The 70,687-nt window shown below is 49.1% G+C and overlaps 2 protein-coding genes and 2 long non-coding RNA genes across 4 annotated transcripts; 1 reads left to right on the top strand and 3 right to left on the bottom strand.

Moving 5' to 3' along the window:
- Positions 1-20,249: 20,249 nt before the first annotated feature.
- TMEM238L (transmembrane protein 238 like) lies at positions 20,250-27,971 on the bottom strand. The gene is made up of 2 exons (XM_038536889.1): positions 27,380-27,971; positions 20,250-21,297 (listed from the first exon to the last, which is right to left on the bottom strand). Exon 1 carries the CDS (start codon positions 27,738-27,740, stop codon positions 27,501-27,503), a length of 240 nt encoding a protein of 79 aa, XP_038392817.1. The 5' UTR covers positions 27,741-27,971; the 3' UTR covers positions 20,250-21,297; positions 27,380-27,500.
- An 11,433-nt stretch (positions 27,972-39,404) lies between these two features.
- Positions 39,405-41,040, bottom strand: LOC119872012. Its single transcript, XR_005358869.1, has 3 exons — positions 40,575-41,040; positions 40,149-40,324; positions 39,405-39,809 (listed from the first exon to the last, which is right to left on the bottom strand). It is a non-coding gene; the product is annotated as an uncharacterized LOC119872012 (long non-coding RNA).
- Positions 41,041-41,195: 155 nt separating this feature from the next.
- Positions 41,196-50,002, top strand: LOC119876294. Its single transcript, XR_005359509.1, has 3 exons — positions 41,196-41,508; positions 48,388-48,536; positions 49,734-50,002. It is a non-coding gene; the product is annotated as an uncharacterized LOC119876294 (long non-coding RNA).
- Positions 44,437-54,636, bottom strand: PIRT (phosphoinositide interacting regulator of transient receptor potential channels). Its single transcript, XM_038536890.1, has 2 exons — positions 54,174-54,636; positions 44,437-45,681 (listed from the first exon to the last, which is right to left on the bottom strand). The coding sequence occupies exon 2, from the start codon at positions 45,543-45,545 to the stop codon at positions 45,129-45,131; it is 417 nt and encodes a 138-aa protein (XP_038392818.1). The 5' UTR covers positions 45,546-45,681; positions 54,174-54,636; the 3' UTR covers positions 44,437-45,128.
- Positions 54,637-70,687: the final 16,051 nt, after the last annotated feature.

The following is a 70,687-nucleotide window of genomic DNA, read 5'->3' on the forward strand; positions in this document are numbered from 1 at the left end:
GCATAACATACCCAAGTCGAACCTAATAAAGTTCCAGAAACCAAGATGCTTCAGTGTGCTATGTGGCAGCTGTGGGGGCAACTGGTGGGTGTGGACCGGCTGACCCGGAGACCTCTCTGGATGTTGTGGTCCTCAGAGCTCGGAGAGAATGGGGAGTGGGCCAGGGCCTGGGAGATTTTCCTGAGTTCTGATATCTGACATATGTGATGAACAGCATCTGGTAGACACCAAGGGGTCCTATAATCCTGGAGTGGTAGGAACCTGGTAATCCCACACTGAGGTTTGGGTATGAATCATTGAGAAAAGAGGGCCAGTCTTAATCCAAAAAAGTGTAATGTGTACTTTATGTATCATCAAGTTGTCATATGTGTGTGTGTTTGTTTGATGGGGGGTGTCTCTGTGTCTGTCTATACGTATGTCTGTGTGTACCCAGGAGATGGGCACCAGAAGGGCAGCTCTGGATTCTGCCTCTGGGACACTCCAGACAGTGTCTGGTGAGTGTGGTGTTTTAGTGGCAATAAAGCTCTCTGAGACTCGAGTATAATTGCTTTATCTCCTTCTGTTAGATGTCTCTGGCACAGCAGTTTTTCAACCCCGGGCTGCACATTGGCCTCGTGCATAGAGCTTTTTTAAAATGCCGATGCCCAGGTATTACCCCCACGCCGGTTAAACCAGCTTCTGGATGTGGGACCTGGGCACTGATATGTTTCTGAAGGTCCTCAGGTGACTCAGGCTGGAAGCTGAGCAGAGTCCGCAGCCAGGAGATTTCGGGCCTGGCTTTTCTGTTAAGTCATCTTTGACCTTGAGCAAGTTGCTTGATCTTTCTGGTTCTTCATTTCCTTTCTGAATAAGACAGGAATCACTGTACCTTCCTGCTCACCCACTGCCCATGGTTTGAGGTCATTTATGGGTGAGAAGTTTTGTACATTCTGAAAGGAGAGCCACACAAATGCAAGGAAGTATTTGTGTCAGGCCTTTGTAGAAACCAGAAAATGAGGCCGGAGGTGGGAGTGTATAATTAGAGCGAGATCGTAGTGAAAGAGAAAAGCAAATCTACAAACTACATACACTTTGCGAAAGTAGCCGAATCGGTTAAGGCCTGTGCTTGTTATTCCAGAAGCTGCCACTGGGTGGGCCCTGCCCCACGGCCTGGACCTCGAGGTATCCTTGGAGGACCTGTTTTGCCCATTTTGATTAAAATAAGATTATTTACTGACATAGAGTGTATATATCAAGAGTTTATTGTTTTTTAAAAGATTTGTTTATTTTATTCATGAGAGACACACAGAGAGAAGCAGAGACACAGGCAGAGGGAGAAGCAGGCTCCAGGCAGGGAGCCCGATGCAGGACTCGATCCCAGGACCCCAGGGTCACACCCTGAGCCAAAGGCAGACGCCCAAACCACTGGGCCACCCAGGCGTCCTGAGATAGCAATTTAAATGCCCTTCTTACAGGGTCTTTGCTGGATCGGCTCATTCTGCCCAGAGCCTGGGTCTTAGCTTCCTCCTCTCCTGACACTTCTGGGAGGAGCAGCACAAACCCTCCATCTGGAGGCCTGGAGTGGGCTCTGCTCACCCCTCCCTGCAACATCAGAAAGCTTGGCCTGCTGGCAGCGAACCAGGAAGAGGCCTGCTTGGCTGCTGCTGCGGACCTAATTAGCTCTGGAGGGGCTCTTCTGTAATCTGGCCGGCTCTGCTCCTCTCCCAAGCCCTGCATTTAAGGAGCAGAATCTGATTTTCTTCCCCTAGGGGCCCATTCTATGCAAGTCACTTTAGCTCTTTTTCCTTTCTGCAGTCTGATCCGGAGACATCACAGTGGGGTAATTGTAAAAGCTGACTGACGTGTTTTTTTATTTTTATTTTTATTTTTCTCCCTTCAGTTAAGGACTAGAGACTTTGGTGCAGAAGCTAGGTCATTCATACCCACTGTCTTTAAAACTGAGCCAGGTGTACGAATGACTTTGCATAAAGCCGCCCAACACTTTCCTACAGCCACCCCAGCAATGTTCATCAGGTTGGTTGGCTGTTTCCCACCCCCCACCCCAACACCCTAACTGCTTGGAATACATAGCTGTGGATGTTATGACTCAATTTGTATAAACACACAAAATATTTAGAACAGCACACGTGAAACAATTCACAATAAACGCCTCTGGGGAGGGGACTAATGTTTGAGCTGGTCCGTGTCCTTAGAGAAGATCTTCTATAGCAAGGAATCCTTGGGGATTCTTTTTTTTTTTTTTTCTTAAAGATTTTACTTATTTGAGAAAGAGAGAAAGTGTGCATGAGTAGGGAGAGGGGCAGAGGGAGCAGCACGCTCTTCGCTGAGCAGGGAGCCCCAGGCGGGACTTGATCCCAGGACCCGGGATCATGACCTGAGCCACCCTGGTGCCCTCCTCCCCTCCAGGGATTCTTTAGCTGACTAAGTACAGCCTAATTCACTCAGCCAGACCCCAAAGACTAGATGCAGAGCAAGGGGATGTCCCTACCCCACCCTCTCATTCACTGTCCAGATCCCTAGCGGTCCTTTCCTTAGGCTCACAGGAGCTCAGGGGCACAGGGAGTGGGTTTTCCAGGTGAGGTGCCCAGATAGGGGACTAAGGAAAGAGGTCACTGGGAAAATTGCCAAGTGCTGTCAAAGCAGTGTTCACTGGCTCCCAACGGGAGGGTCAGCTTGAGGGGTTTCAGAGGGTAGGCAGGGGAGGTGCCTGGTCTGAATAGAGGCTGGGAGCCTGTACAGCTTCTGGTCTCTAGAACAGGTACCTCTGTGGTCTTCTGTCCCTCTCCCCACCTCCTTAGCTTTGCCACATGCAAGCCCTCCCCTTTGGTGGGCACATTCCCCAGAATCGTCACCCAGCTCCCTGCCAATCCTCTCTCACAACACTTTCCTCTCTTCCCTTCTTTCTAAAACCTCCTTTTAAGTCACTGGGAAATCCTTCCCTTCCCTGGAGCCAAGACCTTCCTTGTCTCTCCTTCTGGTTCTTGCATTGTAGACCTCGATGGCCCATTAGACCTGATCCTCAGTCAACCAAAGACCACATTTCCCCTCCTTTGAGGGCAGGCAGGTGTGGACCTTCCAACCTCTTCAGTTGGCAAAGATAAGTAGCAAAAGCAAAAAAGCAGTCAATGTTTCATCCTTCCATGCTCTGGCCAGTGATAGCCCCTTGTGTTTAAATTAAAGCACATCTGAAGTTGGTTTGTTGAGTAACCTCTGCACCTAGTGTGGAGCCCAACATGGGGCCTGAACTCACAACCCTGAGATCAAGACCTGAGCTGAGAGATTAAGAGTCAGACACTTAACCAACTGAGCCACTCAGGGTTCCCTGAATAAAACAGAGGCTCTAAGTGAAGGTACCCTACCTTTGCCTTTTATTCCAGCCCCGGTGACAGCTTTCTGTCCTACTTCTAGGACTTTGCAAATACCCTTCCCTCTGCCTGGAGCACACGTCCCTTCACTTCTCTGACCCCTGTCTTCTCACAGGGTTCCTCCTGGGCATCTCTTCATCCTACGAAAGCATAATTCTTTGACCAAGTTATTTGTTAGCATGCAACAAACTTTCATTCTGCTCCAATGAGGTGTGATAAGGTATTGCAGTGATGGCCTCCAGTGTATCCGTACCACCCTATATCTACACCTTCCCACCCAGCTTGGCCATGTGACATGTGTGACCAAAAGGATGACAACAGATGAGATACAAGCAGAAATGTGAAGCAGAGTACTTGCCCCTTGGTGCTTGCCCTCACTTGTTGCTCTTGGAATCCAGGAATGCCGTATAAAAGCTTGGGCTAGCCTGCTGAGTGATGAGAGACACAGGCTCCTGTCATCCCTCTTGCACTGGTTAGCAGCAGGCCCATCACTTGATGTGTAAACGAGGCCATTTCAGATCACTCAGGGGCCAGGTATTTGCCAGCTTACTGCAGATGTATAAGCAAGTGCAGTAGGGATTACTCATGCTATACCAAACCAGAAGGACTTCCCAGCCAACACACAGAATCAGGAGCTAAATAAATGGCTCTTGCTTTAAGCCACTCACCTACGGGTTTCCTTACACAGCTGAAACTAGCTGATGCATGAGGGAATCGACAGAAAGAAAAACAGCTGGTTCACTAAAGATATATGAAATTCGGATTTATGAAGTCAGCGGGAAGACGACTTTTTATGCTAGCATAAAAGTGTAAATCTGATTAATATCCAACAGAGCAATAAAATGTAACCTTTGGAGTTATCTTCTGTCAAAAACCCAGAGATAATTGTGGTTAGGAAACAAAAGAGAAAGTTTTCCTTCCAAGGAAAAGTTAGACTTTCTGGGAGTTAGACTTTCTGAAGGGCTGGATTGCCAAATACAAAACACACTGACCATTTAAAGAGAAAAAAAACTGTAAAATCACCAAGGTTATCAAGTTTCTGTGATCCTTTCCATGGTGAAAAACATCAACTTTCTCAGGCCATTGTCATAATTCCAAAGGCCGTGACATATCTTCAGATATTAGCATGGCAAAAATCAAGGATAAATGGATTTTTGTGGGGAATTCAAGTTTATGGGAAATAGCCAAGGTTTTATGAGGTAGGGCACCAGAGCCAGGCAAGGTGATCCTGTTATTTTTGCTTTAGTATTATTATTTTTCCTAGCTGTGGTATAAAGTTAGTTGTCCTAGAATTGAAGTGTATCGGTGTCTGTTTTTATTTCCATACTTATTTACTAGACAGGAAGAAAAATCATCTCTCCTTTCAGTTTTATACCTGTTAACTTATGATTTTATGCCCAAGCTCTAATGACAAATTTGTCCAACAAAGATACATTTCCCAAGATGACCCTTTGGTAGGCTTTATAGAAAACACTCCAGCATGGCATTAAATCGTCACACAATCTTTTTGTCTTATTTCCAAGTCCTACTAGATAATTTTCCATGCAGATCTTTCCCTGACTCATGAGTCCAGATGAGGTGACCCTCCTTTGTGCTGTCACAGCTCCTGTACCCACTTATCACAGCCTGGCATCCTTGGGGGTGGGAACATGCACATTCACCTTGAGGTTCTCCAAGTGGAATTCAGTGCCTTGTATAATCATTTGTAGAGTGTGAGGATCATCTAATTGTTTCCTCATAGAGCCAAGGGCAGTGGCTTTTGTACTTTGCTAAACAGCTTCCCAGATGATTCCCATAAAGTGGTATATTAGAGCTGCCGGATCCTGGCTTGTGGGAGCCGACCGTGCACCTCTTTTCAACCCTGGTTCAGGGACATCACGTTGATGTTAGAATTTGGACTTGGTGGGAGCATTTACACCGTGGAAGTCAGCAAATGCTACAAATGAAGGTTTTGCTTTGGTTTATGAGAGCCGGTTTGCCCACACCAGAGTCTGCTCATTTCAGGTCCTAGGACTAATGTTTGAGAGTTGCTGACCTAAAGTGGGAACAGCAAAGTACAGCCTGTGGGCCAAGTCCAACCTGCTGCCTGTCTTTATATTGACCATGGGTTAGGAATAGTTAGTACATTTTTAAAAGATTATAGAAGGAGGAGAAGAAAGAGGGAACAAAGGGGTTGGAGAAGTGACAGAGATCTTCTGTGGCCTGCAAAACCTAAAATGTTTAATAACTGTCATTATATGGGAAATCTCTGCAGATCTCTGACCTAGGGAAGCTTCTTAACCTAGATTGCATGTTAAAATCACCCTGGAGAGCTTCTAATACATTCTAATGCTTGGACCCCATAGTGCCTGAGGTGGGGTCTGGGGCCTCTGTGTATTTTAACAGCTCCCTGGAGGATTCACACTTTTCTGTCTGCGGGTCCCAGGTATCCTGGCTCCCACCTTCCCTCACTATTTCCCTAAATTGCCTCTATTCCCATGCCCCACCTGGTCCCAGCCACCCTGAGTGTTCCCTGTCCTACAGAGACGGTCTCTTTAGGGTTGCCTTGGATCTGAAAGGCATGTTTCACTTGGGAGCTAGTAAGAAGATGGGCAAGGCCTAAAGATGAGAAAACTGTAGACTGGGGTGCAAGGAGTGCTGATAGTCGAGCTGAGCCCTCACCCCACCCCAAAACACTGAGCTCATCAGAGACACTGGTCCCTTCCTACTGCTGATTTTTTTTTCCTACTGCTGATTTTAAGTTTAGTTCCATTATGATCAGAAAACATACGTTGTATGATTTCAATTCCTTTGAATTTGTTAAGATTTGTTTTATAACCCAGCATATGGTCTGTCTTCGAGTGTTCCACGTGCACTTGAAAAGAAAGTCTATTCGGTTGTTGTTGGGTGGAGCATTCTATAAATGTTAATTAGATTCAGTTGGTTTATGGTTGTTCAGTTCTGAGCTGACAGCAAGTTTCAACTTTACGATTGAAACCTTGCTGATTTTCTCTCGACTAGTTCTTTTAATTACTGAGAGAGGAGGTGAAATCTCCTAACAAGTTCTAAATGCATCCATTTCTATTTCTCATTTCCATTCTGTAAGTTTTTGCTTTACATTTTTTGAAGCTCTGTTATTAGGTACATATACATTTATGATTATTCTGCCTTCTGGTGAATTGACCCTTTTATAATTATATAATGTCTCTCTTCATCCTTGCTAATTTTCTTGGCTCTGAAGTCTGCTTGTTCTAATTTAACATAAATTTATAATTTATATAGCCACTCCAACATTTTTGGGGGGCATGTTTGCAAGTTGTATCTTTTCCTATCCATTTACTTTTAATATACCAGTATCATATTTGAAGTGAGTTTCTTGCAGACAACATATAATTGGATAATAAAAACAAATCCATTGGTATAATATCTTTTTGTTTATGTATTAGATTTATATCTACCATTGTATTATTTGTTTTCCCTATCTCTTTAAAATATATTCTCTGGTTTCCACTCTTCTGCACTTTTCAAATTCCATTTCATTTTTTCTTTTGTGTTTTTGACTATACTTTACTTATTTAAAGATTAAAAAAAAACATATTCATGAGAGACACACAGAGAGAGGCAGAAACATAGGCAGAGAGAGAAGCAGGCTCTCTGCGGGGGGAGTCTGATTCAAGACTCGATCCCAGGACCGCAGGATCATGACCTGAGTCGAAAGCAGACACTCAACCACTGTGCCACCCAGGCGCCCCTGGCTATATACCATTTTTTTAAAATAGGTTTTTTTTTTAGTGGTTGCTCTAAGGATTACAGTATAGATACTGTGCTTACCTGCTCTCAGGGTACTTGGAATCAGTATCACGCTGCTTCTCACAGAATGTGAAAACTTTCTCATAATGTAGGTGCCTCTGCCCTTCTCCTATGTTGTAGTTATCGTATATCTTACACATTAAATGTGCTATCAAAAACTTAAGTTATTTTGGAATTCATTTTTTACTCAGCTCTGTCCATTTGTTATCACACCACTCTGAGACCTGACCAAATATAAGGTTATAAAGATGACATATGGAATGTGGTAAGCATGTTTTTTACATACAGGAAAAACATTTCTAGGACGGATTTTTATAGATATACACATGGTGGGTGTTGGCAGTAGACTGCTCCCATTTTGAAGCTGGTTATGAACATTTGTGAGCAGAAATAGGGGAAACTTGGAGAAACAAGGAGGAAGATGTTGCTTCAGCTGAAATGTACATCACAAGAGTAAGGAAGTAAGATAACCGGGTGAGACTGGAGAGATGAAGAAACAGGATGGGAGGAGGAGGAGACAGTCAGTGTTCAAGAGCCACAGACCTCTTAATTTTTCTGTTGGAGCAGAAAGACTTGGGTGATTGGGTTTGAATCCCAGCTCAGCCCTTTAGAAGCCATTTGACCCTGTGTGTATTACCCCTCCTCTTCAGCCGTGGTTTCTCTGTAAGAAAGCTGAGGTTATGTGCATAAGAGAACTTGCCAGTAGCGCATATGAGGCATTTCATAAATGACGGTGATTATTACTGCCACCCAGGCCTTTCTGTATGTAGTCTGTGCCCTCACAGACATGTCAAAGCAGCTCATTTTATTCTAAAAATATTGAACTGAGGTTCACCCACAGAAACTTTCCCTTACTGATGGTTCTCAGCCCTAGCTGTACATTAGAATTACCTGGACTTCTTAAAATATGTCCAGGCCCTCCCTCAGAGGTTCTGATTCAATTGATCCAAGAGTGATAGATGATAGATAGATAGATAGATAGATAGATAGATAGATAGATAGATAAGATAGATTAGATAGCTAAGATAGGTAGATAGGTTGAATGCATGGATAGATTAGATAGGTAGATAGATGATAGATGATATATACACTAGGTGAGATAGGTAGATAGGTGAATGAATGGATAGATAGATAAGATAGGTAGATAGGTTGAATGCATGGATAGATTAGACAAGAGGATAGATAGATGGATAGATTGATGATAGATATATATGGGAAGAGATAGGTAGGCAGATAGATGAATGAATGGATAGATAGAATGGATTACTGAGAATTGTTCAAGTAAGGACATTTTTGGCTGAGGGAGGTGCAGGTGTGCAAATGGAGGCAAGTGTCTAGTAACTGGCACATCCCTGTCCCTATGTCTCCTTGAGTGTGGTCTGTACTCTCCTAACTGTGCCAAAGAAGCTTCTCCACACATCTTTTTCTTGAGATAATCTTCCAGTATGGGTAAAATAGAGGCAATTGTACAATGAACCTCCATCACTCAGCTCCCACAATTACCAGCATTTCATCGATCTTGTTTCATGTATCCTGCCCCCTCCAGCCCCTTTCCTGGTGCTGGATCATTTTTAAGAAAATCCCAACTATCATGTTATTTCACAACAGCGATTTTAAAAATCTCCCCAAGTGATTCTAATGTTGGTTGGGATTTGAAATTCACTAAACGAAGCCTCTTAAAAGTTGTGGGCAAATGCTTGAGCCATTTAGGAGACCAAATCCTTCACAGGGTTTCCTAATCGAATAAAGCCGTGGAATCCATCTGACATAGATGCACTGTATGTGCAGTTTCATTGTGTGTATGGTAATCCAGCATGAATGGTAAGTAGCTCATGTAAATAGGTAATTAGCATGATGCACCTAATAAACAACACTAAGGTAATTTACTTTTCATGATATGCCTACAGTCCCAGAAACATACCACTAATACTCTTTAACAAAATTCAAAGACCTATGGATGCTACTCTGTAAAAGCCAGCATGCACCATTCCTAGGACTCAGAGGTCTGGCACTTTCTGTTCGAGCCCCTCCCATCCCCACCCTAGACTCCATGCTGCCAGACTTGTTTCAGGTAAGATGCATCTAGCGGTCCCTAATCTACTAGGTACTGTTTTGAAATCATTTGCAATGCAACAGTAGGCTGTAAACAAATGATCTTAGATTGATATTTGCTCTCAGTGGAAAAACAGAGCTACAGAACAGTGAAAAAACAAATGGTCCTATGATGGGAAAAAGAGAAAGAAGAGTAATTTAAGTTGTTTATCATTCATTCCCTTGGTGAGTTTTTACTGAACATCTACTATGTGACAAACATTGGTCTAGGTATTTGAACACACATAGAACCAAATAGATAAAGATCTCCACCATCAAGCTTACCAAAGCAGTTATGCTGCACCTCCCCCCCACAGCAGCTCCCACAATCTGTTTCCCCACAAGTCAGTTTTGTTTTCCCTACAGTCAGCTCTTGCCATCATGCCCACTCTGCTAGCCCCTTGTTTTGGGGAGAGCGAAACTGTAGAAAGTGGCTACAGCAAAGGGAGTTGGGCAGGATGAGAAAAGTATTTCCCAGATACTTCTAGAACCACCCAAACTGGACTTGGGTGGATTTTGGTGGATACATTTGACTTTCTTGCAGAGAGGATGAGGAAGAGGGTGCCAACGGTGGAGACAAACCCCAGTGCTCAGTTGCACAATGGAAGACCCAATGAGAAGGACTCAGGACGAACATTGATGGGTATCATACATGCCCAGGTGGACAGGAAGTCATCACTATAAACTGGCAGCATCTGCTCTGGAGTCTGGAATTGAGAGTAAAATAGGGAGTTCATCCCTTAATCCCTATGCTAAATGTTGAAATCCCATCTCTCCTGGTCTACCTCCTCCCTCCCACCTGACTCCAGAGATCTGTTTTCTATTGCTATAGCTTAATCTCTATAGTTTTTTAGAGAGGGGGATGATAACAATATGTACTCTTTCACACCTGACTTCTTTCACTCAGCATTGTTATTTGGAGATGCATCCTCATTGTTGCCTGTATCTATAATTCATTCTGTTCTATTGCTGAGTTGTATTCCATTGTTTGGATACGCAGCCATTTGTGTATCTATTCACCCATTGAAGTGTTGATGGATATCTGAGTTGTTTCCAATTCTTGGCCACTACAAATAGAGCTGCTACAATCATCTGTGTGCAAGTGTTTGTATGGATATTTTCTTTGTTTTCTCTTGGGTAAACAGCCAGGACTGGAATGGCTCAATCATCCGGTCGGTGTTTGTTTAAGTTAAAAAGGTACTAAACTCTTGTCTGAAGTGATTGTGCCATTTTACATTCCCATTAGCAATGCATGAGAATAACAGCTAGTCCACACCCTTGCCAACACTTGATGAGGTCTATCTTTTTCATGTTAGTTATCCTAAGACATGTGTATGGATATTTTGTTGTAGGTTTAATTTACCTATTAAAGGATAGCAATGTTGGGCATCTTGTCACATGCTTATTTGCCTTCCTCTTTGGTGAAGTGCCTTTTGCCCATTTTGTATTGTTTGCTTGCTTCTTGTTAAGTTTTGAGGGTATTTTATATTTTATTTTAAAAAATATTTTATTTATTTATTTATTTATTTATTTATTTATTTATTTGAGAGAGAGCATGAACTGGGGGAGGAGCAGAAGGCGAGGGACAAGCAGACTCTGCACTGAGCATAGAGCCAATGCAGGGCTCGATCTCATGACCCTGAGATCATGATCCGACCTGAAATCAAGAGTGGGAAGCTTACCGAGCCACCCAGGTGCCCCTGAGAGTATTTTATATAATTCAGTTAAAAGTCCTCTATGTGGTGTGATTTGGGAAGTTTTCTAAATTCTCTTAATGGTGTCTTTGCAGAACAAATGTTTTAATTTTTAAGAGTCTAATTCCTTAATTTTTTAAAGATTTTATTTATTTATTCATGAGAGACACACACAGAGAGAGGCAGAGACACAGGCAGGAGAGAAGCAGGCTTCCAGCGGGGAGCCTGTTGCAGGACTCGATCCCAGGATCCCGGGATCACACCTTTAGCTGAAGGCAGATGCTCAACCACTGAGCCACCCAGACGTCTCACCTTAATTCTTTCTTTATGGATTGTACTTTTGATATGTCTGACAACTTTTAACTTTTTGCTCATTGCAAGTTCACAAAGATTTTCTCCTTTTTTTTTTCACTTTTTAGAAGTCTTCTTGTTTTTGGTATCCTGTTTAGGTCTATGATCCCTTTTGAGTCATTTTTTTGTATAAGGTGTTAGATATGGGTAATTTTTTGGGTGTGGATATTCCAATGTGATTTATTGAGATGAATATTCTTTCTTGACTGAACTGCCTTTGTGCCTTCATTTAAAAAAAGTTCTTCATATATTTTTGGGCTCTATTCTGTTGATCAAATTATCTTATTTGATACCAACACCACATGATCTTGATTATTCTAGCTTTATAACAAGTCGTGAAATCATGTAATGCTGATAAATCTTTTCCATTTCCATATGAATATTAAAGTGAACTTGTCAAGTAAAAGAATAGTCTGTTGGGATTTTCATTAGAATCATTTAACTCTATCAATTTGGGGAAAACTGACATCTTAAGACTAATAAATCTTAGACCCATGGTCAAGGTATATTTTTCCATTTCCTTAGGTTTTCTCTAATTTATCTCAGCAGTGTTTTATAGTTTTCAATGTAAAGAAATGTTTTTTCTCTGAAAGTTTTTAATTACATATTCAATTTCTTTAATAGATATAAGTCCATTGATTTTTTTTCCTGAGTATGTATTTATAGTTTGTCTCTTTCAGGGAATTAGTCCATTTCATTTTGTTTGTCCAATTTACTGGCATAAAGTTGTTCATATTACTCATTTAATATTTAAAAAATATCTATAAAATCTGGGCATGTCACTCTTCTCACTTATAATATTGATAATTGTGTCTCATTTTTTTCTGATCCATCTAGTTAGAGGTTTATCAATTTTATTTATCAAAAAAACAGCTTTTGATTTTATTTCTTTTTTTGAAAAAAAACCTTATTATTTCATTGATTTCTACTCTGATTTTTTTTTCCTGCCCTTCTGCTTGATTTGAGTTTATTTTGCTGGGTTTTTAAAAGACAGAATATAAGGTTTTAAAACTATACATACATTCCTTATAAGTACTTCTTTAGTTGAATCTCACAAAGTTGGGTATGTTGCTTATCATTTTTATTCAGTTCAAAATACTTTCTAATTTCTTCTTTGAATGATGCACTACTTAAAAACATAATGATCACCTTCAAAATATTTGGGAGATTTTCCTAGATAGCTTTCCATGATTAGCTTCTAATTGAATTCTGCTGCGGTGAGAGAATATGCTTTGTATGATTTGAATGACTTAAAATTTATTGACACTTGTTTTATGGCCTGGAATATGGTTTGTCTTGGTTAATGTTCTGTATTCACTTGAGAAGAATGCATATTCTGTTGCTATTGGGTGAAATGTTCGATAAATACCACTTAGGTCAAGTTGGTTGATAGTATTGTTCGCTAAGAGGGTAAATTGTGTAAAGTGCTAGCACCCGGTAAACGATTAATGTTATTTTTTTAAAGATTTTATTTATTTATTCATGAAAGACAGAGAGAGAGAGAGAGAGAGAGACATGCAGAGGGAAAAGCAGGCTCCCTACAGGGATCCTGATGCAGAACTTGATCCCAGGACCCTGGGATCACACCCTGAGCCAAAGGCAGATGTTCAACCACTGAGCCACCCAGGAGTCCCTAATGCTAAGCATGGTGGCAATACAAGTATTATAGACTTAAAGTACGACTACACTGATCAATAAGTCTGTAATTAATCATCATTCTTTCCGGTTTAAATTACTTGTGGCACAGGGCATGGAGGGGGCTGTGATTTATAGGTGTCCGCCCATTGTGGTTGCTGGATAACCAACCACTCACAATTGGTGGATATCAAGTATAAATGATAGGGGATGATGATAAATGGATTTCTCCTCGGGAGCCAGGTTCCATGACCCCTGCAGTCCCTGGTGAAGGCCTAATGGCACAGTTACATGACCCTTGATTGATGCCTTCCATTAGGGCAGGTAGTTCATAGGCTGGGTTTGCTATCAGTGTTAGAATCAGCCTCCCAGAACTGCACACAGGGTGAGAGAAAGGGTAGGATCAAATGAGTAAGGCTCCATCCAAGCCTTCCCAGCATGGGATCAAGAGCTACCCATGTACCTTTCCAAAGCCTTTGACGTGTATCACCCAACCTTCATCTCAAACGGCCCCCTGGAGTAGATGGTTCTGGCCTTAATATTCCCAACCTATAAAAAGGGCTCAGGAAGTTTCCCTGAGGAGTGCTTGAGAGAGTCCTTCTTCACTGCCAGCCCTCTGCCTTCACCCAGAGAGGAGGGATGGGGTGGCTGGACGAGTAGGGGGGCAGGAATCAGAAGACATAGGTTCCAGACCAGGCTGTGTGGTCTTGGGTGAGTTGTTTCATGTGCTGGGGACTGAGCTTTCTCACTGCAAACATGGGGCTTGGGCAAGAGAGGTGCTTCCTGATTGTGGGTATGGGTGCCAGGCATGGCTGGACCTGCCTGGCCACCTGCCCAGTGCACCTGGCCCATATCCACATGCAGTGGGCTGAGGAGCCTCCTGGGAGGGGATGGCTACCAACCGTGAGAATTGCTTCTCACCTGTGCTACATGACCCCCTCAGGGTCTACGCCATTTTGCTGGGGGAAGTAAACTCATAGGTAAAAGGAAATCAATTTTGTTTGAAGATTCTGGGACATTTTATAAGTAGTGAACAAGCACAAATGTGTTGTGGAGCAAAAGGCAACCTTTGTACAAATTTTAAAGAGCAAAAGAAGTTTTTAAGAAATTCTTTGTTTTGGGGGTGCCTGGGTGGCTCAGGTCATGATCTCTGAGATCCTGAGATCCAGTGCCTCACTGAGCTCTCTGCTCGGTGAGGAGTCTGCTTCTCCCTCTCCCTTTGTGCTCTCTCTCTAATAAATAAATAAAATCTTAAAAAAAATAAATTTATTGTTTGAGGCAGGCCTCCACCAGCTCCACCCCCGGTTTTGCTCCTTCTCTCCTCTGCCTCATGATGCCTTGGTTGACAAGTGTCCCAGGCAGCAATGGCACCATGCCTTCCCAGTGTAGCGGGAGCAAAGCCTTCGAGATTCAGGGGGACAGGGGGTCCGTTGTTCAATCTGTCTCCAGCTCTCCTCTACCAGGGGTTTGTGTCTGAGCAGGGCTGCATAGACAGAACTAGGAGAAATCACTTCTCTAGCACCTTGCATTGCACTGTGCTCCAAGCAGCTTGGCTTTGACCTTGCTGTGACAGAGGGGCACAGCCACCCACCCACACCCACCCTGCCACCGACCGCCCACCACCGTTGGCCTGGTGTCGAGTTTCATGGTAGAGTCAAGACCAGCTCTAGCATTTGCAGAAGGTGCAGGTGGGGTGGAGGGGCGGGGTGGGGGACAGGAGACCAGTCATGCTGGGAAAGTAGGGGATGCAGGAAGGGGCAGGGGAGCAGGTGCCCTGCTCAGAGGCCTCACCTGGTTTAGTACAGCCTTGTTTGTGAGTCCAGGAGATGCTCTTCTAGGACCCCCAGAAATAGGGGGGAAGGTGCCGTTTGTGGAAGGGACAAAATGGGCTGAGCATGGTGGGTGGGGCGGCAAGAGCCTCTAAGCCATTGTATTCTTCTCATACTACCTCTGTCCACACAGGCCCTTGAGGTCTGCAAATTTTGGTTTCATTTGTTCCTCCCCAAATCCCCAGGGGGGTTTGTGGCAGTTGTAATGGATTGTTCTAAAGGTTTCAAAACTCTAATGGAAATCATAATACATCTGTTTTCTGCTTTTTGCATACCCTGTTATGGATGTAGTTTGATTAATAAATCATGGGGAAATAAATTAATTATTCCTTGATGATCAGTCTCCTTGGCAGACAGTGTATTTCAAGACAAGGGAGATACAGGGGGAAGAGAACAACAAAGAAGGGTCTCGATGTTGGAATAGGTTGAGGAGGAACAGATCAGAGGCTCCTTGGGGTTCTTTCCAGGCCCACAGGCCTTCCAGGAGAAGGCAGCACGACCTGCCAGAGGCTGGTGGTACCAACGATACAGTGGGAGTGATTGAAGATTGAACACAAGGGTGGGGGGATGGCCCCTGCAGATTCAGGGGATTGGTAGGTCAAGAGCGAGAGGTGGTATGTGTGTGTGAGAGTCACATGAGGGAGACCTTGGTCTCCTCACCCAGGTCTGCTGTGCCCAAGGCAGACCTTCAGAAACACTGGAAAAAATTCAGGATCAAGAGGCAACAGGCCTGGGGTGCCTGGGTGGCCCAATGGGTTGAGCATCTCCCCTGCAGACTCTTTTCCTGCCTCTTCCCTCTTTTTATCTTATACCAGCCACCCCCTACCCCCACCTCCCCGGAGCTCCCACACCCAACCTTCTTCCTAAGCAACAAGGAACTTGAGTTTCTTGAAAACCAAAATGCAGACAAGGCCAGAAGAACAACCAGTCCATGCCCCTGGCCAGCACAGGACACTAGTCACAGGCGACTGGGGACTGCATGGGCTGGCCAGGACTCAAAGTTCCCCACATCTGATGGAGCCGCCTGGGGTGGCACTGCCTGGCCAGGGTGCTGTGTGATGGTGGGCAAGGTCTGTTCTCTCGTGACCGGGGAGACGGAGGAGATGGGGACTCCTGGAGGGCAGCCTACGGGCTCGCAGGTCAGCTTTGGAGATCCATCCCTGTGGCGGTGCTGAGGCTTGAGCATCAGAGCCACCCCTGGGGTGGGGGGCTTGGTCCACATGGTTACAGAGCCCACCCCACAGCCTCTCTCTTTGTAGATCTGGAATAAGAACTCCCTGGGTCGAGGTGGGTAAACCTGGATTGAGTTGCTCACCCAACCAGGGCCGGACACTTTGCCCTTCTAAGAAGTTCCCAGGAGAGGCTGAAACGGCCTGTCCCAGGGCCACATGTTGAGAATGGCTGTGTCATTGTTCCCAGGTGGCTGCAGAGAGGTGGGGTCGGTGTCCTATACCCTGAGAGGCTCTGAGCAGAGCCAGAACTCAGATGTGTACCTGGGACCTTGGGCCACAAGACTGAGATTGATGAGGGCCAGGAGGGCCACTCAGAAAGGTGGAATCAGGACCAGGGGACATGGGACTGTGGCTGTGTGTGCTGGGGACGTGCCACTGGGGACATCCTCCAGAGGACCTCTGCCCTCCTCACACCCGGGGACGGGCCTGTGGTCTGGGCTGGAAGGGAAGCCAGTGAAAATGAAATGACCATCTAGAGGCTGGGGCTCACTTGGGAGCAGTCCACTTGGAGGAAGAGGAGAAGCAAGGAAACAAAGACACGGAGACATTTGTCAACTGGGTGCTTGTATTTGGGAAGCAGAGTCGGGGCCAATGCACATCCAGGTTGTTAGCTTAGAAACATAATCTGTATCTACTTTATTTCTTCCCAGGCCAACTCGGGGGGTTTGGGGGTGCACAGCCCAGTGGAGTGAGGGCATAGCAGAGGTGTCGGGAGGCCGTGGGACTCAGTACCTCATGTCCCTCTCCCTTCCCTGAAAGACACCAACTTCAGATGTGACAGGATCTCCTGAGAAGAGCAGTCTGTGGGATCCTGGAGGGGCCAGGGCCAGGGGTGGATATTTGTTGGATAAAGAAAGGAAGGAGAATCTGTGGGTGCCTTGAGTTCAGAGACAGCCCTCGCTGGGCCTTCCATGCTTGGTCCTTAGACACAGACAGAGCACTTTGTCCACACGGAAACCTCGGCATTCCCAGGCGTTGCTCAGCGTCCAGCATTCTGATGCCACCATCCAAGGGTCCCCGACAAGGACCCATAACCTGTTACCTGCGTTCTCCTGGCTGTCGCTCTTCCCCTGTGTTCGTACCCTGCCGAGAAACTTCTTGAAGCCTTAGATGAGCCAATTCAGCTCAAACAAGCTCAGCTAACTCTTAGCACCTACTGTCTCATGTGTCTGCCAGGAACTAACACAACCGAAGTCTACATCGGATGCTTCTAAGTGATGAGATGCAGACCCCAATATCCCACACAGCCTCCGCCCACCCCCCCCCCTCCCCAACACTGCCCCAGCTGTCTCACAACCCTTCTTCCTCAAGAACAAATAGAGGTGGTGGGAAAATGAACGAGGGCGAGCATATCTATGGCTGAGCTTGTCTCTCTGCCTCTCTCTTCCCTTAGGGTTGGTTTTTACCCAGAAGGCTCTTTGGTCCCTCATGCAAATATGTTTCCAGGTTGGCCTCAATAAGGCTGGACTCAGGATTCACCCCCCTTCTCCCATCACACTGCAATGTCACCGAGAAAGGAGTGGAAGCCTGGCAGCTTCAAGGCTTCTGGCTGAGGGTGGCTGCAGAGCCTGGGTAGAGCCACCCTCTGCCCAGAATGCCCTCACCCCCTGCACCTGTGGGTCCCTGCTGGCCATCTCTGCAGTAAACTATAAGGCTAGGGGTGTGTAAAGTGTGGAGTTGCCGATTAGTGGCAGATTTGACTAAATAGCTTTATAAATGGCAGGTGCTGAAGTCTTAGAGTCGCCAGGCATCCAAAGTTTATAGCTCTGTGTTTTAATTTCTGCAAAGGAGCAGTGTTGCTTTCTCAGGCATCTGCCCATTCCGGAGGTTGTGCGGATCTCTGGGGGCCAAAACCGAGTCCCCTTCTATCCTTGTAACCATGAGGTCATTGTCATGACCCTCAATAGGTGAGGATTACCTAGAAGGTCACTTAGCCCGTCAATGGCAGAACCAACTGAGTTAGGTCATTGAAAGAGCCCAGCTGTCTTCCCAGGGAACAGACACAGGGAGAGGCCACAGAGATGGTTCCTTGGGAGAACTTTCGGGAGGATGAGCCCAGCTCCAGGGGCCCTGCCCATAGAAACTTGGCCGCTGTGTCCTTCTCCCTCTCTGCCCTGCCTTGCCTGGCGGGATGGGCCCTCATGCGCTCATGGCTCTGGCATCTGAAGAGACAAGGAGCAGCGTGGAGGCCCGGGCGCTCAGGACCACATTCCCGGGCACGCAGTACAGTCACGTTGAGGCCCGAGGCGCACTGGCTCCTGACTCACCGGCAGCACGAGTGTGCCTCACCTCCTCTGGGCGCTGTCCTGCCTGCTTGCTTGCTTGCTCTGCCCCAGGCTCAGCAGGGCTCTGGAGAAGCCAGTCAGCAGTGTAGGGAGGGGAAGGAGGGCTCGCCTGGCAGCCTGTGACACCTGGACACCAGGGCTCCAGTTCTGCGTCTCTAAAATAACAGGGCTGCTCAAGATCCGGGCTCTTCAGTGTGTCATGTGGCCTGCCTGCAGTGGCGCCACCTGGGAGCTTGTTAGATATGCAAAGCCTCAGGCCTCTCCTCAGACCCACCTGAATCAGAATCTGCATTTAACAAGCTCCCAGGGAGATCTGTGCTCAGTGGTAGTGCTGACCCCTGAGAATGACTTCTGTCCTCCAATTCTGTCCCTTATGGGGTCCCTGAGCATTGTCCTGGCATGCACTCCGTTGTGGACCAAACCCTGACCCAGAGGGGGAATGTGGCCCCAATTTCCACACGCACTGTCTAGACGTGGCTTCTCCATTCTAGCTCTCAGCCAGGGCTCCCCGATGGTTGATGCCTTCTTACGTGGACCCCCTTCTTCTGGGGGGCTAATGGCAGGGCAAGCAAAGTGACCAGCTGAGTTTGCATGCAATGCACCCCCTACTGCTACTATCACAGATTCTCTCCCCATTGGTTCTCCAGAGCAGCTGGAAGCAGAAGCTATGCCCTCTAACTTGGGAGAGGGGTCAGGGATGAACACGTGCACAAAGGAGAAGACCATCGTATGCGCATTTAAAGTGCCCACTTAGCAGCCACACAAAAGTGAGCATGGGAAAGCTGCAGGTCAAGTGGGCAGGTCCTCGCAGTGGGTATGACAGGGGAGACCAGACCCCACAGCCTGCTCAGCCTATCTCTGAGGCCTCTCTGAGACCATAAGCTCTGGGCTCAGCACAAGCCCACTCTTTTGAGATTGGCATATCTTGAACAGCGTGGCTGCTATGAAATGAGAGCCAACAATTGCATTTGGGTCCCAGCCAAAGAAAGGAAAACCTGTTCCACTTCTAGAATTAAAAAAAAAAAAAAACAAGAAGGAAGTTAGTTGGCTTCCAACACAGCGTCTTCCTCAGGAACTAGCTGCTCAGGGTGGTGTTGATGACACACCACCCTCCGTTCTGTGCTAACATTTATTAGCACCTCAAGTGAGAGGAAGTGCTTCCTCACTGCGTGGAGTCAGGTGAGAAACACAAAGAAATGTCCAGGTGGGAAAATCAGTAGGATTACACAGATGGTCAAGGAATCTTCTGGAGTAGGAGGGGGAATCTTTCTTCTTATTATTCTTTTTTTTTTTTTAAGATTTTATTTATTCATGAAAGACACAGAGAGAGGCAGAGACACAGGCAGAGGGAGAAGCAGGCTCCCTGAGGGGAGCCCGATGCAGGACTCGATCCCAGGACTCTAGGATCATGCCCTGAGCTGAAGACAGATGCTCAACCACTGAGCCACCCAGGCTACCCTGGAACCTTTCTTCTTCTTCTTTTTTTTTTTTTTTTTTAATTTTTATTTATTTATGAGAGTCACAGAGAGAGAGAGAGAGAGAGAGGCAGAGACATAGGCAGAGGGAGAAGCAGGCTCCATGCACTGTGAGCCCGACCCGGGTCTCCAGGATCGCGCCCTGGGCCAAAGGCAGGCGCTAAACTGCTGCGCCACCCAGGGATCCCTGGAAACTTTCTTCTTAATGGCTTATCTGGAATGTTCTTTTGTGAGAGCTTGTCAGGTTTCTGAGTCCAGCCTCAATGCTGAGAGGCCAGGCTGGTGGCTGAGCATGGAACTTCCAGAAGATTCATGGTGTCAGGAGAACCCATGATGTATTGTCTCTGTCCACTGGGCTCTGTGTGCCCTTTTCAGGAGGTGCTTTGCCCAATGTCAAATTCCAGAACTTGCACAGAAGCAGATTCAACTTTTGAAACGAGGCTGCTGTCAAGCTGGGAGTTTGAGAATTCTTAGAGACAAAGCAGACTTAGAAACAAGTTGCATCATGGTAAAGCCAAAGGCCAAACATACTTCTATATTTAGAGAACTACCTCGTACCACAGGGCATCTGAAATAGCTTATAGGGAACACTTATACTTTTTTGAGGTGAAATATAAATAAAAAGTACAAAATTACACCAAGGAAAATATAAGTTATTGAGGCAGGTCAAGCACTGGAGACGAGCACATGCACGTCTGATTAGCCTCTGAAGGGTGACTGTCGTAGGTGGCTTTGACAGTCGGGCTGCATTTGACTAGATGCAACTGAGTTAAGATAAAAAGAGTCCTGCTCTTAGGATCAAGAAATGCAAAACAAGAGGACAGCACAGCAGAGGCAGAGAATCGCCTAGAGGACAAGGATTCTAGCCTAGTAAAAGCTCAATGTGAGCCACCCGGGCAGCCTGGCTGTGCACATGGGCAGGGCTGCGTTCATCATTAACAGCGTCCAGCACTGAGGAGGCAGCCTCTTGCACGTGGCAGGCCCTGCTTTGCTTCCGCAACCAACATGTTGCTATAGGTCTAGTGTTCCAGCTGGGCCATACCAAGAGATGGGGTCCACCTGGGCCATACCAAGAGCTTCCTTCCGAGGCTCCCATGGCTTGTCCGTGGAACCAGAGAGGAGAAGTAGCAATAACACAGCACGATGTATGCTTGCAGGAGACCCCATTTAGACTTTTGCGCTTGGTTCTGTTAGTCTTTAACAGGACATTGACAAGAGGAGCAGCGGGGATGGGACTTGTCGTGGCATCTAAGCCCACCATGAAGTTTATTCCATCAGAGTCCCAGTGCAAGAAGTTTGAGGCTTCTCAGGTTCTCCTGGAACAGGCGGGGCACCAGCAGCATAGATAGTGGCGTGGTGCAGGGGCACTGGACTCTTGATGGAGATTGGAACCTTCCAGAAGCCTGGCATTCATGCAATGCGGGGGCATCCCGGTGGGTGCTTTGAAAGCCTCTGCCTCGCAGCCTCTGGATCCTCCTGGGTATGAGTAAAGGATGCGGGGCAAAGTGGAGCATCTTCCCGCTTTGATGTTACTCTGTCGACAGACGGGACCTGTGTTGAATGAATGAAGATAAAATGGGTCGGCTCGAGATTTGAACACATCATTTCAAACCTGTGTGTTCTTGGAGTCAAGAGGACTTAGGTGTGAATTCTAGCACTGCCTCTCCATAGCGCAGTGTCCCTGGGCTAGTTGGGAACTGCTCTGAGACAGTTTCCTCCACCTGTAAAAGGGTATTTGAATCCCTGAGCTGTGAGCATCAGATGAGGTCCTGAAAACAAGTGATTGGCCAGTAAATCCCCAGTCACTCGTCAAGTCTGAGTTCCCCCTCCCCAGCCTTCACTGTGGGCAAAGCTAATGGCTCTCCTGGAGCTCTGGATTCCACCCCCAGGTCCACCTTGGACATGGCCAGACATCCAGCTGTCTTCCTTTCTAACTCTGGTGTCTTCTTTGCCTGTCCCCTGGCTCCCCCCCTCCCCTCCCCTTACCATCCTGCTCAATCTTCTTGAAGATGGATCTGTGCTGGCCCCTGTCCCTTTGGACATCTTGGCAGCCACTCCACATGCAGCGCTGGTCCTATTTTATCCCCAGTTGGTAGTGACAAAGGTTCATGGCCACATCCAGCCCACTCTGCTCAGGCTACAGGCATTCGATGGTCGGCCCCCTACTCTTGACATCATATCCTCTTTGTCACCTGTAGGATGTTGCTCCCTTATTACTACCGGGAACGTCCCTGTAGGCTTCCCAGCCTGCCTTCCTTCTCCCACTCCCCCCAAAGCAGGCATGGCTCAAGGTTCTGTCTTCGGCTCCCGTGGGAAGTAACCAGGGCTGGGCCAGAGGTCAGCAAACTATTCTGTAGGAGACCAGAGAGTAAATAAGGTAGGCGTTGCATGCTATATGGTCTTCGCTGCAATTTCTTGGCTCTGTCTAACTCTGTAAAAAGCGCTCTGGACAGTGAGTGAGTGAGTGAGCCTGGCTGGGTTGCAGACTCACAGAATGGGAAGGGACTTAGACTCGGTGCTCCTTGACCCTCATCTGTACAGGTGATTAATGATCGGTGATAATGATGATGGGTTCTGCAGGGCAGTTTGATAGGGTGAGTGGGATCATGTGCAGGGCCTCCTTTAGAGAATCCTAGGCATCCCCCCCTTCCAACTGGTACCCCCCACACACACACACACACCCTGCTTTCCTCCTCTGTCTCTACCTGTGCAGCCTGTACAAGCTCATCCACGGTCCCACCTCCATGCCCCATCTCCCTTCTAAGTTTAAAACCTGTGCATCCCACGCCAGCTGGGCCATTCTGCTCAAAGGCACCATTTGCCTCTCAAACGATGCACGTGTGCAGGAAAGAGCATCATCGGAAGCAAACCTGAGCCGTCCCTCGACTTCCCTCATCCTCAGGGAAGCTGGGCTCTCTGCAGCCTTTGACACTGCCGCCTGGCTACCTGGGACCAGGACGGACCGTCCTCTGGGCCTGTCTGTCCCCACTCACGCTGTCTCCGTCTCCTCTGCTCTCCATGGCCCTCTGTTCCTGTCCGTCTCTTACTTGCCCACTGAGCTTCCTGAGTGTTCCCCTGCCCGCCCCCCTGCCCCCTCTCACCTATCCTTGCACCTGTCCCTGCACCTGCTACCATAAGCAGAGCCTGGCCATTTCCCTTCACAGCCTCTGAACTCTCCTCCTTGCTTTCCAAGCATCTCAGTCCTCATCTTGCATCCAGTGGCCTCCAGTGAACACTCCCGACCTAGTCCCACCTGCTTGCTCGCTCCTTCCAGAATATTCTTTCATTTTGTTCTTTCTGCACTCCTTCCCTCCAGCTCTTCCCAAGTGCCGTCTCTGCCTGTCACGTTCTTTCCTGCTCCCGGGGACCCAGGCCAGATATCCGAAGCCACACACACACACACACACACACACACACACACACACACCCCTTCTTCACCCCTACCCCACCCCACCCCTGTAGGATCTCTTCCTCAACGGGGTGCTCAGAGCTCCGTGCAAGACCAAGCTTTTCTCCTGGCACACATTTTCTGTGTGCTTTTGCGGAGTATTGTGTACTTGCTTTATCTCTCCCCCTAGATTAAACATTCCTCCAGGGATTAGAGAAACATCTGGCCCTTCACGCAGCCCGAGGACCGCGTGTGCCCGTGGCCTGGGTGTGCGGAGCTGGCGTGCAGGCCTTTCCACCGGGCTGTACCCTGAGCTGACCTGGCAGCCCCTATGGGCAGACGGGGTGTCTGCGTGTAGGAAAAATGTCGATGGTGAGGAAGAGGTTTCACTTCCCCGGGCTCAGGGCTGCGAGCCACCCATGCCCTTGGGCTTCGGTTGCTGGAGTGTGTGTGTGTGTGTGTGTGTGTGTGTGTGTGTGTGTGTGTGTGTTTCTGTGAATGTGTATTTCTGGTACGTGTGTGGCAGGTGTGAGGGTGTATGTGTGTGTATGTTTGGGGTTGGGTGTAGATGTACACCCTCATGTAGAAAGCCGAGAGTCCTCACCTGACTCTGCCTGGGGGTTTATCTCTAGCTACAAGAAATGCCCAGCAAGTGAAACCATGGAACAAACAGATCTTTCGAGAATATAGTGACCAAGTGATAAAATCAGATGGCAAGTTGCCTCACTTGGTACACAAGGCACTCATTCGAAATTCCTGGGGGCGGGTGGGGGGGCGGTGCTTTGAGGTTTAGTGGCCAGGCTGCCCTCTAGTCACTGGAGAACCATGCAGGCCACAGGCTGAGGGATCGAGAGACTGCCAGGCCCTGCCCTGTCCTGACCCCAATTCCATACCAGACCTTGTGCCGGGGGTGCAACCCGCTTATCTTGGGGAGGGGGGTGGGGGTGTTCTAGCAAACTCATCGTCCCAAAACTGAAGGATGAGCTCGGAAGGGCGGCCTCGGGCTCTGTATTAAGGGGAGTCCATGCTCTTTCCTTTTACTCCACTCTGAGAATTGGAGAACTGACGGCGCCAGTTGTAAACTGCCCATAAATCCTGAGTGTGGTTAGAAATTATGCCCAGGCCAAAGGTCACAGACTACATGTAAGGGGATTGGGATGAGTCGTTTTCAGAAATACGTTTTAGCATTAGGACTTGTGTCCCCAGGAAGCCTTCTGTGACAGTTCAGTAGATAAAACTGTGGAACACCCCACTTTTCTGGAGCTGTATATTGTCGGGTGGGTAGGGCTGCTGTCCTCTACCCCAGCCCCTGAGGGGTCTTCTCAGAACCTGGTTAGAACTTTCCATGGGGGGCACCTGGGTGGCTCAGTGGTTGAGCATCTGCCTTCGGCTCAGGGTGTGATCCCGGCCCAGGGTCCTGGGATAAAGTCCCGCATTGGGCTCTGCTTCTCCTCCTGCCTGTGTCTCTGCCTCATTGTGTGTGTGTGTCTCTCATGAATAAACAAATAAAATCTTTATTTTTTAAAGATTTTAAAAGATTTATTTTATTATTCATGAGAGACACACAGAGAGAGAGATAGAGACACAGGCAGAGAGAAGCAGGCTCCATGCAGGGAGCCCGACGTGGGACTCGATCCCGGGTCTCCAGAATCAGGCTCTGGGCTGAAGGCGGTGCTAAACCGCCGAGCCACCAGGGCTGCCCCAAATAAAGTCTTTAAAAAAAAATGTTTAAAAAAGGGGTGATCATGTAACACTTTAGGGGTGTCTATCTCAGAGGAAGGCCTTACTTTTCTGTAACGCACCAACCACCTGCATCGTGACAGAGAGGTTCCCTGGAGTACCCTTGTGTCAGTTAATTATCGCTCATGGGTGCCACACACACGAGCCCACTTGGTCTCTGCAACATCCTTATGAGGCCGCCCGGGCTGGTCTGATCATAATCTATGAAGTCGGGGCTGTCATTAGCACCATTTCCATTTTATAGGTTTGGAAAATAGGGCATGGGGACGTGAAGTAGCTCACTCCAGGAGTTACTTACACAGCTCGTAAGGGACAAAGCTGGATTCAAACCAGGCAGTCTGGGTCTTGGCCCATGCTCCTCACCACTGGGCTACTGAACTCCTTTCTGGGGAAGGACATAAAGGGCAAGGAGCCTCACACTAGGAACCCCTAGTTCTTCGAGCAAGTGACTTGGCTTCCCCAAAGGAACTTGAACTGGTGATCATCACCCTTACCACCGCCACCACCACCACCACCACCACCACCATCATCTGTGCCATGGCCAGGTTGTCTTTTGAAACATAGATCCAGTTATGTCAAGCTCCCACCCTTGCTTACATTCTCTTTAATCACTTCTTATTGTTCTGAAGATAATGATCAAATTCCTGCTTTGCTCACCAATTGCCTCTCCCTGAAAGACTCCACTTTCTGGGTTAGCTTCTCTGTTGGCCGTTCCTATGAAGTGATGTCCCTTTCCTAGGACAAAAGGAAGACTAGGAAGTCTTCCCCTGACTCTGTTATTGGGCCTCCATCTCACTAAGAGTCTCCTCGACGGGAAACCCCTTGAGGGTAGAGACCTATGTACCTTATCCTTCATGGTATCCCTAGTGCCTTGCACAGTGCCTGACATGCCTTTGGGAATGAGCAATAAATTAGGGGTTCTTTTTGCTTTGGGGTGCAAGCTGACTCCTTCACTACCAGTTTGAGGTGCACCAAGTACTCTCAGTGGGGACTCCAGGTCAGTTTACTCACCCTCTATTATATGTTTTTTTTAAAATTTTTATTTATTTATGATAGTCACAGAGAGAGAGAGAGAGGCAGAGACACAGGCAGAGGGAGAAGCAGGCTCCATGCACCGGGAGCCCGACGTGGGATTCGATCCCGGGTCTCCAGGATCGCGCCCTGGGCCAAAGGCAGGCACTAAACCGCTGCGCCACCCAGGGATCCCCCCCCTCTATTATATGTTTAGTAAGGATATGTGACATTTGTAAAAACCACAGGGTCTGCAGAGAGCCATACCTCTTTTTGGCCCCAGTGATGACAAGGCTGGGCCATGTCAGCCTCGTATTACAGATGAGGAGACTGAGCCTTGGGGCATGGTGCAGCCTGCCCCCGTGTCACCCAGGCAACAAGTGGTGCCACTCGGAGTGGGACCCAGGCCCTCAGACTTCCCATCTCTTTTCCTTTCACCTGCCGGGATCAGGTTTTACCCTCCCTTCCAGAAACCTCTTCAAACTGCTGCTCTGGTCTCTCCATTCCAAGGGTCAAACAGAAACCCCCAGAAGAGACACAGGAATTATTACCTTCTGCTTCCAACACAGCCGTGACCTTTATCCTCGCAGCCAGGGCTGGAAAGGGAGTGCCCGGCTATGCCAGGTTCCCGGCCACTGGGGTGGGGTTGGGGTTGGTGGGGGGAATGGTGATCTTCAGCCCAACGAGGGCTCCTGTTTCACTCTCCTGGGGAGGGCTGCCCATAATGCAAGGCTGTGGGGGGCCAGACCAGCTCAATCCTTGGCGCTTAGTGCCCCTGTGAAAAATCTTACAATTATCTGCCTCCTGGGTTACATGCAATCAACCGTGCAGCCGGCCTGGCTGGGAAGGGCCGCTCGGTCGATGGAATGGCCCGCCATGGTCTCTTGACTTCTGAGTCTCCCAGACCAGCCGGGGCCGGGTGGGGATTGGAAGGTGGGGTGGGGAGGCGGTCGTGGCTGCATGGAGTGTGTGCGAAGAGGGTGGGGTGAGAGCACTGGCTGAGAGAGAAGGCAGGTCCTCCGCCTGTTGGTGCATATCCCATCTGCAGGTGGAGGGAGGAAGCAAAGTAGAAAGGCCCTTCTGGGCCATTCCCTGCTGCAGGCCAGTCTGCACCACCTCCATCCACACAAGGGCACAAGCAACCATTGGGGAATCTTCCATCCTCTCCCAGAGCTAAAGGCTTTCCTTGCCACCTAGAGCCTTCCCAACAGAGAATCAGGATGGGCTCTTTTCTCCCAAGTTCTGAGCTGAAGGAGCAATTTCATGCTCTGCGTGGCATATGAGGAGTGGAAGGGGCTGTGGAGACCCTCCATCTAGATTCCATAAGGGCCCCAGGGGAGGGGACACCTGTGGCCCACCACAGATGAGCTGGGGCCCAGGTCAACAGACCCCCCAGGCAAGGTGCAGGCTCCCAGCTGCTTGCCCACTCAAGCCTGCCCTTGCTCGGCCCAGCCTCCCTGGCCACTCCTCCGAGCAGACCTGGCGTGCACTCACCTCGTCCTTGGTGGAGCATCCTGGGTGGGAGTGGCAACGAGTCCCCGCTCCTCCGACAGCCCCAGGTTCAGAGCCAGGTGCCTGTGCAGTCCGCATCCCTCTTTCCCTGCCTGCAGCCAAACTAAAAGTCCAGTTTCTCCAGAGGTTCCTCGATGTTGAGGGAATACCAGCTGATCCAGAACAGCAGGCTGAAAGCCAGGATCAGGGCCCCCGTGTAGACCAAGAAGTCCCAGTAATCGAGGGAGGCGAGGATGCCCAGCAGCAGAAGCACCAGGCCCACGGCGTCGAGCAAGAGGGCCAGGACAAGGAGGAAGGCGCAGCGGCCCGGGTTGCATCTTCCCCACCGCCTCCCCAGGAGCATTGCCCGGGGAGAAGCGGGAGGAGCCGAGCTGCACTCCCGGGGGTGATTTGCATGGGAGGGTGGTGGTTCTGCGTCTTGCCTCTGCCCTCGCTCCCTGCTGAGTGTGAGCAGCCGAGGGAGCCGTCAGGCTGTCTGGAGCCACAAGGAAGTACACGTGGATCTACCTTTATGAGCATGGTAGCCAGTGGGGCAGGATATTTCTTAACTGCTTCATGACTCAGGAATGGTCCCGACCAAAATAGCCTGACATCACCGGCAGTGGGACTGGTCATCGCTGGGCCAACCGAGTTACGAGGCGGAGGAGGAGTCAGGGGCCCTGGGAGGGATCTTCGGTGTCAGCCAGGGCCCTCAGGTGGCCGGTCCTGGGACCCTCGCATCCTGGGCGGGTGCTGGCAGGTTGCTTCACCTCCCGTGGTAGGCGCGGGACTTTCGTCCCCCTCACCCCCTCTGCCCTACTTTTCCTGGTGCCGAAGGGAGGTTTTAAGTAAAAGATGTGGAAGAGACCTTGTTGGCACAGATAGATTTTGAAATTGTGTCGGGAGAGTCGGTCAGTGCTAGAGACCAAATAGAGACCCAGAGAAGGTGCTGTGTCCTGTGGATCCCTCCACTGTGAAGACCTGGGGGCTTGGCTTCCTACACGGAGGCTCAGGCCAGAGCCTAAAGTGACAGAAGATAGACGGGGTGTGTGTGTGTGGGGGGGAAGGGGGTGCCCTCTGGCCTCCAGCTGTGGACTAACAGGCGGCGCCAGGCGCAAGTCAAGAAAGGCCTACCTGGTTCTCTGCGTCTCCCGGACCTACTGACTTGACCTTGGCCTCCTGTCTCGGTGGCACTGCTCGCACCCCCCAGGGGTTATGTAGGACACGATGGCCTTGTCACGGTGGCCTCTCACAGCGCCCCTCTGTCCCCGATTCACTGTGGGATCCTGACCTGCACACTGAACCTCTCCGGGACTCAGTTTCCCCACACAAGTGAAGGAAATCATTTCCACTCTTTCCATGCCTTCCCGGGTGGGTGAGAATGAACAGGTGACCTCAGCTTTGTTTCAGAGTGTGAAACAACCGAGCACCCTAGACTGTGCTGTGTCCAGTCAAGCGAGGGCTCCTGCTAGTGACCTGCCTCTGGCCTGGGCTCCCCTAGTGCTCCCTGTTTCCCCCCAGCCAGCCACGCCCTGCTGGCTCCTCCTGTCCCCATCCCTCTTCCAGTGGTCCCACCCCCGGGCTCCAGGCTCACCTGGACTGAGAGACTTTCAGCAAGAAAGCCCTGGGGTGGGGGGTTGGACAATTAGTGTCATAGATTTCTTTAATTAATCAATTAATTCACAAGCAGGGGGGAGGGGCAGAGGGAGAGGGAAAATCCTCAAGCGGACACTACACTTAGTGCAGAGCCCGAGGGGCGGGGCTCTATCCCATGACCCTGAGATCATGACCTGAGCCAGAAACCAAGAGTTGGATGCGCCACTGACTGAGCCACCTGGGGGCCCCCTGTGTTAGAGATTTTAGGATCTGAAATACCAAGAGGCTTGACTCAAGCCAGGTAGCCCATCTGGAGCATCTCCAAGTGAGAAGTAGCCGAGACCAATCTCCCAGCCAGTGTTTGCTTCCCTTTCTGAGTACATCCTCCGAAGCAGTTAGGTATCGATACAGGAGCACCTCCCGTTGCTGGAGAAGCTGGTGTCCTTCCCACTGTCCCCCCACCTTCCGCCGGCAGCTGTGACCAGGAGGGGTCTAGGGAAGAACAGCTGGCGGACAGCAATGCCCATCTGCGGGGGCAGGTTTAGTGTCCTTGCAGTGGCCGTGCAAGGCCGGGCGGGTGTGTCCAGGCCTGGCTGTCTGCAGGTTCCCAGGTGCCTTTGCAGAGTCCCATGTGCCTGCGAACAATTTTATTATTACTTTTTAAAGATTTTATTTATTTATTCATGAGAGACACAGAGAGAAGCAGAGACACAGGCAGAGGGAGAAGTAGGCTCCCTGCGGGGAGCCCGATGTAGGACTCCATCCCAGGACCCCAGGATCATGCCCTGAGCTGAAGGCAGATGCTCACCCACTCAGCCACCCAGGTGTCTCCCTGTGAACAATTTTACAGTGAAAATCAAAATGGTTGATCCCTGTACTCCCATCTGACTTCAGAGGACAGGTCAGAGAGAAGCCAGCTCAGCCTTACTGGGCTCAGACCCCCACTTAGTATCCCAGGGAAACATGGGTTCTTCGGGCACTAGGGATCCTTTTTATTGCTACTATTTTCACACACACACACACACACACAAGCACATGCACACGCACACACGTTTCCAGCTGAAGAAACTCTGGCCCACTCACTAGCAAAAGGAACAAAGATCCAAACCACTCACAATTTCATATCCACAGCTAATCGGCATCCCCCACTTGGTATTCAACCTCCAGAACCATAAATACCCCTTTTCTTATAGAAATAGTCTGCGTTGTGCACCCAGTTCTGCAGCCTGCCTTCCCTTGTCACCCCACGTGGCCGTTCTTCCATGGGGTGAGTGGTGGGCCCCAGGAAGGAGACCACCCAGGCTGAGGGAGCCTCTGATTGTCCTTCCTGATCCTGTTTCCTGCACACGGAGTGCTCTGGATGTTTACACAGCTGGGACAGACGGGGCGGTTGGTGGAAAGCCAGGTGAGCCTGGAGCCCGAGGGTGGGACCACTGGAAGAGGGGTGGGGACAGGAGGAGCCAGCAGGGTGTGGCTGGCCGGGGCGGGGAGGGGGGGTGGACACAGGGAGCACTAGGGGAGCCCAGGCCAGGGGCAGGTCACTAGCCAGAGCCCTGGCTTGACTGGACACAGCACAGTCTGGGGTGCTCAGTTGAAACAAGGACACCAGCCCCTCTGGCTCCCACACAGAGCTTTCCTGACCTGTCGCCTTGTGGGCTGTAATAGCCACTGTGGGAAACAACCATCTGGTGTTCCCGGGGCTGCTGTGACAGTGAACCTCAGACTGGGGCCTCCAACCACAGGAATGGATGCCTCCTGGTTCTGGAGGCTGGAGGTCTGAGATCAGGGTGTCCTCAGGGTGGGTTCCTTTGGAGGGCCGTGAGGGAGACTCCGTTCTCTGCCCCTTCCTTGCTTCCGGGGCCTTACTGGCAATCTTGGGTGTCCCTTGGCTTGTAGGTGCCTCACCTTCCCATTCAAGCATCATTCCCCTGTGTGCCTGTCTCTGTGTCCAAATGTCCCCTTTTTATATCAGATGAGGGGTGCACTCCACTGCCGTTTGACCCCCTCTTAACTAATTGCATCTGTAACGACCCCGTTTCCAAACCAGGTTCCGATCCCGGGGTCTTAGGGGTTAGGATGTCAATATATGGATTTTGGGGGACGCTATTCAACTGGTAACAATGGCTAAGAAGGTTGTTCATTTGGTTTTTGAACCTTCTTTGACTTCAGCTACAGCACAGATTCAAGGTTTAGACTTGCAAACCGAGCTTTCTGATACAAACGTAATTATGAAGCCAGCACCCCGTTAGAGGTGGCCCACCATGCCACCAGGCACTGGAGAAAATGAGGTGGCCCTGCTTGTTCCTATGTCACTGAGAGAGGAGCTGAAGAGAGATTCTCTCTTTCTTTCTCCTTCTGCCCCTTCCCCCACCTTCTCAAATAAGATAAATAAAATCTAAAAAAAAAAAAAAAAAAAAAAGAATTACAAAAACAAGGAGATGTAGGACAATGGGTATCAGGGATCCCTTCCCGACTACAAACGTGGGGTGTGGGGCACCACTGGATGCCACCCTTTGGCCCCTCCACTCCACTCATGGACTTCTTGGGCTGCTGAGGCTGTCCCTGCCTCTATGGCTCAGAGACATTTGTCCTCCTTGCTGCCTCACAGACCTGCCTCCTCTTGGCAATCGGCACCTTGTCACTCCTGAGGAAAGCTGAGATTTGTCATCTCCCTGTGATGTCACCAGGATGACAGTGTCTCCATGACCTGGATTCTAAAGGTCAGGCCAAGACCAAGGGACCAGAGACAAGCCAGCCGGGTGCTCAGCTGACACAGAGTCACAGTTCCCGGGCTTGACTATATGGATGACCAAGGCCCGGTCATCAGCTGAGTGTCAGAGCTCAGATGCTGGGCAGGCGTAACCACATCAGCCTGTGCCACTCACTGAGTGACCTTGAGCAAGTCCCTTGCACTCTCTGTGCCTCAATCTCTTTATTATAAAATAACCCCTTATTTCCTGGGGTTCCTGGAAAGATTACGTGAGTTCATAGGTGTAAATTGCTTGGCACCTGCATGCTGTAACACAGACAAGTGTTTAGTCATGGATGTCTTTACATCATGCCTGCCCCAGTGCGTCCACAAGGAACACCCCAGGTTGGAAGGGATCCACCATCAACTCTCCTAAGCGAGCATCTCTCCCCTTTATTGATCTTGACTTCTCCTGGTTGCGGCTTCCTGCCCTCCGAGTCCTTTGACACCCACTGAGACCAGTTAAGTCATGCTGGGCCCTTCTTCCAGCCTCGTTGGGCACAGGACCTCTGGAGATGGATCTCTTATTCTCATGAAATGCTCTCCTGGTCCCCAGACTCATCTTTATCTGCACCATTCTCACATCTGTTGCCTTACCCCTGTCCTGTAGTCTGGTGTTTATTGAGCCTTGTCTGGGATTTGGCCCCGTATGTGCTAACTCCATGGTTTGGCCACAGCTATGGTCTGCTTCTGTTATTTGTTATATAATAATTTATTAATTTGTTAATATGTTCTTATGGTAGCTTGTTAATTTCATTATTTTGTTAATTTTTTGGATTCTTTTTTAAGCTTTTATTTATTTATTTATTAGAAAGAAAGGGGGGCAGAAAATGAGCAGGGGAGGGGCAGAGGGAGAAGCAGACTTCTGAGCAGGGAGTCTGATGTGAGACTCAATCCCAGGACCCCAAGATCATCACCTGAATTGAAGGCAGATGCTTAACCAACTGAATGACCCAGGTGCCCTCTTTGTATCCTTTTTTTTTTTTTTTAACTTAAATTAATTATTGTCACCATCAGTGGAAAGCTATCACTCACTATAGACAGCAGGTATTTTAGAATACATACACTGAAAACAAAACAATGTAATTAAACTAGACCAGGGGTCCTCAAACTTTGTCTGTAATAGGCCAGATATTAAACATTTTCGACATTGTGGGCCATGAGGTTTCTGTTATAACCACTCAGCTCTCCCATGGGAGAAGGGCTGTAAACAATATATAAAATGAATGAGGTGGTTGCGTTCCAATAAAACTTTATTTACAAAACCAGGCAGTGTGCCAGGCTTATCAACTCCTACAAACTGAAGTTGCTGAACCTGAAACCTATACTTACTTTGTCAAATAGAGGCCTGAGATTCGCATGTTTTGGAGGGGATTGTTTCACAGTGTTTTTCCAGGTGGAAGCCTAGGGTCTATATTTCCAGAAATATATTCCTGCTTGCCTCAGGAGTGTCTGACAATATTCATAGCTCTTCGTTGGGCTACAAGGGGCTGTTGGGCTACAAGGGGTGGGGGGCGCTTGAGAGACTTTCCTGGAGTGTGTATTGACTGGGCTTCTAGAATCCAGCTACCTGCTACCCACAGGCTCAGCAAACATTTCAGCTCTCTCCCCTGGTCTTTCCATCTTATTCTGCACCGGGCTGCTCTAAACCATCATCATTCCCATCCAGACCTCAAGAGTATCTCCCCAACCCCACAAGCCACCTTCCCCTTGCTCGTCACCTTCACTCTCACAGGTTGAAGACGTCACCCACTATTTAGCAGAGAATCGTATTTCTGTGCCCTTGTGTTGCACTTAAATGTCCATGGGGCATCTCTCCACCTTCGGCATCTGCTTATCCCCACGGCAGCCCTATACCTGCCCCAGCGTTGAGAGCAGTTAGGAGATTCACCTACATTCACTTGGCAAGTAAGGAATGACTACAGCTACGCCCTGGTCCTGTTGGCTGGGATGCACTGAATCCCTCTTTTTTCTGCTCTGAGTCCCTGTGCCAGCTTTCTCCCCAGGACCTGTGAGAATCAAGTTCATTTCTTTCCTACTCATGTTCAATTGTTACATTTTTAAAAACTGAACTATAGCAAAATATATACAACACTCATTTAGCATCTTAACTTTTTTAAAAGATTATTTATTTATTTATTTGAGAGAGAGAGCTGGGGGACAGAGGGAGAGGGAGATAGAATCTCAAGCAGACTCCATGCTGAGCGCGAGCCCAATAACAAGCCTTGATCTCATGACCTTGAACTCACGACCTGAGCCCAAACCAAGGGTTGGATGCTCAACCAACTGAATCACCTAGGCGCCCCACATTTTAACCATTTTTAACCACATTTTGTTTATCCAGCCACCTGTCACTGGATGCTAGTGTTGCTTCCACTTTTTGGCTATTGTGAATAATGCTGCCGTGAACACGAGGCTACTAATACCTGTACGGCGAATCCCTGCTTTCAGTTCTGTTGGGTATATACCTAAAAGTGAAGTTGCTGGATAATATGGTGACTCTGTGTTGAACCTTTTGAGAAGCCTCCAAACTGCACTCCATGGTGGCTGCACCATCTTTCATTCCCATCAGTGGTGTGCAAAGGCTCTGATGCCCACATTCTCTCCAGCACTTGTTATTTCCCTTTTTTCTTCTTTTTTAAGATTTTATTTATTTATTCATGAGAGACACAGAGAGAGAGGCAGAGACACAGGCAGAGGGAGAAGCAGGCTCCCTGTAGGGAGCCTGATGCAGGACTCGATCCCAGGACCCTGGCATCATGACCTGAGCCAAAGGCAGATGCTCAACTGCTGCGCCACCCAGGCATCCCTGGGTTTTGCTTTTGTTTTTGTTTTTTGTTTTTTTTTGATAATAGCCATCCTAATAAGTAAGAAGTGGATTCCTATTTGACTTGATCGTTGTTTTTATAATAGTCCCTGGTACATTTGCAGAGGGCATTTGTCAAGTTCTCCTTCGTCCTCATGCAACCAGGCATTCCTTCCAGCCCGGAAGCAGCTCCGCCTTCTTATAACTAACACCCAGTGTTCATTGCCTAGACTCATTTCATAACAGCCGACTCCCGGCTCTCAGGAAAGCTGAGTGTCTTACCAGAGTTGCTCCATTTCTGCCCAGATCCGTTCCAAGTCTCTGTGTATCTTTCCTCCTCCTCCTCCTCTTCTTGGTTTCTTTCTTTCTTTCTTTCTTTCTTTCTTTCTTTCTTTCTTTCTTTCTTTCTTTCTGACTGTATTCATTTATTTATGAGACAGAGAGAGAGAGAGGCAGAGACACAGGCAGAGGGAGAAGCAGGCTCCCGGTGGGGAGCCCAATGTGGGACTCGATCCCAGGACCCCGGGATCATGCCCTGAGGCAAAGGCAGATGCTCAACTACTGAGCCACCCAGGCACCCCATCGAGTGCTCCTACAGCTCCCTTTCCAAAGCAAAATGCCTCCACGGTAATACCTTGAAGTCTTATCACTCAGGAGAAACGGTCTCTTGCACTTCTGTTTGGTTTTTTCCCATCACACCCATTTAGTTTTACTGTCGTTTCTACTGGCACTCAACTCTGAAGGCATTGCTGGGCATATAGTCAGAGATGTCCGAGCTGTGAGTCCTAAGACATCACCACCGGGTTATCTGCTGGGTTTGGTGCTAGAATCTATCTTTCTGTCACAATTCTGCTTGCCATGGCTTGCCTGCCTCAGGAGCAATCCGCTGTGGAGCCTGTTTTCAGGGTGCCAGGGTTAGCAGCACAAGGCTTAGCTGCCCGTGACACACTTCCTCTCCCAGCCAAGCCCTGGACCAAGCTCCAGGGTTATGCTTTGGTGAGTCCTCACCCAGGCCCCCAGGCCAGAGCTTCAAGCCTGCCCCTCCACTCGTGGGCTCTGCGGGGAGCCAGGCTCAGCTCTTTTGACCTGCTGAAGCATCTATAGGTGCAGAGTCAGCTCTAAGTGAGCAAGAGAAAGACAGTGTCTGCCTTTAGGGAGCTTATGGTGGCAAGAGGGTATAGGGGAGAGAGAAGTAGGTGCCCATCAGTCATGTCAATTAACACATAAGTACAACAGAGATCAGTGGTCCAAAGTAAACTGAGATTATTTAAATAAATATATTTTTTAAAAAGCTATTACATATCATAATAAGTTACCAAAAAAGCAATGGGAACCAAAGAACACAGGAAGCAGTAAAAACTGAAGATAGATGCTGAACTTAAAAATATATATATAAATAGAAAAACAAGGGAAAGAATGTTATTTTTCTAAAATCAGGAAGGCAACAAGAAGACACAGCCTAGGACCTAATTACGGATATGAAAAGCATAGTATATAATACATAGTATATAGTATGTGGTACCTAGCATAGAGTACTTAGCACAGTATACGTGTAACATGGGACTGTAGACGGTCTGAAGAGCCCCATTCCCAAGTGGGTTCTCAGCTGTGTTGGTATAGACCAACGCTATCCAGTAGGGCCCTCTGCCATGAAGGAAATGCTCTATCATCTTTGTTGTCCATGTGGTTCTTGAGCATCTGACATGTGGCCAGTGTGACCGAGGAACTGCAAGTTTAGTTGTACTAAATTGTAGTCAACCTAAATTCAAATGTAAACAGCCAGATGTGGCTACCATATTTGGGTAACACCATCCATCTCTTGAAAGGCTTGGACCTTTCCCATTTGGCCGGGTCCCAACTGGCCCTCCTGAGCAACCTGGGCCTCCAGACAGGGTGCTTTGGCCTTAGGATCAAGAGATCCAGCTCGAAGCCTGATTCTGCCCTCTGTGAGCCAAGGGCCCGGTGTCCAGCCTGGCAGCTTAGACACTGCACTGGTGCCCATGAGCTCTGAGAAGGTTCAGGGTTCTCCCGCAGTGATGACGTCTAAGGGCAAACAGATGGCTCCTTGAGGAAGAAGCTGGGGAAGCAGAAGGAGGGAAGAGTAGGGCACAGAGGGACTAATGTCTTTGCTCAGACCCATCTGTAGTGGCATCTAACCGAGCACATCCAGGGGTGGATCCTTGCCTCCCCTGGGCCTACTTGGCTTTGCACTGGGTTCTTTGAGACCTGCGCTCCTGAACCCACAAAAAATTGGGGACTCTCTCTTCCCAGGCCCTAAGAGCTTTGTCCTCACCAAGCCAAACTTGTACAAGTACTTCTTGTACTCTCTGGAGAAGGAAGGAGGCAGAGGAGCGGGAATAGGACGGGGTAGAGGTTGAAGCCGACTTCTCCCCGGACCCATTGTCCCTCTCTACAGGATGGCCTATAACTGTGGGCAAGTCTGGATTTCAATTTCTTCACCTGTAAAACGGGAGCAGTACTATCTACCCTCGTGACTCCTGTGCAGAGTCGCTGGAAGGACAAACTGCCCAATAGGGTACTTCAAGGAAGGCTTCCTGGAAGAGGTGATGCTTGAGCTAGGAGTCAGTTAGATGGAAAAGGGGATCAGAATAAGCATAGGCCAAGGAGGGAGCAAGTGGAAAGATGCAAGGGGTGTCTTTTAGAAAGATGCTCTGGTTGGAATATGGAGAATGGATTGGAGCAGCATGAGCCCGAGGGCAGGGAGGCCTATGAGGATGCTGGTGACCTAACCTGGGGGCCCTGGGGCTGGATAGAGGGAGGCCTTGGAGGGGTTTAGGATTGGGGGATTGGGTGTAAGGGTGTGGGCGAGGGAGGATTGATTGGTGGTATCACCCTCTGCTGGCGCACAAGTGGATCCGAGGAGGCAGTGAGGGGACACACAGTGAATTCTTCTGACACCGCTCAGCAAGCGTCCAGGGCCATCCAGGGTGGGAGGTGCTGCCTGGGGCTCAGCACAGGTGACAACAACAGAAGCCAACTTGAGGGCCATTAACTGAAGCCGGAGCTCAGCTTACAGGCAGCGGGGCAGCTGGGGTTGACAGCAAAGGGTGACGGCACAGAGGGATGGGGGGCTGAATGGACGTGAGGAGGAGGAGGGTGGAGGTGAAGGAGCAACCAGAGCAGCAGAAGGATGAGCAGCAGGAGAGGCGCCTTCCAGCAAAGACACAGGCCGACAGCAGCGCACCTTGTCCCCACAAGGTCCCCTTTGGGAAGGAGGTGGTATGGCTTCCCTTCTCGGGGAGGCTCTTTCTGCTGGAATGTTCTGCTCCAAACCTTCCCCTGGAGGCCTCCTTCTCCTTCTTCAGGCCTCAACACCACCTGCTTCCCTGCCCCCCACCCCATCGCTGCCCCCTGACTCTATGGCCTGCATTGCTCTCTGACACTGGTTTGTTCATGGACGGTGTCCTTGCCCTTGCTCCTGGCCTGTGTGCCTCTGCTGAGGCCAGCTTCGGGGCTCTGTTTCCTTCACCTCCTTCTCCCCGGCTCCTAGCGACGTGTCCGTGTCGAGTGGATGGATGGAACAAGGTTGTCTTTCAGGGACCACATGCGAAAGGCCTCTGTAGATCATCCCAGACCCCTCCCAGGCAGGGCATCCTCTGTCCTCCGGATGAGGCAGGGACCTGTCTGGCCTGGCTGCGGCCACACCCGTCCCAGCCTTCCTGCTCCCCAACACCCGCCTACTAGGGAGTCACCCCTCTCCCTGGCCTTGACTGCAGCTCGCTCACCAGGCACCTCTCATTAGTCTGGGTTACGCTGCTCTTCCCCCCGAAAGCAAACACACCCTCACCCCAGGATTGGCAATTCTTGCTGGCTCATTACGTGGAGCTTTTCTTCCCTCTGCCAGTGAATGCGCACTGGGGGAGTGTTTGGCGACTATGCTCAGAATTAGTCACCTGAGGTCCTTACCTGGATGCTGAGTGACAATGAGCACGTTGTGAACTGGTCTGGGACCAGGCTCTAACTATAAACAGTGATGCCACTGGGACAGCCTAGCATGTGGTTGCAAAAATGCTGCTTTTCTTTTCTTTCTTTCTTTCTTCCTTTCTTCCTTTCTTCCTTTCTTCCTTCCTTCCTTCCTTCCTTCCTTCCTTCCTTCCTTCCTTCCTTCCTTCCTTCCTTTCTTTCTTTTTTTTCTTTCTTTCTTTTTTTTCTTTTTAAGATCTTGTTTATTCATGAGAGACACAGAGAGAGAGGCAGAGACACAAGCAGAGGGAGAAGCAGGGTGGGATTCAATCCCAGGACCTAACCGAAAGGGAGACGCTCAACAGCTGAGCCACCCAGGAGCCCCAAGCCTAGTGTCTTTATGAGAGGGGATCAGAACACAGACACACACACAGAGGGAAGACCTTGTGAAGGCCCGGTGGGGTGGGTGGGGGAGAAGGCGGCCATCTGCAAGCCCAGGAGAGAGCCCTCAGGAGGAGCCAGCCCTGCCAACACTTGGATCTTAGGCTCCCAGCTTCCAGAACCATGAGAAAATAAATGTCTGTTGTTTCAGCCGCCCACCCCCCACCCAGCCTGCGGTACTTTGTTCTGGCAGCCCTAGCAAACTCATGCAAGGATCTGCCCATTTGGAGAGATTATCTTGGATTTTCAGGGGTGGAGGGGCCCAATGTAATCTCAAGGATCCTTCTAAGTGAAAGAAGGAAACACAAGGGCCCAAGAAGGAGGTGAGGTGGCCATCAGTGGAGAAGTAGAGATCAGAATTGCTATGATTGCCAGCTCTGAGGATGGAAGAAGGGGCCACGAGCCAAGGGACATGGCATCCCCTAGACGCTGGCTAAAGTGAGGAACAAGTCCTCCCCTAGAGCCCCCAGAGGGAACGCCGCCCCACCAACACTTTGATTTTAGCTCCGTGAGATCCCTTTTAGACTTGCGACTTCCAGAGTGGTAAGATCATAAATGTGGTTGTCTTAAGCTACTCAACATGTGATTTTTGGATACATGGAGATAGATTTGGGACCTCACAAAACAATTGAACTGTTAATAAAGAAGCCCTTTGCAGACACGTTCGAATGAGGCCGGGCTGAGGTCGAGGGCAGCACCCACAGAGAGACCAACATCCCAGGAGAGGGCAACTCCCACCGCGTGCCTTTGACGGGAGGGAGGGTCTCAGGACAGAAGTGTAGCCACGTGGAGGAAGTGATTCACCACCACCATCCCCCCATCCCCCTCACCACACACACCAGAGCATGTTCTTCAAAAGTGGTGCTGTTGGAAGGCTGTGAGGAGAAAGGTCTTGGAGGAAGCAGCGAAAACCAAGACTGTGAAAATAAAGTGGTGAATATAATTGGGAGGGGGCGGCTCTCTCTGTGGGAGCCTCCTCATCACTAACCAGTGGGGTGCTCCCGCTGCCCTGCTGTCCCCACCCCCTGGGGCCAGTCTTCCCCTTCCCACCCCTGATGTGGGCACCTGGCACGGTGCCATTCCAGAGCCTGAAAAGGTCAACTGTGGGCCGGGTGGTCCTCCCACAGCACCCCAGCTTATTCCCTCTGGCCCATGATCAGTGGCCCTCGGCGCCCTCCTCCCAGGGCCGCCTGCTTGCTTGCTAGGCCAGAGCCTGAGCCTCCATCCCTTCATCGGGCCCAGATCCCATGTCTCACACGTAGTCCATGCTCGGGGGAAGGGGGATTGAAACGCTGCTGCTCCCAAGACACAGATCCAGAGGCTGCATCAGAGAAAGAGAGAGCCTGGGCACCAGCCGGGCGGGGAGTTAGACAAGCACTGCTGTGGTAGCATCTGGCATCCTTCTCCTTTCGGGCCTCCTTCTCTTGCAGCCCTGCAGGAAAACAGCCATTCCTTACACCTATGCTTCTTTATTGCTGGAAGAGGAGCCCATCCTGGTCTGCATGATTATCAGATGGGCTGTTGGCAACCGCTCCTCCTGTGCTTGGCAGTCACTCGCTTTGGTGCTTTGGCTGGAGGGCCCTGCTGGGGAGTGGGAGATGGCCTTCACCGCGGGGGGGTGGTTGGGGAGGTGGAGGTGACTCTTGCTGAGCCTTCCTTCTCCTCGAGGTAGGAGACCTGACCTGGAGAGCCCCTCCTCCTTGCACCTGCAGCTCCCAGGAGATGTGCGCATAGCCCCTCAAGTAGAGCAGGCCCCCGGTGGAGACCCAAGGGAGCGGGCAGTGTGGCGCTGAGGCCTGGCTCAGCTGGTATCACCCCTGGAGCTTTGGGCAGCAGCCTGCATAGTCAGAAAGCTCGGATGGGAATTGGCCACTCCCTGGGGGTTCTGAGAGCACAGGCTCAGGGGTCCGAGGTGCGCCAGAAGGTAGGATCTGGATGGGTGACCACCGGTGGAGCTGCAGCAAGGAGAGACCAGGCCCAAGGCTCATCAGGGACTCCCTTCTAGTCTTAAAAAGATGGAGGGAGGGTCTTTTAAGAATGGGGTTGGGGGAACAAGCCCTGAGCCCCTCTCCCTGCAGAAAGCTTTAGAGCTCAGCCACTTTGCTGCCTGGAAAAGTGACACTGGATCTTGACTTAGATCCTTTTGATTCTAAGCACTAAGCACCCCCGTGGGAGGTGGTTTGGAACTTTCCAGGGGGTTATGAAGTTGTCCTGTGATGTGATGTGAGGCCATAATAGGCCAAAGTGCCAGCCTGTTCAAAATCTTCCCACTGGTCAGCAGAAGAGCCTGGCCTATGGGGCAAAGGCTTGGAGGTACCATGGCTACCAGGCTCTGGTAGTGTCACCATTCCTGCCTCTGACCCTATTCTGTGAATATTACCCCTTTGCCTGGTGCCTGGCTCTTAGGAGGTGCTCAGAACCCTGGGCTCTTTACTGGCTGGAGGCTCCTCTTGTCTCTCTGCCTTGCTCCTGGCTACTTTCCTGGCAGGACTTCTGGGCTCCTGCTTGGTTCGTCCTCCACTGCCTGTCTCCAGACCCCAATGTACTCCTGCTTCTCCCCACTTGCTGCCCCGAGCCCACCACTGTGACCCTGGGGCCTCTGAAGAGCTGAATGGGGTGAGAGGGGAATGGGTGTGGCCTCAGGAATCAGACCTTCGGGGTCTTAGTCCTGGCTTGTGTTGTCCTTGCTTGGTGTCCCCAGGCCTCATTTATCCTGTCTGTATGGTGGGGATGGTGGTAACAGTAGCAACAGAGAACAGGGTTTTGGGGAAAGATTAAGTGACACAGGCAGGTTTCTGGGATTCCCTCTTCTAGACCCTTGATCTCTGAGGGCTGGAGACAGTGACCATGTGTTGGATGTGGGGGGCAGGGGAGGGGACGGGGCGTCATGAGCCTGGCAATGCTGCTGGAACCAAAGGAGGAATAAAACGCTGCCTGTTCATCCAAAGCCGTCCTTTCTTTTCCCTTTAAGGACAGAGTACACCGGAGGAAGTGGAAAGTCGAGGTCACAGTGAGTCTGGTAGGGGGCCTAGTAGAAGAGGGTCAAGCTTTAAAACCTGGAGAAGCCAAAGAGGCTGGACCAGGAGAGAGGAAGAAAGGCTTCGGAGGGAGAGGGTTGCCACCCTTCTAGAGTTCATGGGGACAGGCTGACCTCCAGGTAGCTGCCTGCCTCACCCTGGCCCACTGGCTCATTCTGGAAGGTTCTTCTCCCCTATCTCTTTTTGGTCTCAATACTGAGTTTGTAGGGGAAAGGAAGAGACAGAGCTTCTGCTCTGCGTGGGGCTCTTAGCTCCCACCAGGCATCTGAGGCAGGAAACCCGCCCCCCCCCACCCCCTTTCTCCCAGATGGCACGCTGCAGGCAGGGGCAGGTGGTGAGGCGGGTGCACCTTTTAGAGGAAGGAATTAGTGGACATGGTCTCGGAACTCCAAGCCGGATAGAAAGGAATGAAAACACAGCGGACACTGTGCAATAGAATACAATTCAACATTACATCAGTTCTTTTGGGACTCTGAATTAAATCAAAGTCTCCCAAACAGAGAAGCAATGGGTGGAGTGATACCATCCAGGTAGCCGAACATGCGGGTGCTGGCCCTGTCCTCTTGATCCACGGGCACCAAAAGAGTCGTGGGGGTGATGCCTTTTTTCCCCCAGAAATGTGGCATCTGATGGTGGCTGCATTTACAGGTCAGGTGCATTCATACCCCAGTCTCCTGTGCAGCGATGGTCTTTGGCAAAAGCCCCTCATCGTGATGCGGGCATGTTCCTTGGCTCATGTTCATCACGGATGATGCTTGGAGAGCTTTTCTCATTATTCTTCCTGAGACACTAGCTTAAGGGGGTAGGGCGCGTGGGCAAGTGCTCCTGGAAACCGCAAGATGAGTCCAGACCTTGGATACCTTCTAGAGTCATGGCTGCCCCCAAACTTCCTTCTATCAAGACACACGTGTTAGCAGCACCCACACAGACCCTTCTAACACAGCTGTGCCTGGACCACAAGCTTGGGGGTGGATACGAAATGAGACACAGGAAGTGTGGGTTCCCAGTGAGCTAGCTGGGGGTCTACCTCACTTGCCCCCATATGCAAAGCAACAGGAATGGAAGAGTGATTCCATAGGACCAGTAATGAATCTGCATTCCTGTCAGAGGAAGGGACACGACCCAGCCACTTGAGGCACCAGAACTACGATTGGTGACAAAGCACTTGCGACGGCCCCCCTGCCCCACTGATTGGTCTGTCTCACCTTTGTTCAGGGGACAGGTTAGCTAGCAGACTCGGCTACACTGTCTGAATGAGAGACATGGTCATTTGGGGTGAAGCCTGAAGGCCACCGGCTCCCCAAACTCTGGGTTCTTGGGGTGGGGTGGGGCACAGGGTGTCCATGGAATTTCCCATGATACAGATGGACCCATGTGAGATTCTGACTTTGCATATGGAACCACCACGAAGGATGGAAGCTTGTTACAGAGAGAGAGAGAGAGAGAGGTTGCGTGGTGACCAGGGAGGTGGGCCCAGAAGCCCCCGTGAGGGGACACAGCTCAAGCCAGTAGTGATTCCAATGTGGGATGCCCTCCCTTCGCACCTTACTATCAAGTGCTCTCCCCTGGGCCTCTGGCCTGACCTAGGGCAGCCTCCTGGTGTGTCACCTCAGAACCTCTGGTTGCTACCGGCAGCCCCAGATTCTGGGAACACTCACCTCATGGGTGCTCTCTGCTTGGTGGGTCCCCTTGAAACTCCCTTCCAGTCTAGGACCTCAGTGTGGTCCCTGGAGAGGCTGTACTCTGGCAGGTGGGAAGCAGGCCAAGAGAGGGGACATTGCTGTGCAGCTTCCTAATTGTGTTACGCTCCCCACTCATGCCACACGAGCTTCTATATGGCCATTTCTGCTGCTCAAAATGCCTCCCTGCCTCCCTGCTGCCTCCTTTACTAGCTCCTATCTTTCCTTCTGTTCTTAGTTCAGATGACACAGTGTCTGGCAATCCCTCTAGTGAGCTGTCCCTTCTGTGTTCCCACACCTGCCACATTTCTCCCACAGAAATGGAAGGGAATCACCCCTTGACCTGGTTGTACTCTCTCACTTTGGAAAGAAGGTGAGAGCAGGAACCTTGTCTGGCCTGTTCCCATCCCAGGGCCTGGCCCAGAACAGGGCACCCAATTAACGTTTGCTCGTTTGGCCGGTGGGGACAGGGAGAGCAGATAGGATTTTCTTTCTTTTTTTTTTTTCCAGATAGGATTTTCTAAAGCAAATCCTATCTCTGGAAACCCACAGACCATTCAGAGGTGGCATGCCCTCTTGGTTTTGGTTCTCAATGGAGGCGAAGGAGAGAACAATCCTACATAATGCCTCTGTAGGTCTCTGTCTTGCTGTGCTAGAATTGGGGGTAGAGGCGTGAGTTGAGGGAAAGAGGAAGTTAGGGCAACATGCACTTACTTGTTCATGGCTAATCGTCAAGTTCAGAGGGAAGAACCGTCAAGAAGAAGGTGTTAGAAGGTCAAACTGTGGCACCCCCAGCCTTCCCCTCCCACCCCACCCCCAACCCCAAAGGTCTCTGGCGTAAATACTGTCTTAACTGGGATGTAACTTCCTCAGCCGGCTGACTTGCAGAGCCTTTCCCAGGGGTATTGCCCTCCACTGTTCGCTCTTTGGGATGTTTCTTACTTGCGACTTGTCCCTTGAAATGCAAGTCAGTATCTCATCTGCAAAGTCGGCTGGGGCTGGGGAACCCAGCGAGCCAGAAGCCAGCCTTCCCTGTCTTCTATGAGGGAACTCCATGGGTTGGTTTGAGTTCGAGAAAGATGCAAATGGGGAATGCAGCTTGGGCACTCTGACGTGCAAACGTGAGGTTCTCGTTTTGGGGCACAGCCTAGCCCAAGGAATTTCCCAGCATGCATAGCACTTGGCAGAGAGAGTTAGATGAGCGATAGCTGGATGCAGGTGCAGGGAATGAGCCACGAAAGGGGGTGGCTGTGACCAGCATCACAGAAGGCGTAGCAATATTCGCAAGACTAAATGAGATGCAGCCAGCAGCATCCCCCAGCGACATGAGGAGCCCTGAGCTCTGTCCCACGGGGAGGAAGAGGAAAGCCTGTCCCAGGAAGAGGCTTTGCCTGGCTGTCTTGTGGCTAACCATCCCCCCATCAACCACCACCACCAAGAAGATGGGGATGTTGGATGCTATCAGAGCTCCTCCTGGTCAAGGCCACAGGGTGATGGGGAGAACAGGGCGAGGCCACCATCAGCGATTCAGGAAGAAGGACTTGAGGGTCTGGAAGAAAACGGACTTCTGTCTCTGCTTCTGTTTCTTCTTGATGATGGGCACCCACACCAGCCCGCACACCAGCATCATGAGTCCCAGGGACAGGAAGGCAGGCCCTATCATCTTAAGGACCTTAAGGCTGTTGTCACCCAGCTTTAGGGTATAGGCCAAGCAGGTGATGACCACACCAAAGAGGAGGATGGCGCCACCCACCGACATGATGACGATGGGTTTGCGGTAGATTTCCCAGTTACTCCGGGGCGAGGTGGTGGTCCAGACAGACTCACTTCTGGAGCTGATGCACAGGGAGCTGGCAGTCTGGCTGGGCAGCAGGTCCTTGGATTCTGGAGACTTCTCGTCGACCTCCAGGGCCTTGGGGAGTGCCTCCATCGTCATGGCTCCTCGAGACTGGGCACCCAGTACCCACAACAGCTAGAAGCAAGGGTGAAGCCGGGGGAGTCCTCACACACCCTTCCTGTTCCCAGCATCCGTCTCCAGCCTGGCTCACAGGAGGGCGATACTGGGTTCTGTGCTAAAGCCAAACAGAAAGATGAGATCCACATAAATAAGAAACCACTCCCTGGCATTTTTTTTTTCCTTGTGAGAGATAAATACTATAGGATTCTAATCAATTGCTTTTAGGATTTAAAACAGGGAACAGTGGGAAGCCTGGGTGGCTCAGTGGTTGAGCATGATCCCGGAGTCCTGGGATCGAGTCCCACATCAGGCTCCTCGCAGGGAGCTGAGCCTGCTTCTCCCTCTGCCTGTGTCTCTGTGTCTCTCATGAATAAATAAATTAAAAAAAAAACAGGGAACAGTGGTACCCCTTAAAAAAAAAAAGCCAAAGCCGTGGTTTATCGAATGGCATCTTATTTTCGGACTCAACCACTTTCTCACTGTGTGACCTTCAGTGAGCGACTTAATGTTTCTGTGCCTCAGTCTTCCCATCAATAAAATAGAGATAACAATACTATTCATCTCATAGGATTCTCAAGGGGTTAATTGAGTTAAGACGTGTAATGTGCTGGAATGATGAATCCATAGCATTTTGCAAATGCTTCGTAAATGGTATCATTTGCCAATCACAGAGTGAGGAGCAGCCAGAGGTTTGATTTGAACCTGTTCTGCTCTTGCTCTTAAAACACCAGACTACATGTGGGCTAGAGAACATCTTTCTGTGCAGCCCGGGCTTGTATACATTTTTCCAAGACAGGAAGCTATGTTCCAGGTTCTGAGTGTGACCTTTTCACATCTGAATGCCCCCTTTCCCCATCCTTTTTGTGAATGACATCAAGTCAGATTCCTTCCTTCCCATTCTCAGGCCTATAGTCTAGCCAACCACCTGTTCCATTTTCTCATCCAGAGCCCTTGTGTGTACCCCGAGGTCACCAGAGCCCACTCCTCCCCCAGTCCCCACACAGGGGAGGCAGCTGGTCACCTGTGCAGAACACCTCCAGAGCTTCTGAGTGGCACCACTTACCTGCCAAATCCTCCTCCTCCCAAACCATGCTAGCTCAGATTCCTTTACCTTGGGGTTAAAACCTTTCATTACATAATCAAATATTGGGGTTTGAGGGCCAACACCTATATATTTGCAATAAGGCAATAAGATATGAAAGACCGAATTTAGAAACTTTGCTGGTATTGGGTCCTTTTTTGTGTGTGGGAGGAAGGGGAGGCTGAGAGAGCCCAGGTATGCATCCTGGAGGTCCTTGCCGAGTCACCGCCCTAATTCATCGCCCTTGACCTGTCTCCAGAGGGTCTGGGGCAGTGGTTCGTACTCTAGAGATGCTGCATCCCTTTTCATCCCTTTCAGTGAGTGAGTGACACTCTACGACGGAGAAACAGGAGCACGGTTGTAAGTTTTTTCATAGTTTTACCTTTACTCAATTTAAAGGACAATTCCATTCTGAGATATATTCTTCTTTCTTTTTCTTTTGGCAGTGGAATATTCCTCATTTTATGAAATGACCATGATGGAAAGAGGATTATTGGCTTTGTTAGTATCTGTACTCGGCAATATAGAAGTTGGTCATTTTATGTGGATATCTATGTATCTATCTATCATCTATCATCTTCTATCATCTATCTATCTATCATCTATCTATCTATCATCTATCATCTATCTATCATCTATCCATCTATCTATCTATCTAAACTGTAATGGCCCATGAAATCTCAAAGAATGGGAACCTTTCATTTAGTTGACTTAAGAGGGCTGGGTCTTGGCCCAATGACAGGGCAAGAAGGGCTTCATTTTCTAGGCAGGAACCAAAGGAGAAGCAAGGGTGAGCTCTGTGACTTTTCTTCCTCCTCCCATCCCCTGCTGGCCAGGCAGTGGCTGTAGACAGAGGGGCAGGAGGTCAGGCATGAAATGAACCCCGCACTGGGCAAAATCACTCCTTCACAATTCCAGCAAGTCACCGAGCTTATTCTAGGTGTCTGTGTGATGATAGGGAGGTTCAGGTCCCTGACATCAGAGGGACCACCACTTGACACCACTTTACTAAAGCTGTGGGAACCTGGGCTGCTTACTTAACTCCCTGAGACTTACTAGCCCCACACCTAAACCAGGACAATGGAATATCTGCCCCATTGGGCTATGGGAATGGTCACACCCCACAAACACTGCTGCCCTGTGTGACATATGATGGGTGTTCCAGACCCGGCTGTTATAATTCACATAGAGAGAGGCAGAGACACAGGCAGAGGGAGAAGCAGGCTCCCCTGTGGGGAACCCAGTGAGGGACTTGATCCCACTACCCTGGGATCAGTCCCTGAGCCGAAGGCAGACGCTCAACTACTTAGCCACCCAGGTGCTTCTGGGCTAAGGGGCTTCTAAAACTATCTTAGATCAGTCCTCCAGTGACTCAGACTTGAATTCTGAGAATTCAAGTTTCCTGAAAAATCACCGACTCAGGGATGATAGGAGGTTCATCACACTTTATTAAAGTCCTAAAAGATTCTCTCTCTCTTTTTTTGATATCAGGGTTTCTCAACGGTAGCACATTTGGGGGTGGGCATGATTTTGTTATAGGGAGGCAATCCTATGCATTGTAGGGTATTTAGTTAATGGCCCTGACCTTTACCCACCAGATGCCAGTAGCACCACCACATCTGGTCATGATGATCAAAAATATCTCTGGCAATTGCCAGATGTCCCCTGTGTGTGGTGAGGGTGGGGAACTAATCTGGTGTGTAGACTGCCACCTCATACCAGCCTTTCCCTTTCTCCTAGCTTGCAAACTGCCTGAGGGCCAAGGCTGAGCTTACTCATCCGCCATGAGGAGGGGGCCCCCTAGCCTGGCCCTTAGCAGGTGCTCCAAGGACTTGGCCTCACTGCTGCAGCTCTCTGAGGACCCAGAGAGCAGATGGGGAGCCAGCCAGGTGAGGGCAACCACATGTTCAGGTTTGAATTAAGTTCTTTGGGGTTTGGTTTATATGTCTCAGAGGATCCCTCACTCCCTGCAGTGGGCTGACTTGTCCACCCAGAACCTCAGAATGTGACCTTATTTGGATTAAAGGTCTTTACAAATATAATTAAGGCAGGGGTCTCCAGACAAGGTCATCCCCAAATACCAGTCCAATGACTATGGGCTCCATACAGAGGTAAGCCATGGTGAAGACAGACCCAGGGGTCAAAGCAATGCCTCTGCAAGCCAAGGAAAGCCAAGGGCTGCCAGCAACGGCAAGAAACTAGGAAAGAGACATGGCCTAGGTTCTCCACCAGACCCTCCAGAAGGAACTAGCTCTAACAGCACCTTGATTTTGGACTCTGACCTCCCAAATAAACTTGTGAGAATAAACTTCCATTGTTTTAAGTGACTGCATTTGTGGTAATTTGTTACAACAGCCCTAAAAAATGAACACACCCGACTTTCTTTGAAGTCTTTGACACCTTAGAGGTGGACAAGTACTGAGGCCCCAGAGGCTGGGCTTATAGGGGAGAGACAGGAAGGAAGGCTGGAGGGCAAGGCCTCCTGGACTCACCACAGATTTGAATATGGGCTTGGCCCCCAGGGCAGCCATTTGAGAAGAGAGGATGAATTGCTCTCCACAGAAGCCACACTTTTGGAGGGTCAGGAGGCACACTTAGAGGGGGGAGAAGGTAGCCCACACCTGAGGTTGGGTAGGCCATGGGCTGGTTGCCAAGATGGCACACTGGTCTGGGGCCATTTGGCCATGAGAAGGAGCAGGAACGACCCTAAGCCTGAATGTGAGCCGACCTCCAAACATGACCAAGAGAAGCTAGGCACACTTCCATTTACATAAAATGAGATTCTATTTACATAAAATTCAAAATCTGTGCTATTTGCAGGGAGGATAGTGGTTACCTTTGGTGGGGGTGGTGGATGGGGAACGCACTGGAAACTTCTGGGAGTGCTCTAATGTTCTGATTCTTGAGCTGGCTACAGCTGGTTACATGGGTGTGTCCTATCCATGCTGTATGGTCGTGATAAGACTACTTTTCTGCGTGTAGGTTAAACAACAATAAAATGTTTAAACAAAGATAATTAAAAGGTATAACTAAATGCAACATGTTCTATTTTTTTTTTTTTTTTTTTTTGATTCTGACTAGAACAGACCGATTGCACAAAAACATTCTGGGATCATTTTAAGGAAGGCTGAATTTGGATTGGGTGTCAGATGTCAGATGATGCTAAGAATTTAACATTTGTATTTGGTACAATAATGATATTACGGACACAGAAGAAAACGTCTTAAAGGTAATGGAGCTACATCTTGAAATAACATCCAGGAAAGAAGTGCCATGATGCTGTGATTCACATGAAAACATCAGATTCCAGGGCAGCCCAGGTGGCTCAGTGGTTTAGTGCCGGCTTCAGCCCAGGGCCTGATCCGGAAGACCCATGCTCGAGTCCCGCGTCGGGCTCCCTGCACGGAGCCTGCTTCTCCCTCTGCCTGTGTCTCTGCCCCTCTCTCTCTCTCTGTTTCTCATGAATAAATAAAATCTTTTTAAAAAAATCAGATTCCAGATACATATGACAAAAAGCTCAATAGTATTAAATCCAGATGGTGGATCTCTTGGAAGTTCGTTATGATCACTAACTCTATTTTTATGAATGTTTGCAAGTGCTTATAATAATGGGAAACTGAATATACAGACAGACAATGGCTGGACCACATCTAAAGCCAGAACTCTGGGGCGCCTGGGTGGCTCAGGGATTGAGCATCTGCCTTCGGCTCAGGGCATGATCCTGGGGTCCTGGGATCCAGTCCTGCATCGGGCTCCCCGCAGGGAGCCTGCTTCTCCCTCTGCCTGTGTCTCCGCCTCTCTCTTTGTGTGTCTCACAGATAAACAAAATAAAATCTTAAAATAAATAAATAAATAAATAAATAAATAAATAAATAAATAAATAAAGCCAGAACTCCTAGGGGCGCCTGGCAAGCTCAGTGGAGCATGCAACTCTTGATCTCTGGGTTGTAGGTTTGAGCCCTATGTGGGGTCTGGAGATTACTTAAAAAAAAAAAAAAAACAGAACTCTGACCCCAAGTCTGCAGGAAGCAGCCCAGGAAGCCAACCTACTACCTGTGTAAGTCTTGACTTTTAGGAAGTCAGGCCAGCGTCTCCAGCAACCAGCCCTGCAAGCCAAACAGTAACTGAGGACAAACTGCCTTTTGACAAATAACACCAAAGCAATCCAGTGGGGAAAGAGAAGTCCTTTTGACAGATGTCAAATAGGAAAAAAAAAAAAAGAAAGAAACCTGACCCCACCTCACAGCCTCCAAAAAAAAAAAAAAAAAAAGGATTTGAGACGGATCAGGGGCATCACCTAAACGTAAAAGCGAAAACCAGAAAGATTTTAAGAGGAAATGGTGGGGAATACCGTTGTGACCCAGAGGCAGGCAAACTTTCTCAGACTGGGCAAGGCCACGAAGCAAGAGCGGGAAGAAAAGCTCTAAAGTAAGATTTCGTCATCATTGAAAACTGTTCGTTAAAAGCTACTAAGAAGAAATAAAGGTGCAAACTCTAGGTTGGGAGAAAAGTTTTTGTGAAATACATATTTGTCAAAGGATTTCAATCTGGGACATATGAAGAACTGCTACCTTGGAGTGATAAAAAACACAGCCAGTTTCTGGTTGGGCCATGGTGGGTGAGACCCTGGCCAGGGTCAAGCGTGCATTCATGTTCCTTCCACCCAACTGTTCTCGATGACACCTCGTGACCTTAGCGAGGCTGGTAGGGTGGGACTGCAGGAGGAGGGGATCCAAGGCAGCCCCCGTCCCTGGCCTCAAATGGCCTGACATCTCGCCCAGCAGTTGTTCTAGAAGGTTCCAGGTGCCCTGAGCTGCTTCTCCAAAGCTGAAGCTGCAAATGGTGTACTCAGACAGGGGGCCAGACTCTCCATACCGCGCTGACTGCCGTTTATCAGACACTTGCTGTGGGGTGGGACCCACGCGGGGCACTCTGTCTGCACCATGCCACAGGACCCCCCCCCCCCAGCGCCCGAGATGGACGGCGGACCATCACCCCACGTTGCAGGTGAGGATCAGAGAAGTTAAGTGGTTTGCCTGAGGTTACCTCAGTGCCGAGGAGCCAGCCAGGGTCAGAAAGGATGGGGGGTGGGATCCCTGGGTGGCACAGTGGTTTGGCGCCTGCCTTTGGCCCAGGGTGCGATCCTGGAGACCCGGGATCCTGGTTCATGGAGCCTGCTTCTCCCTCTGCCTGTGTCTCTGCCTCTCTCTCTCTCTCTGTGTGACTATCATAAATAAATAAAAATTAAAAAAAAAAAAAGGGTGGGGGGGTCTCGGAGACGGTGTGCCTCCAGGGCCCGAGTTTGGGTCGATCCTGCTCCCCCTCAGGGGACAGTTTTCATGTTCTTGTCAAACCAATGGGACAGTGAGCAGGGAGGACACTTGGAATGGGGCCCGGGCAGTGAACAGAACCGCAGCGGTGGCTGCCTTGGCCAACAGGTGAGGCCTTGCTCCGTGGGGTGGAGGTGCCAAGGATGGGGGCGGGGACTGGGGTCCCTAGTCTCTGTCACAGGCTTCCAGCTGCTCTGCTGGCCTCAGCTCAGGGACCCCTAGGTAGGGGGGCCTGTTACTGTCACTCCCATTTTACAGATAAGGACACAGAGGTCCAGGCTGTCTGGCTCCAGCACCGTGCTGTCGCAGGGATGGAGCTCACCTCTCCCTTCTCCTGTCTTCCCTGCCCTCCGTCCTGGCATCCTGCCACCCTCTTCCTGCACATCTTCATCTTGGCACCCGCTACCCTACCACCCTTTGCTGGCTGCGCCTTGCCTGAATGTGTCAAAGCTGGGCAGTATTAACAGAGTCTCTAGGTTTAGCCGATAGAAGGACAGGTGCCCGGGTAAATCTGAACTAGTCCTTTCCTTTGCTTTCCTTTTTTCTTCCCTTCCCTTCCCTTCCCTTCCCTTCCCTTCCCTTCCCTTCCCTTCCCTTCCCTTCCCTTCCCTTCCCTTCTTATCGTTCTGTTCAATTTAGTTTTCGTTTTCTTCGTGCTTGCGTTCGGCTTTCTTTCTTTCTTTCTTTCGTTCTTTATTTTCTTCTTTCTTTCGTTATTCTTTTCTTTCTTTCTTTCTTTCTTTCTTTCTTTCTTTCTTTCTTTCTTTCTTTCTTTCTTTTCTTTCTTTCTTTCTTCTTGTACAATAATGCACCAAATACCACATGGGACGTACATCAAACATTTCTATGTTGTTTATGAGAGATTCAGTTTTAGCTGGGCATCCTTCTACGCTAAGAGGCAACTCTCACAAGAGACCCCACTGCATTTGGGCTCCGAGTTATCTGTCTCTTTTCAAACTTCTCCTCCCTGATAGGAGCTGGGCTATTCTGGGAATCGCAAGAACCAGAAGCAGAGCTCAGTGAGAGGGCATGCACCGGCTGCCTTGCTTGCTGGAGGCTGGGCCCAGAGAGCCCAGGTGGGAGGGAGAACCGGGGAGGGCCCGGCCGCAAAATACAACTGGCAGCAATAACACGATGGCTTATTTCTGAGAAAGGCTCATGCCGTGGACTTGTTTGCGACATTCCCGAGAGACATGGAAGCTCTCCCTCTCTCTCTCTCTCTCTATTGCCTGGAGTCCTCACCACAGCCCCACCCGGCTGTCAGTTCCAGGCACTGCCCTCTCTCCAGCAAGACATTCAGTTGGTGACCCCATTCCTCTGATAAGATGAGTGGGGCCCGGTGTCTGAGCTGATAAAGTAGAGGCCAGAGTGTTTCTGAATACGCCGCTCCTGTCACCATGGCTCGGCCACCCATCTGTCACCTGCTCACGGCGCTTCTAGGAAGGGAAGTCCCTCAAAGGTCACACTCAACCCAGACAGTGCCACTCGCCTCCCCCTTCCTGTCACCCAGCCAGCATCCAGGCCCTGCCCAGTAGCAAGGTGGAAAAAATAGCTCAGGTGACAATGTCTGCTTGTAGGAGGCTGGCTGGTCCCTGTGCACATGTTCATCCTACGTGGTTCTATCCCTGTTATGTGCCTGCCTGGTTTCCCCATTCTGAGATAAAGCGTGCCCCAGCCAGCTTGCTATACCATGTCTCCTGGGCACCTGCTCTGGGCTCCTGCCACACCTGTATGCAGCAGGAAGGGACCAGCGGCAGACGCTGAGGTCTCATCTGGGATTCCCGGGAGGACATTCTGGGTGTGAGGTCCCGCCCATGCACTCTGGGAACAGAAGGCCATGCCTGGTGCTTCACTGTCTGGATTTTTTGGTTCCTGCCCAGCCTTCCTAGCCCCTCCCAGCTGCCACGGGTGAAGACTAGGTGCTAGATACCCAGGGCTGAAGCAGCCGTCTGCACCCGGTTTTCCATCTGCCAGGCACATAGCACGGCAGCCCCCTCCTCCCCTGCCACCATTCTCCCTGGGCAGTTCCCTCCAGCCTGCTGGTGGCTGGTTCACCCTGTCCCAAGGCTCGGTTCGTCATATTTGTGTTCCAGTTCTAGTTCAGAGACTCAACACACTCCAAAGCAAAGTTAAAAATCAGCTCATTTCTCCAGGGAAATGGAAGGCCAGAGAGGATGGATCCCCCTCCTTACTTACTGTCCTCAATGTCCCATGGGAGAGGATGGTGAACCCGGTAGTCACACACGGCTCGATCAGGGGCAGGAAGCTTGCAACGAGTTTCTGTTCAAGTTCTGCATCCCAGCCGGAGAAAGCCTCCCTGGCCCCATCTAGGAGCTGGTGTGCAGCGGATCCCTGCCACTGAGCAGGCTCCAGTGGGGATGAGCTCACCAGGATATGGGCTAATGGGTTAACCCTTTGCGGGCTGCTGGCACAGGCACTCGTGATGTGGCTTTGTCTCAGCTCTGCTCAGCCACTATTGGACGGATCTTGTGAAAAATTAATGAAGCTTCTCTGCAGTCTGTCTTCAAGTTTTAGTGCAGATGTGCATTAGGTCGGTGTCTGGGCAGGGCTGCTTCTCTTGGCCTGGGCTCAGAAATCAGGAGAGCCGGACTTCTGGGTTGGTGATGTGAGCGATGGTGATGGTGGTGGTGATGGGGCTGCCACTGGGTGGATTTCTCAGAGGCTCTGCTGGCTCTGTCCAGGGCAGGTCGTGACAATGAGATCTGGGAGCTTGTGTTTGTTCTGGGTGTTGGAGAGGGCAGGTGGAGAGGTTATTTAATATCCACGTTTCCAAGAGGGCAGGGGTGCCTCTTGGAACCTCCCAGTGCCTGTGGGTGGGCACCACATGTGACAAAAGAGCAGGAGCACGTGGGGTCCTGCCCCAGCCCAGGCCCAGGCATCTCTGAACTGGGGGCAGACGTTCACCATGGCCTCTCCCACCCTCCCGGTTTATGCCCCTGTGGCTTTTCATGTGACCATGATGAGAACCGAATGATGGCAGCCACGAATGGAGGGCAAGTGTCTCTACCTCTGCAGTCGGACTGTGTTTGCAAAAGCTGCTTGTGAGGCATTGGGTTGTCCATCCCCAAGGTACTGAGCAGGACCCAGAAGCCAACAAAACTGCCTGAGATGTTGAAAGCCAGACTGGCCCTGCCCTTCCCCACACTAGCTAGAGGATGGGAGAAGCCATGACTTCTGCTGGCTGTGAGCCACCGGGTGGGGGACAGTCCTTGCCAATGGTCCCTCCACTGGATGGCTTCCTTCCCAGTTTCTCAGGGAGGCTCTCCCAGCAGTGGTCCAGAGACTCAGAAGACCAGGCAGGCGAGGGGATCGTTCATCTTTGCCAGCTTGATTTCTGCACCAGCTGCACAAACAGGAAATTTCCAGACCTAGAGAAATGGCAAGAGGGGAGGCTCTGAAAGCCACACACTGTCCACTCTGGGGATGAGTGTCCCTGGGAACTCGATCAGAAGGCTTTCGAGGACATTCTGCACTGCTGTCACTGCCTCTGCCTCTATGCTCTCCAACCTGTGTACGATCCGTTTCTCAAGAAGAAACCCTGGGGTGAATTATGCTGCGATGCAAGTAATCAAATCACATGTTTCGCCTTAAGTCCAGACTCTGACGCTTCCTCTGGGGGCTGCAGGGTTTGGCAGGTGGCATCGGCATGGTCGTGGGGTGAGACCAGCCCTCACTGAGCCCTTTGTCCATGTCAGGCACCAGGCCACATATTTTGCATGTGTAATAATTCACTGATGGCCCCATGGATCCCTCTGACGTAGCTGTGTGAGGCAGGCTGCTATCCGGATACGTGGCTTTGGACAAATTACTTCTCCGAGCCCTGACTTCTCCACTTAGGGAGTGGATGCTATCATAACCACGTCAGGGAGTTTCTGTGGATTGAATAAGCAAATGCACATAGCAAGTGCTCAATGAATATAGCTGTGTCATTAATATACAGAATACACATATAAGCAATGTACAGATATTAGCATATATGCAGATGAGGGGAGATTTGGGTCCAGGAGAAAGTGTCCAGATTGAAGCTGGCTGTCTGCAGGCTCATCCCTAGTGGGACAGAAGAAGAGGTGTGAGAAGCCAGAGTGGTCCCTGGGCAGTTGACTCCAGCCATCCCGGGAGGGTTACTGTGGCAGTTGGGATGTCCAAGGGGGAGAAAGCAGGCCTGGCATTGCCTAGGGGGGTGACTCTTAGTTCTCCGATCCTCCCTCCAGAGCTCCGAGCCGCTCCAGCTCAGGTCCGCTCCCCCTTGACCAGCTAGCACCATGTTCCAAGGTTTGATTGATAAGGTGACTAATCACCCAGGTCTGCTCCAAACTGAGGGGCCCCCAGGACACAGCATGGGACTCCCAGTGCTAAGCCAGGCCAGTTTGAAGCCAAGTGAGATGAACTGGTTACCCTGATAAAGGTATTTGGAGCCTCTGTGCCTCTGCTCATGGGCTCTTCTCATCTGGAATGCTCTTTCTGTGCATCTTGACGGAGCCACTCCACCCAATCTGGCCTCACCCCCTCCTGACCTTCTCAAGTGCATGCTGGGTTCAGAGCTCCTCCTCTGGTCTTCTACAGTTGTTCTCTCTGTGCTCAGTGATTGTCCTGACAAACTCCTTGGAATGCATCTTTTTAAAAAAAGATTTTATTTATTTATTTGAAAGAGAGAGAGAGAGAGCACAAGCTGGGGAGAGAGAGGGGGGGATAAGCAGGCTTTCTACTGAGCAGGGAGCCTGATGTGGGGCTCAATCCCAGGACCCTGAGATCATGATCTGAGCTGAAGGCAGATGTTTCACTGACTGAGCCACCCAGGTGCTCCCCCTTGGAACACTTTTAAAAATAAAAACATATATATATATTGAAAGTTTAACATACACAAGTGGAAAAAAACAATGATCTAACAAGCCCTTGGGTATCCACAGTCCAGCCTCAGCAGTTATCAATGCTCGTTGTGTTTCATTTGACTCCCTCCTACATTTTTTTATTTTAGTATGATTAAAGTGAATCCAGACTCTTCTTCTTTAGTTGATCCCTGCAAGTAGAGATGTGTATCTCTAACAGATGAGGACTTCCTTCCTTCCTTCCTTTTTATTTATTTATTTATTTTTTACAAATAACAACCACCATCCTATCCTAATCATACAGGAAACTTATACATGACTTAATGTTAATACTCATTTCACAGTTATATGTCCCTGGGTGTCTCAAACCATCTTTTTACTGTCAGGTGTCCATAAGCAAGATCCTGCCCCGCACCAGCCCAGCCCTTACTCACCGGAGCTCCATCTCCAGAGCTTCACTGTGCCTATGGCAGCCACTCCCTGCTCTGCTTACACCACTTGGTTCCTGAAGATGCCAGGCTGTCTGACTTAGCCAACTCCCACATTCTGGACTCAGCTGGCAGTCTCCTAGTGGTGCCATTTAACATCTTCCTCTGTTCTGCAAAGGCTGCATCTCGACTTCACTGTGGTCTGGGATCCTAGGGCCCTGCCTTGGCTCAGAAGAGGCATCTGGTCGGTGCGGAAATAAGTGGCCAAGGGAACATTCACAAGGTACCTTACAATTTTCAGAGGCCTTTTGCCTCCATGGTTCTCATGGTAGTTCCAAGATATGGGCAAAGCACATTTTTTTTTTTTTTTTAAGATTCATTTATTTATTTGAGAGAGAAAGAGAGATCTGGGAAGGGGCAGAGGGAGAGAATGTTCAAGCAGACTCCCACTGAGTGGGGAACCTGACTCGGGGTTCGATCTCACGAGCCATGAAATCAGGACCTGAACTGAATCCAAAGTTGTATGCTTAACCGACTGAGCCACCCAGGGTCCCCTTAGGTCTGCGTTCTGTATAGTATCTCAGTCGTACTGCTGGGATGGGTCACTGAGACTCCAGGTGCCAAGATCATTTCCATCCTCCCCTCCCTGCCTCTCACATTAAGTCATGGGGATTCACAAATAGGGACACTCAGGTGGACTGCAGGTCTCTGAGTCCTCATCAGAGGAGGCCTCCCTGAGCAGGCATTATCAGGGGCCTGGGCAGCTCCTGCCAATGCCCCTTCAGAGGGGGAGCTAGGTCTGAACATGAGGAGGGATCCTGGGGCTGGTGCCAGTAAGAGAGGCGAGCAGATAGGGATCTCACCCTAGGCTGCAGGGCTACAAGTCTAGTGAAGGGATATCTGTGTTGATACCGCGTCTTTCAAACTGTTTGCCCCAGTGTCTTTTTACTGGATTTTAATAACCATTATGACAGCTTCCTATGTTGAGAAAACCCAACAACCAAAAAAAAAAAAAAAAAAAAAAAGAAAAGAAAAGAAAAGAAAAAAAAATCCAAACACCACCACATTTGGAGAATATGCTCAGAGGGAACACCTGCTTACACCTGGTGATGTTCCTGACCCAGACCTTGCCCAAGGGAAGGCACAGACATCGGCTGAGGCTCCCATGCTCCACAGGACCCATGGTTCCTTCTAGGGCAGTCCAGAGGCCTTTGCGTTTTCCAGGGTTGGGGAAAATCATGCAAAGCAACTACTCAAATCTGGCAGCCCCAGAAGAGCCACCTCCTTCCACCTGGCCAATCTTGACCTCCTGTCCTGTCTCATCAGGGGCACCAGGGCCAAGAAGACGGAACTTGAGGATCCTATAAGTCTCTCCTTCTCTGCGCCCCCTTGTGGGCCCCTTGAGAAACTCAGTTAAGTAAAAGCATCTCCCCACTGGTCCCTCTGGCTTGGTCTAGTGTCTACATGGAGCCTAGGGCTGCGACTAATGCCTTCCCTTCCAGCCACCCTCATCTTGGCTTTTCTTTCTTCTTGTCTCTTCTCACACTCTTTTTCCTTGTCTCTACCTTTCTATCTTTCTCCTGTCTGTGACAGTTCTTAACATGTCCTCATGTCCTGGGGCGGGGGGGCACCCAAGGAGATACTACTGCCCTTTTCTTTGTCGTACATATTAATGCAGCAGGTGGGCTAGGTCCTGTGTCGGGGAACTGGGAGTGCCCCCCACAATGGGAATTTATAATGTAGGGTGGGGGCTGGAGGGTGGGGACCTGAGGGGTGAAGGGACTGTAAACTGAAGTGTTTACAGGAACCAGTGGGAGTGGAGTCAGGGAGGAAGGAACATCTTCAGGGGGTTGGGTCAGGAGCATCGGAAACCACCAGGACCTGCTGTCCTCCTTTGGAGGTTGAGTCCCGGGAAGGGGAGCCACACCGGGGCTGGGGGACCAGAGGTCACCAGCCTGGGACCAGACCTGGAGTGTGGGGAGCGGTCAGAGGCCAGAAGCCACCTGCTCCTTGGGTGCGGTTGCCATCTAGTGGCGCATGTGAGGTAGTGTTGTTGTCTGAAGTTGACTTCCATTACTCCTTGGCCCGCCTTGGGCCAGCAGCAATCCTGTCTGTGGTGTGTAATTAACCCAGGACCCAAGCTGGAGAAGTCGACTTCATGTTTGCTGATAGAGGCGATCTCACAAAAATAGCCACCATCGTTGCAAAATGTCAAAGGGTTCAGGCTTGCTAGTTTTTGAATAATTTAAAAGATTCATGTATTCATCACTTCATCAAATATTTATTGTATGTCTGTTATACGCCAGGCACATTTCAGGCTAGGCACTGTAAATAAAGAGAGGACCTTGATGAACTGTACAATTGATGTGGCAAAAGAAAGACAACTAAACCAACAAGTCCAATCCAGAAGGAGAAAGAAACTCTTCGATGCAGCAAAGTCTGTGCTGCGCTTTGAGAATGCAAAGGGAGATCATCTTAAAACAGATTGGCCTAGAGTGGTAACTGAGATGGGGGCGGGGGGGAGAGGCTTCTTGAAGGAGGTGATGGCTAAGATGAGTCTTGAAGGACATAGAGGAATCAGAAAAAAGAATGTTGGGGGAGATGTAGGTTTTGGTGGAGGAGGTGGAGGGGGTGAAAGTGGATGTGGTGATAGTGGTGGAGCTGGAGGTGAAGGTGTGGTGGAGGTGGTGATAGCGGTAGAGGTGGAGGTGGTGGTGGAGGTGAAGGTGTGGTAGAGGTGGTGATAGCAGTAGAGGTGGAGGTGATGGTGGAGGTGGAGATGTGATGGAAGTGGTGATGGTGGAGGTGCGGTGGAAGTGGTGGTGGAGATGGAGGTGGTGGTGGTGGTGGTGGTGGAGGTGAAGGTGTGGTGGAGGTGGTGATAGCGGTAGAGGTGGAGGTGGTGGTGGAGGTAAAGGTGTGGTAGAGGTGGTGATAGCAGTAGAGGTGGAGGTGAAGGTGTGGTAGAGGTGGTGATAGCAGTAGAGGTGGAGGTGATGGTGGAGGTGGAGATGTGATGGAAGTGGTGGTGGTGGAGGTGTGTTGGAAGTGGTGGTGGTGGAGATGTAGATGGAGGTGGTGGTGGAGAATGTGGTGGAGGTGGAGATGTGATGGAAGTGGTAGTGGTGGAAATGGAGATGAAGGTGGTGGTGGAGGTGGAGGTGAGGGTGGAGGTGTGATGGTGGAGCTGGTGCAGATGCAGGAAGAGGAAGTGGAGATGGTGATAGAGGTGGACGTGGTTGAGGTAGAGGTGGTAGTGGAGGTGAAGGTGGAGGTGCACAGATGTAGGTGGAGAAGGTAGTAGTGGTGGTGAAAGTGGAGAGGATCTTGGTTCAAGAGGCAAAGTTGGTTGATGTTGGCATTGATCAGGAGACAGAGGGAACAGACCATGGGAAGCATAAACTTTCCAGTTCCTTTTTTTTTAAGAATTCCCAAGCATTCGGTTGCGGGTCCAAGGAATCCAATGGAAATTTTGCAGTGTTATCGAACCACGTACTCGATTTATAATAATGGTATGATGGAACTTCGGAACTGGAAGGATCCCAAATTATATCTCAATACATTTAAGCAATTCTTCTGTTAATATTTACACTGTGTTCCCAGTTTCTCTTGCTAGGATAACAGTACCTTCCTGTGCCTTGGGTGATTGGGATAGGTCCTTCCTTCCTTCCTTCCTTCCTTCCTTCCTTCCTTCCTTCCTTCCTTCCTTCCTTCCTTTCAGATTCAACAAACCACTGTGACTAGCTGCTATGTGCCAGGGTGGGCATATTTGTGATTCAAAGGTACGTGAGATCCCGGCCCTGACCTCCAGGGCCTGGCAGTCCAGTGGGGGCAACAGACAGGTAACTAGGTGTAGACAACTGTTAAGAGACAGCCTGTCCCCAGGCAGCAGGAGGATCTAGTCCTTTGCCTTCCTCTTTCAGGAGGCACCTTGCTCTAGGGTACTGGGGAGAAAGGGGCTCTTGAGTTGGCTGGTCCTCTGTGTACCTTTCCCCTTGGCTGCTGTCTGGCTCTGCCTATCTTTGTCAGGTCCATCTCAGGCCTCCACCTCCAGAGCTCCCACCACTACAGGGCGCATGTGTGTTACAGACACTTAACCCTAAATTTGAGAGAGAGCGCAGGATTTCCAGGCAGGGAACCACTTAATTATTATTATTATTATTTCTCATTTAGAACAGTTGCACTGAACACAGCTGAGCTGACACATAGACGGTTAAACCCTCCCCAGGGAAATCTACGGATTATATGATACAATTGTGGTTTTTTTTTTTTGCTGAACAATGGGTTTCTGACTTTTACCTCATGTAAAGATTTGTGTAACCACTACCATAATCAGGATAAAGAATCCAAGGTGTTCCCTCAAACTATCCCTTTAGCCCTTCTCTTTCCTCTGGTAATCCTTGATGTGTTTTTTTTTTTTTTGTCTTGAGAGCTTTGTCTGTCCGACAATGGCACATAAATGGAATCGTACACCTTGTAAATGTCTGAGACAAGCTTCTTTCATTCTGTATCATGACTTCAGGATTCATCCAAGTTATTGAGTGTACCAGCTTGTGCCTGTTAGGACCAAGGAGTATTGCTTTGAAGAGATGCACCCATTTGCTCACCTATTCACCTGCTGAAGGGCAACTGAGTTGTTCCCGCATGTCTGACACTTTCTAGCAGAGCTGTTAGAAACATTTGTTTCTAGGTTTCTTTGGTTCACTTAAGTTTTCCTTGCTCTAGGAGTGGGCCTTTGGGGCCATATGGTAAGGGTATAATTAACTTTATAAATGCCAACGGGTGTTCTGGGGTAGTCACACCATTTGGGTTCCATATAGCAATGTATGGCGGAGTTCCCATTGCTCTGCATGCTCATCAGCCCTGTATTATTAGGGATTCTTTTTTTTTTTTTTTTTCCTTTTCGTTTAGCCAATGGAACAGGTGTGTAGTGTTATCTTATCTCTATTCCACGTCCCCTCGTGACTAATGATGTTGAGTATCTTTCTGTGTGCTTATTTGTTACCCTTATTCCCTTGCTGGGGAAGTGTCCGCTGATGCCTTTTGCCCAGTTTTAAAGATGTTATTTATTTGAGAGAGAGAGAGAGAGAGAGAGAGAGAAGGAGAGAACGAGCCATGGGAGGAGTGGAGGGAGAAGGAGAAGCAGACTCCCTGCTAAGTAAGAAGCCCAATGCAGGGCTCGATCCTGGGACTACAGGATCATGACCTGAACCAAAGGCAGATGCTGGTGCCCTGCCTTTTGCCCATTTTTAAATTGAATAATTTGGCCTCTCATTGTTGAGTTTTAAGATTTCTTTATACATTCTGGATAGAAGTCTTTTGTGTTTGCAAATGTTTTCTTCCAGTGTATAGCTAATCTTCTTCTCTCAAGGAAATCTTTGTTCTTAGGTGATGGATAATGGCCCCCTCATGCTTTCCCTTGACCCACCGGCCAATCTGCACTTTCCTTGGCACAGCAGGGAGGGCTGTCTTTGTCCTGCACCTAATCCACTTGTGTGGGCTTGGATTTCAGTCCACTCATGGAAACCAGAACTATCAGCATCCTTTGATTTCTTTTCAAATGACAATCTGGCTTCTCTCTTGAGCCACTATTGTGCTTGAGTGACAGAAACTTAGTATTGGTCAATTCAGTTTTCCATTTCACATTTTTGGGGGGTTGTTCTGAATTTTGGGGGGTGCCAGAGCCTGAAGAAGGGACATCTGATCTTCAGGTTATCCACAGATGCTGCTCCTAAGCAGATCACTGCTAAGCCTTCCCTGGTTTTACCTTCATGGCCTTGTTGGATTTGATGACCTTACCTTTACTTCTATTTCAATCTTGGGTTCTCTGAAATCCTCTTGCTTCCACATTGGTTGGGGACAAGGGCAAAAAAATTGCTCAGCAGGCATTCAAGGTGATAGTTCTCTGGATAAATGAATGGTCATCTCTCAAGCATCTTGTCACCTTCCTGTTTTTTTTCTGGAGTTCCATGTGGAGCTTGGATTTTAGTTTCCCCTGCTATATTACTCCTGAATATAGCTGAGGTCTTCACCAGTATGGGTCTCAGGCTGGACAGTGGGTGCAGGTCTCTGTCTTTGGAAATCATATCTTCATATGTTTTCTTCCCTTATCCCCTGTTATGGACTGAATCACATCTCCCAACCCCTGAGACCCCAAGTTCATATGTTGAAGCCCTAATCTCCAATGTGATTGCTGAGCCTTTAAAGGGGGAGGTAGGGTTAAATGGTGTCATAAGGGTGGGGCCCCAACCCAATAGGACTGGTGTCCTTATAAGAAGAGGAAGAGACACCAGAACCATATTTGCACAGAGTTAAGACCATGTGAGGACATGAAGAGAAGGCAGCCATCTACAAGTCAGGAGAGAGGCTTCTAGAAGAAACCATTCCTGCCAACACCTTGATCTTGGACTTCCATCTTTCAGAATTGTGGAAAAGTAAATATCTGTTGTTTAAGCACCCCCTCCCCCGCCGTCATGGTACTGATTGAGCAGACTAATGCACCTTCTTCTTCTCTTCCTTCCTCTCAACTCAGAATACTTTTCCATTGTTGAGTGTGGCATGGTGGGGTGATGCACATGGTGGTGGGTGGTGGAGAAGCCTTTCTCTTCTCAAGGCTTTTTTCTTGACTGTGTCACTCATGTGGCATGCTTTTTTATTCTTGTCTGTGGACCAGTCCAACCTGGCTTTTTGGTAGGCAGGGCCCAAGAACACCAGCCAAGATGGCTTCTAGCCAAAAACAACAGTGAACTCACCACATGGAATTGGCCACATCAGTAGAGTGACTCTTGATCCTTGTTACTCTGAGATAAACACAGCAGTATATTTGCAAAGGGAACAGTATTAAGCTCTTTTGAAAAAGCTGTGGGCTGGGATGTTAGCCATGGAAAGAGATTAGACCTTGGTGAGTCTCCAAAGTGCCATGGGTGTGAGGGCCAGTCAGGGACCACAGAAGAAGCTTGGCCAAGGAAGAAATGACACTCAGCATCCAGCAGAGCCCAGAGACTTGCAGAGGAGTGGAGTGGGTGGCAGATCTTACTGGCCTCAAGCCAACTTACCTGTGGACTTCTTGCAGGAGATTATCCATATCCTTATTGTTTAATCCACTCAAAAGGGCATTTCTGTAATTTTCAGTGAAAGAAATGTGCTCAGCCTGTCCTGGAGCCCTGCCGTGTAGTATAGTGGCAGGGGCAGGCTTCAGTGAGCCACCAAACAACAACACTACTAAAATATTCTATTAACTCATTCCCTCAGGACGATGATTTTCTTTCTAAATACCATGTGGAGGTCTCTCTTTACTGATTCTCTCCCAAACAAGGATCTGCCCCACGATTTCTTATGGATTTCTCCACCAGAAACAAACAGGGCTGGTAAATTGTACAAGCAGGTTCTATCCCTAAAAATTAATAAAGCACCTTCATTAGACCCCTGCTGTATCTCTGAGTATGTACTGGGATGGGGAAGGGGAAAATGCATAATTGTAATGAATAAGAGCATTTCCCTTCCATCGAGTGGCATATAAGAAAGGCTTCCTGAAGATGTGGTTGTTAAATTATCTTAGTTAGAAAGCAATTTTCCTTTGAAGTCCAATCTAGGAATGTGTAGTTCCTCCAGTGTAACACTTTATTGCACTAATTTCCACGTGTGTTCCTTCTCCCCTAGTCAGTTTAGCCTCTCAAGGAGGTGGTGGTGATTCTGCACCCACTTCCCCATCTGTAGCACATGAATTCATTCAAAGGATGTTTCCTCACAACCTGTTCTACTCCAGGCTCCAAGATGTTTCTGCTGCATGGTAGACCAGAAAGACATGTAGCCCCTGCTAAGCATTCAGAAGAGTGGTAACCACTGAACAGATTATTATGGCAGTTATTACTTCATTGTAATAAAGACTAGGAAGGAGAAGTACAGGAGCCATGAGCTTATGCCACAGAGGAGCCTGACCTAGTTTAGAGGATCAAGGAAGTTCCCTTGAAGGTCGAACATTGTAATAGAGATCGGCAGGCTGAGGGGACAACATATGTCAAGATCCAGAGCCTGGAGGAGCCTGACTCATTTGAGTGCTGGTTAGCAGGAGAGCAGAGAACTAGGGGAGAGTGATTCATGATGAGGCTGGAATTGCAAGCAGGGTTAGACCTTTGTGGACCTTGCAGGCTGTGATAAAGCCATAACAGAATCTTAATAAATGCTAGCTTCCATGTATGAATGAAGGAAATGTCAGAAGGATGGCCTTCCTTAGGTAACCTCGTGTGGATTTCAGCATAAAAAGACAGTGGTGGCAATGCTCTAGTGACGGGATGGTGAGAAGTATTCCTAGGTAAGCCTGGGAAAAAGGTAAGTTCAGGCAAGGGGTAGATTATAGGATTCTCGACAGGTCAGGGTCACCTTGGGGTGGAGATAGACTGAGTCTACTTCAGTGTTTGGTGTCTTTGGGAGCGATAATGACATAATTGTGAACCCCTAAACCTCCAGTTCCCCTCTTTCCTTTCCCAAGATATTGATCTCAAAGTCCAACCCAGTGGAAACCCTCAAACAGAGCTGGTGAGAGAAGACTCCAAGTCCTGTGAGGTCAAGAACTGCTCCACAATATTTTTGACATGTTTGGTTCCAGGTAGCTTGTTGAAGGACAACAAGGAGTTGTTGTCCAACAAAGAGTTCCCAATTACAGGGGTGAGGGTTTAGGGACTCTGGCATCAGGCAATCGTGCTGTCCCTCCCTACTTCTATGTAGCTTAAACAGCCCCAGAGGCAGGCCTCTGTCTGCATACAGGCTGGCAAACATATGGCAAACATATCCATCCATTTGGGGAGTTGTTTTCAGACTATTCTTGCACCAAACACTTCTAGGGTCTACCAACTAACTCCTCTTCCTTTGTAACAATTACAGTTGCATTTGGGCAGAAATATTTCTGTATTTGGTAGAATAGTCTTGTATGGGATGAGAACAAGTTTCCAAAGTTCAGTGGCTTGATGTAATAGAAGCTTATTTCATATTCTCAAAATAATATTTGGCAGGCACTTAGTTTGTCAAGGGAGCTTTTTTCTACTTGGTTACTTGGGGACCTGGGCTTCTTCCATCTTGAGGCCATGCTATCTCTCAGGCCCATTTCATTATTGTCTGCAATGAGCCAGCAGAAGGAGACTAGTCAGTTTGGAAGGAGAAAGTGATTGAAGGAGCATATGTAGGTTTGTTGGCCATGCCCAGAAGTGGTATATATATATATATATATATATATATATATATATATATATAACCTCTTTTCATATTCCACCAGATAACACTTAGTCACATGGCCACATCTAACTACAAGAGAGGAAGGGACATGTATGTCATCTGGCCGTGTGTTCAAAGAAGTGGTAAATAGATTTTGGTGGAAAACTAGCCATTTCTGCCACAGTGCTGACCCAAATCTATATTTCTTAGTCTTCCTCTGTATTAGTTATCTATTGCTGTGTAACAAAACATCCCCAAACAGAATAGCACGATAAAAAGTTATTATCTCCCAAAGATTCTGTGAGTCAAGAATTTGGCAACAGTTTAGCTGGATGTTGCTGGGTCAGGGCTACTCATGAAGTCATGGTCAGCATGTTGGCCAAGGCAATACTAAGTTGTGGCCAGGTGTCAGTAAGTCACCTGAAGGCTGGCCTGGGGCTAGAGGATATGCTTCCAAAGTGGCTCCATTCCCAGCACCAAAGGACAAGGGTAGTTAATGCCTGTTGTTGGTAGGAGACCTCACTTTCCCTGCATGTGAACCCCTCCGTGGAACCCCCTGCATGTCCTCAAACCATGGTAGCTTGCATCCTCTGAGAATGAGTGATCCCAGAGAGAAGCCATGATGTCATTCATGACCTACTCTCAAAAATTACATGTCATCATTTCTGCCACATTCTACTTATTAGACACAAATCCTTAAGTATAGTGTACACACAAAGAGTGAAAAATCAGGCTCCACTTCTCAAAAGGAGGTTTATCCAAGAAATCATGGATATATTTTAAAGTTACCACACTCTTAAAGAAAGGGGAGTCCATGAGACCTAGTTCATGCCATGAGATGTGGCGAAGACATGGCACAGGGCCTCCAGGAGATCTTCTTCAAGGATGGGCACACTTATCTTGTTTGACCTTCACCTTCATCTTTCTAACTGTCTGGATCATGAGTGTGACTGTCAGTGCTCCGGTGGCCATCTGGAGGCAACAAGGAAGTTGTGAGCAGCAAAGAGATAAGAACAGGCACAAAAGTAACTCAGACATTTATGATTTGTGGACTTACTATGACACCCCTGCACCTCCTTTTTCTGGACTAAATTCATGGGGCAGGCAGAAGGAAGCATTATCTGATTTAAAACAGAATATTGGGGAGTGTGTGTGGACCCTGTTACCTAGAGCCAGATACAATTCCTAATTGATGCAACATCTATGTGCTAGCTATTGACCTGGGCATTGGAAAAATAAATTTGAATAAGAAAAAGGTCTCTGTCGTCTGGTTCAACAGGGACAAATGGTGGCCAGCATATGACAGAAAGGGGACTCTTTCTCATACAAACCAACAACATTCAAACGAGGTTGTAGAGGAAACTCACCAAATGGAATGTAAGCCCCACAGAGCCATGAACTTGTTACGTTTACTGCTTTATCTCTTGTGCTTAGAACAGAATCAAAAGTGTTCAAATAATACATACTCGATGAATAAAATGGAAACAGAGCAAATTAGAGGAAATGTCTTCTGGAGGGAGAAGATGATGATGGAGGAACTTCTTGGATCTCTGGCTGGGCTGGACGACAAAGCCAGTTGGGCAGGGCATTCAGGAGTTGGGTTCACACAGGGACCCTCAGGAAGTGGAGGCAAGCCAAGCACCTGCCTCCTACACAGTTACCTTTGCAATAGCTTTCAAAACATACGGTACTTATTGCAACATTGATTATGGGAAGCTCCGGGTGCTCAATTTGCCTTGAAAGTGCCTCTCCTGAAAGTCAGAATAGCAATTAAGGAAAGCATGGGGAGAGTATTAACCCATTTAATTAATGAGGTCATTTGTTTTGCTGAGACTCTCGCCAAGGTCTTTGAGGAGGACTCTTGCAATGGATCACACCCCCAAAGGATGGACATTTTCTGCTTAGCCCATAAAGCCTCCATCCTGTCCTGCGAAGTCGATTGCTGATTTTAATTGACATTCACTTGTCCTTTTGCACTAATTTCTCTGTGGGCCTGTTTGACTCAAGCTGTCCTCCCTGGTGAGGTTCTCAAAATGGATTACACAATTCCAGTCAGTGTTTGCAGCATCCTGGACCCTGGTCCTAAGAATAAGTATGAAATTAAGCAGCTATGATGTGCTGCTTCTCCCCGCCTAATGTGACAGAGGACACAACCTTGGAGCCTGACCCCTGCATTTGCTAAGCTGGCGACTTTTGCACACTGTCTCTTTCCATCCAGTCTGGATGGGTGGACTCAGCATTGTAGACGCATGCTCAGGATCTTCCCCAGTGTCAAGGCCCTGCAAGATTCACCAGGGCTTACAGAAATAATTGGATTTTTTAAAATGTCTCTATAACACAGAAAGAAAAGATTAATTAATTCTTTGCCAAGGTAACATTAAATCACCGAGTCTAGTAAAATTCAACTCGACACTTACATCATTATGTATGAATTATGTTCGGTGCGGGCATAGTTTAATATCATAGGAGATCAGGAGTGTCCAACATGGAGACAGCTAGTGCCTTTGGAAGTCCTAAAATGTGCTTGGGTCTCCTCACTTCTTGAAATCCAGGTAAGATTATTCTAGAATGCTATAGAAATTCAAAGCCCTCCCTATGATTGCTGCTATCAGCTGTGTTTCTGCTGTGGGCATGGTTTATGATCTCAAATTCCCCTCCATCCCACCCCACCCCAGCTCCAGGAATTGCTTTAGTAGAATTAATGCAGCTTAGTGATCTGCTCATAGGTGGTCTCTCTTATTCTCTCAAATTTAGCTTGCCCGTCAGTTTCCACAGATCCTCTACCTAAAGAATAACTTTGCAGAAGCAAGGCAAGATATTACATAACAGCAATGCTGAGAGCATACTCCCAGGTCCCTTAGTTACTATTATAGCATCCTGTAACTTAGCTCAAAATGCTTCTGAATTTAACTGTGGGGTATAGGTAAGTATATAATTTACATCTGGAATCATGCAGATTAAAGTTAACTTTTGACACCATCTGAGGTGTTTTCCAACACCAATAGCCAGTTCTCCAAGTTTCTGGACACCCAAATGGGTGTCCAACAATTCAATCCAATCCTGACACTGAGTACCTGGAGTTAGGGTCAGATTCCATGGATTTGAGAGCTCGATCCTGCTAGACTGTCCCCACCTCAAACAACAGTCACAGGTCTGGAGCCTCTCATACCTCATACTTGTTAGTTTTTGAAAGATTTTATTTATTTATTCATGAGAGATACACAGAGAGAGGCAAAGACATAGGCAGAGGGAGAAGCAGGTTCTCTGCGGGGAGTCTGATGTGGGACTTGATCCCAGGACCCCGGGATCATGCCCTGAGCCAAAGGCAGATGCTCAATCACTGAGCCACCCAGGCACCCCTGATCAACCAATTATAAATGGTGGGTTCCCACAACACCCTCTTCTGGATTGAAATTTGTAAAGATGGGTCACAGAGCTCACTTTGTTTACTGATTCATTATAAAGGTTGCAATTTAGGAAGAGCAGGATGGAAGAGATGCACAGGGCAAGGTGTGGGCATGTGGGTTGGGGGCAGACAGAGCTTCCATGGCCTCCCTGGGTGTACTACCCTCCCCAAACCTCAGTGTGTTCACCAACCCAGAAGCTCACTCAAACCTTTGTTTCAGGGTTCCTAAGGAGCCTCCATTACATAGATATGATTGATTCAGTCATCTGGCATTAGTAATGGAACACAACCTCCAGCCCCTCTTCTGTCCTGAAGCTATCTGGGAGTTCTTCTTCTTCCTTTTCTCCTTCTCCTCCTCCTCCTCCTTTTAAGATTTTATGTATTTATTTGAGAAAAAGAGAGAGAGAGAGTACTACTGAGCACAGAGGGAGAGGGAGAAGCAGATTCCCTGCTGAGCAGAGAGTCCAATGCAGGGCTCAATCCCAGGACCCTAAGTTCATGACCTGAGACAAAGGCAGATGCCCAACTGGCTGTACCACCCAGGTGCCCCTATCTGGGGGTCCTTAACCATTAGCTATCTCAATGACATGCAAAAGACACTATTACCACTCCAGAGTTTTCAAGAATTTGAGGAGGAGCTGTGTGCCAGAAACTGTGATCAAAAACCAAATATATTTCTTATTATGCCACACACCCTAATTAGGAAACTACACTCCAGGGGTGATAGCTAAAGTGCTTCATACACTGCTATATAAATCTGCACCAAAAGATTTATTAATGGAGCATAAAGGGATATTTTATATTTCTATATAGATATATATA

This window comes from Canis lupus, chromosome 5 (genome assembly GCF_011100685.1).
Source record: "Canis lupus familiaris isolate Mischka breed German Shepherd chromosome 5, alternate assembly UU_Cfam_GSD_1.0, whole genome shotgun sequence".
Classification (NCBI taxonomy): Eukaryota; Metazoa; Chordata; class Mammalia; order Carnivora; family Canidae; genus Canis; species Canis lupus.

What these genes read in the sequence shown, in the direction of transcription:
- TMEM238L (XM_038536889.1), bottom strand. Translation starts at nt 27,740, where the DNA reads ATGCTCCTGGGGAGGCGGTGGGGAAGATGCAACCCGGGCCGCTGCGCC.
- PIRT (XM_038536890.1), bottom strand. Translation starts at nt 45,545, where the DNA reads ATGACGATGGAGGCACTCCCCAAGGCCCTGGAGGTCGACGAGAAGTCT.